The sequence below is a fragment of the Abramis brama genome (assembly GCF_963993115.1).
Source record: "Abramis brama genome assembly, chromosome: 5".
Taxonomy (NCBI): Eukaryota; Metazoa; Chordata; class Actinopteri; order Cypriniformes; family Leuciscidae; genus Abramis; species Abramis brama.
In genome coordinates, this window is record NC_139967.1 from 8624006 (window position 1) to 8688151 (window position 64146).

The 64146-nt window shown below is 37.6% G+C and overlaps 1 protein-coding gene across 1 annotated transcript; it reads right to left on the bottom strand.

Annotated features, from left to right (window-relative positions):
* Nucleotides 1–6232: 6232 nt before the first annotated feature.
* On the bottom strand, nucleotides 6233–45814 carry npffr1l2 (neuropeptide FF receptor 1 like 2; the record flags this gene model as incomplete). Its single annotated transcript, XM_084114315.1, has 5 exons — nucleotides 6233–7332; nucleotides 9769–9868; nucleotides 19294–19683; nucleotides 45445–45633; nucleotides 45781–45814. 5 exons carry the CDS (start codon nucleotides 45812–45814, stop codon nucleotides 6333–6335), a joined length of 1713 nt encoding a protein of 570 aa, XP_083970441.1. The 3' UTR covers nucleotides 6233–6332.
* Between the last annotated feature and the right edge of the window lie 18332 nt (nucleotides 45815–64146).

Below are 64146 nucleotides of genomic sequence, written 5' to 3' on the forward strand. Positions count from 1 at the left end.
CGTCAATATCTGACGCACAAAGCACCCTTTAGCGTCCATATGAGATGCATAACCCTACCACATACCTAAACCTACCCATAACCGAAGCGTCTCATATGGACGCTAAAGGGTGCTTTGTGCGTCGAATATTGACGAACTTTCGAAAGCGTCAGTTACATGACGCCTAAACCTACCCATAACCTAAGCGTCTCATATGGACGCTAAAGGGTGCTTTGTGCGTCAGATATTGACGAATGTCAGAAAGCGACGATTAAGTGACGATTTGGGATGAGAATGCGTTGAAATTCATCACTTCCTAAAAACAAACCATTTAAGTAGACCATTTCTGTGAATTTTTCTCAGGCTCATCCTTAGACACCAAATCAAGACGAGATTATTGGTTAATTTAGGACCTGGGGCCGTATTAAATAAATGCCTTATCTTAAGCCTTAATTTCAGATCTGACAAGTTAAACAACATTTAAAGATACTAAAATTGCTATGTGACTAAAAGATAAGATCGTCTGTAATGCATCCCTAAGGTTATTTTCTGAGATAGAGATTAGATTAGAGCGGGGGGGTCAACCTTTTCCAAGTTGAAAGCTGTGAAGACCAGAGGTCTTTGAATGTGAGTATTCTGAGCAGTGTGTCATGCATTAAGGACTGCATATATGTCCATTGCACAATCATTTTAAAGCTAATGCTAAGTAATGTGCACTTACAGAATATTAGAAAGTATTTATTTATGTTTGATCATGAATCAAGGGGAAAAAAATGACAATCAATCTAGATATATTTGTATATCTAATTCAGTACTACATTTTTCTTTCAAACCATTGTTTGAAAAAATAAATAATAAAAACACCTCCACAAATAGCTGCAGTCTGGGTGTCCATGGTGATTAAAATAAGAAATTTCAGATCTTTCATCACCATTCTTGCTCACAGCTTCCTTTCCTGACTAATAATAGTTCATTTAGAATGATTGGAGTTGAATAGACTCTAGCTATAGACTGAAGGGAGAGTCAGGTAGAAGTGCTTGTTTTAACAGCATATGGTGTTTGTACCCCTCTGAGTGAGAACCCTTGGAAACTGGACTCTGTAATTCAGAGGGGCTCTGAAAACATAATGGGACCCCGCTGTCTGCACACTACATTACGCACGGTATATGTTTAAACAGAAAGAGTAAATAAAGTCTGCCATGGTTCATGCTGTCATGTTTTCAACATATTTGCTTTTGTGAGTGCAGGCTAAAAAACAAGCCATGTTTAATTAGTATTTTTCAATAACAAATGAGTTTCAAACGTTTATGAGACATTCTGTCCTTTATTTTCAAAGTAAGCTGGGGGCAAAGCAACAAGAAACAATGTAGATGTACAAATTGCTAATTAAAATATAAATTTGTTTCATGACAGATTGTACAGTGTAACAATTGGCAGATTAACAACAGAAAAGAAATGAGAAGAAACACTTTGTCATAGGTTGTGGATTACAATTTTTTTCAGTCACTGAATTGAATCCATCAACTGATAGATATGAAACAGCAGCATTTATTGACCAATTCTCTTAACAGTGTCAATTGAAACCCTCATGGGGTTATAGTTCTCTTGAAAAGTAAGCGGATTGTTTTGCTTTTACTGAAACACTGCATTTACACATATTCAGACATGTTTAGACTACGAGAACGCATTTCTTCCACCAAAAATGAAATGCTATAAACACTAAACTAATCATATCACACATTTTTAGCGCTGAATGGCTGAAATTCGGCTCAGTGAAACCTCACAAAGAAAACTGACTGCATAGCCACTAGACAATTTTTATAAGCCTTACAGCACAACAACATCAGGCAAATTAGCCACAAGCTAATAGTGATTAACATCAACAACATTTGCTGAGTTTTTACATTGTCATGGACTATTTTAATGGTGAGCACTTTTGCTTTTAGCAAATGATACTTCCTCAGTCGTAAACATGAGGGAAAGAGCACGGCTTGAAACAGAATGCTAGCTTACTTCTTACTGAATACTGAGCAGTGTGCACTGTATGTTGCCTATACTGTTTTTTATTTTTATTTTTATTAACAAAAGGAAGTGGAACATTAGGCATTATTCCACAATAAACATTTCAAACAGTAGTATGCTACATTGGTGTCTGACCTAATCATTATAACACCTTAGTGCATCCAGCAGGTTTGAGCCAAATTCAGAATTGAATTCAAGCCAACATGCAATGCCTGAAAAACTTTGCTTTACTTAGACATTTCAATTCTACTTCTTTAAATTCAAATTGCAACTACTATGCATCCTGTTTACAACCTTCAAATTCAGAAAGTAAAATGGAATTGAAAAGGCATTCTCAATTCAATTCTTAATGGTGAACAAACCTGGCATTCATTTATCAGCTTAGAAATAAAGACTGTATTTTGCTTTTTCTGTGCTTTGTTAGCTCGTCACATAATGTGCAGAGTATACATTCATGGTAAGCATATGTTGTATGCTATCCCAAAAATAACCCATGACCCAAGCTACATGACAGGGCTTTGGTCACTGCACCCAATTCAGTTTTGTTTTTCAAATCCAATTTTATCTTTAGGTCTGCACTATCATTTGCTAAAATTTGAAATGGGATCCATTTGTTCAGATTACCGTACAAATAACTACATGTATTTAGGTCGGATAAGCCATAAAAGATAGATTTTGATCTGGTTTATACAGTACGTAATATTTGTGAATTCTTTGTTTTGAACACAATCACAAAACAAAACTTTTCCAAACGGCCAAAGACACATCCATAGTGTAAACAGATTTTAAAAGACTGAAACAATGATTATGCATATTAAATCTATTTACACAAAGAGAAAGATACTCAACAGAAGAAATGGACAAATCTTAAATTTAAAGGACCATAATTAGCAATAGACACACAGTTTTTCACTTTTACAGTTCTGCTCATAAGTTTACATAGCCCTTGCAGAATATGCAAGATTTTAATAATATTAAAATAAATTAGAGGAATCATATTTTTTTTAGTAGGCTGTCCTTATTAAGTTGTCAGAGGGTCCTCCAGGTCCTGCACATTCATTGGTTTTATAGCATAATTTGAACCCTTTTCAACAGTGAATGTATGATTTTGAGATTCATCTTTTCACACCGTGGGCAATTGAGGGATTCATAAAAAAAAAAAAAAAAAGTTCTATCTTTTTATTTTTCTGACATTTTTGAGCGCCACATGTGCAGCACCAGAGGGTTAAAAGTAAATTTACTAAAAGTCTAAATTTGCAACCTTGTTACTCATTCTGATTTCATTTCATTTTATTTCCTAAAATGTGTCCCATTTAAATAATTTTTTTAATTGAATATTTATTGCTAGAACATTACAATATCATACAAATCAGGGTTTTAAACTGTATCTAGACACGTCAGAGTTCCAGGCCCCATTTTGCACCCAATTTGTGGTAAGTGTCGAAAAATACTACTAGATCATAATAGTTTGAAATTTGATTTACTCTGTAAAGCCAAAACAAGTAGCATAAAAATCTTCTGCTGCCAAAACATTTTAAGATTAGTCAACTAAACTTAGTCAATGTTTAAGTTTAATTTAGCCAGCAGCCATATCACCCTGTAGCCCAAGTCTGGTTGCGCACTGAAGCTAAGCAGGGCTGAGCCGTGTCAGTATACCTGGATGGGAGACCTCCTGAGAAAAAACCAGGTTGCTGCTGGAAGAGGTGTTAGTGAGGCCAGTAGGGGGCACTCACCCTGTGGTTTGTGTGGGTCCTAACACCCCAGTGTAGTGACGGGGACACTATACTGTCAAAGAGCACCGTCCTTCGGATGAGACGTTAAACTGAGGTCCTGACTCTCTGTGGTCATTAAAAATCCCAGGATGTCCTTCAAAAAAGAGTAGGGGTGTAACCCTGACATCCTGGCCAAATTTGCCCCTTGGCCTCTGTCCATCATGGCCTCCTAATCATCCCCATATACTAATTGGCTTCATCACGGTCTCCTCTCCACCAGTAAGCTGGTGTGTGGTGGGCGTTCTGGCGCAGTATGGCTGCCGTCGCATCATCCAGGTGGATGCTGCACATTGGTGGTGGTTGAGGAGATTCCCCCCTTCCATATGTGAAGCGCTTTGAGGACCTTGAAAAGCGCTATATAAATGTAACAAAGTTTTCAACATGTTAAATCTCTTAAATTTAAAAAGTTATTTGTATGCTAAATTTTAAGTTGTGATATAGCTAATTGCGACAATATATGTTGTTGTTGTTGTAGAGAGCTCTATTTTATAATTATACCAGACACTGATGCAAATTCTCATTCAGTTTATCAGGGACTTAGTTTTTATTCTCTGTGTACTGTCAGAGAGGGTAGACCTTAATTCTTGTTTTTATTCTGATTGACTTTGTCATGGGCAATCTGTTTTTAGTAGTTCAAACTATAAGGAGTTATTAGGTTTCTTATACTCTGGAATAGAGATGATGTGCAAATATTATTAAATTGTGTGGTATAATCTGTGTAGTTCTCCAAATAGAATTCCATATGAAGGCAGCAGACAGATGACAAGAGAGGTCAAAACTCACTAAGGAAATGAATGGACCCCCATTAAAAGAAACCTGATTTGAAGTGAATTATGTGCTTCATTAGCATCGCAAATGTTTTTAATAAGCATTCCTACTCCACAAACAACTTGACAAATGTAATTTCTTTGTGAGTTTGTTGAGAAAATATTTGTATAAAAATAAGCTTTATTTTTTGCCATTAATGTACTGACACCTGAAAGCAATGAATTGAGCAAAGCTGGACACTTTCTAACAAATATATATATATAAAAGACATTTCTGATGTATAGCTACCAGTTTCCCAATGTCATGAAATCAATAAAAGCCATTAAAAGATCTTCAAGGCCCAAGGTGAGTCCAACTGATTGTATAAAAAAGATGATGATTATGTCATAATCGATCATTTAGACATAACTGTCACCATAGCGTACGACTTTCATTTAGCAGGTAAGGAACGGTTAGATGTTATTTGATGTCATAGTAACAAAATATGTCCTTCCTTTCAAGTGTTAATTAGCTCTTTTTTACTCTGTTCTTTGGGGTCTGTACGATTTTTAAATGTTTTTTTAATGAAAGAAGTCTTTGGGCCTGTGTTTGACTATAGGCTTGTCTTCCGTGGTGTGATAAACTATGATAAAATATAAACAATGTGTATGTGTGACCATCCTTAAAGGACCTGGTGCAAATTATGACACCTAGTCTCACCCCAAGAAAACGGTTAGAATTCATTTACACTTTTAAGGTAACACTTGTCTGAAACTAAAGAAGCATGGAGGAAAAACACCTCCTTGTAGAGATAATGGTTTACATTTACATTCATCTTGCTATTACAGCATTAAGTATAGAATTAGACACCAGGTACCAAGCCAGGCTTTACATTAGCCTCTTAAAGCCACAGTCAGACCAATTAAGATGCATGAAAAACACAGTGAACACTAAAATATAAACATCTGAGTCATAGTCACGGATTGTGCTTATTCCTCACATCTTCACCACACTGCTGTTCTGTTTTCTCATATAGTGAACAACAGTAGCTATATCAAATATGACATATGGCATCTTTCCCCTTTGGTATTAACCATGTGTGTTCACTCCAATGGTTTTCACAACAGTTATAAAAGCACTAATTTACATAATAAAGGACACACACAAATACAATATACAAAATACAATGCAGATTTCAGGAAATATTTGTGCAGCTGTGCAATACCGTCTTGAGAAATGATAAACACAGCCAATTTAGTGATCGCAGAAAAACAGATGTTGCCTGATCTGAGAAAAACAGGTTTAAACGTCATTTCGCAGACTCCAATTCAAATATCAGAAATGTTTTGTACAAGATTAAAATGTTTGAAATTGAGTATGTTACCAAGTATCCCACAGATTTTCCTGTTGGATGTTTAGACTAGACATTTATTTTAAATATATATATATATTTTTTTTTTTTTGTTGCAAGAATTTGGTGAATTAAAATCTTTTAATTGCAAATTAAATTCTGTTGAAAAGCTAAAGTTTGTAAACAAATGCTTTACAATGCATTATATGACTTCATATGACCTCCTTTAACATTGCTCTCGTTTGCACTTTCCAGGAAACAAAATAGAGCTTGAGAATTTTGAGTCCAAAAATGAGTTAAATCAGCCTTTGAGTGTTTCAAGTGTTTTCACAGAAATGTTCTGATGAGATCAGTACTGACTTGATCTAATGATCTCAATTTTCATATCTCACTTTACATTAAAGATCTGTGGAGTCTCAACTGCCCACAACCAGAGTCCATTAATCGCATAAATAATCCACCTATTCATCCCAGGCTTGGTTTTTACCCCTTCTGATAGGACTTTCTGGCTCCTCCATCTGAAAGACTTTTTGGTTTGTGACCCCTTTTGTCCCAGATCCCGCACTGGATCCTGTGTCATTTGAGCAGGCCGAGTTATTACCAAGCCGACCAGTTCTCCTGTGCTCCAACTCCAGAGACGTCCCGGAGTTCTTCAGATCGCCGTCATTGTAGACCCGGTTCCTTGCACCGAAATTCAGGGGATTGGAGTTGACCGCAGGATCCCTAACGTCTCCTCCTGCTTTCCGTTGCATTCCGCTCTTCACAGACATTCCCTCGCAGCAGCACGAATGCGTACTGCACACCGCCTGAAAGCCCCTCTTGAAGTTCTCATTGTAGTATCCGTAGATGATGGGATTGACGCTAGAGTTTGAGAAGGCCAACCAGTGAGCGAATGGGAACACATAGCCGCTCAGCATCTCCAAGTTGTCTTCGTTCAGACCTCCGTAGTCCGTGAGGAGCATCAGGGTCCACAGAGGCAGCCAGGAGAGTGTGAATAACAGAGCCACGACGCTCAGCATTTTGATCACTTTGATCTTCTTTTGGGAAACGAGGGGCCGGCCTTTCTGCTGGGCTCCAGGAGCTGGAGGGGAGGTGTGAGACTGTCCCGTTTCGTGCTGATCGTTTCCAGAGATCACAGAGGTGGTGTAGAGTTTGATCCCGATACGTCCATACATAAGCGTGATCAAGGTGAGGGGAATAAGGTAAATGTGTGCAAACAGGACGGTGGTGTACACTTTTCTCATCTGTGGGTTGGCCCAGTTCTCAAAGCATGAGAAAAGTGTGTATGTTTGGTTGTAGTCTTCATTGTTGACCATGTAATGATGCTCCACTCTCTCCACAGTCAACATCACAGCTGATGGACACATAATCACCACTGCAAGCACCCAGATCATCACTATGGTCACCTTAGCAACCAGTAGGGTGAGTTTAGGTTGGAAAGGGTACACAATGCAACGGAACCTGGAGGAGATTGGAATAGAGCTCTTTACAGCTGGAATAAATCCATCAGGCATAAACTGTACACCAAAATGCCTTTTTCTGTAATTATTTTCTTCCGCTTACTTCCCCTTTTGTCGTATTTTATCATAAAACATAATGTCTTTATTTAAAGCGGTTATGAAATGGAAAATCAAAATGTCCTTGATATTTACACATATAAGAGGTTGCTCTTCAACTCCCCAGTTTAAAATGATTAAACTGGAAATGCTGGTACATTTATTTATATTCTTTTAAGTGTGTTTGTAATGTATGTCAAACCAGCATTTAGCACTGTTAGGAGACTAAGTTAAAACACTGCTAGAGTGCTGCTAATCAAATCGCTACATACACTGATTAGCAATATTTTTGAGTTGAATATTATATATTGTGTGAAGGAAGTGTAGTCAAGTTGAACATACAGTATGTTGGTGTAGTTTGTGTACCGTTGCTATTATCAACCTATTACACAATGTGTAGCTAGTGTTGTACTGTAGTCATTATTTAAGAAAGCAATACGTATATAGATAAATACTCTGGCCATCTCAAACATCAAAAAAGATGTCACACAGGCTGTGGGGGAGGGCATGTAAACCGTGCAAGGAATTTTGCCAATCACAGCAGTGGGCATTTATTGCATTTATGAAAGAGACTAAGCCCATTGAACTGAGGTGTTTTTTCAACAGAGAGTGAAAAACATTATTGAAAATTATAATTTTTTACAAATATTTTAATGTTTTTGGAGCAAAAACTAACTTTTTGCCAAAGATGCTATTTGCTATTTGCTAACTTCATAAGCTAACCTCCAGAAACATAATATAAAGATCTGAAAATGCATTTCATGACCCCTTTGGACTATTTCTTCTAGATCTGCTGTACAGCCGGAACACACTTTGATGCATTATTTTCCTGTTATAACTGTAAAGCTGCCTAGAAACAATCAGTATTGTAAAAAGGTGTAAATAAACGTGACTTGACCTGACTATTTATCGCATTAGATCAGAGGAGTAACACTGAATGAATCTCACAGACAAAACAATGAAATGAATCTGACTTTGAATCTCACAAGGCCTGCTTCACAGCTTAGATGTGATAGATAGATCACATAGTGAAAAAGTTAATTTCAAACCCTGATAATATGTTTTGTGTGTGCGTAAAGCTGTGCAAAAGTCTTAGGCACATTAGTATTTTCACATCCCAAAAAATGGTTTTAAGCCAGTTATTTATATTTTGGAGTGTGTCTCCAAGACGCTTGAAAAAACCTACCAGCAAAGCTACCTGAAAAAAAGTGAACGCAAAGGGTGGTCACACTAGCCTTGAAATCTAGACGCACCCTAGCGGCAGCAAAATTTATTTTGCAGCCAGGGTAGTCTAGCAATTCTCCGTTGACTTACGGAGCTGTAAAAACCTAAATTGGGTCAGGCCAATCACATCGTGTATAGAGTAGGCTGGGCGGGCTTAACATAATGACGACAGAGTTTCGATGGTTCCCTGCTACTTGAAAACAAAGAATGGCGGCTGCTGGCGAACAGTCTTTCGAATCGGCTTTGGCCGTGACTCTGGAGGACTTGGAGTTAAGTTTTTCTTTGAGAAAAGAGCAAAGAATGGCACTTAAGTCATTCTTAAAAAAGGAAGATGTGTTCATAATTTTGCCGGCCAGATATGGCAAAAGTTGAATCTATCAACTAGCTCCGCTTTTGGGAAAACGCTCTGGTTGGTTGAAGCGCTGTCCTATTGCGTGCAGAGTGAGTTTGAAAGACAGCCGTTTATCCCGCCCCTCGGATTGAGCCGTGTCTATGGTGAGTTGCCAGACCTAACATCTTGATGTAGGTCTGGCTTGCCAGGCTATGGTCACACCAAATATTGATTTGATTTTGTTTATAGAAGTTAATTGATAAATAAAATCTATTTATGACATTATTTTTGAAAGCATCCTCACTTTACAGCATTGTTACACAAGTGCCTAAAACCTTTCACAGTACAGCAGCTATGCAGGTTTCTTCAATCTTGGAGACATTGCCACAGTTCTTCTGAATTTAGTCTGTCTCAGTTTTTTCTGTTTCTTCATGTAATCACAGACTCGATAAGATCAGATCTCCGTGTGGATGCTACCAGCTGTTGTCAGACTCCTTGTGCATTATTACAATTAATGGCAGAAGGAATGTTTGGAAATGTAAACTGATATTTCCTACTGACACACTACAGCAAAGAAATAAATAACTGGCTTAAAACCATTTGTGTGTGTGTGTGTGTGTGTGTGTGTGTGTGCGTGTGTTTGCACAGTACTGTATTAATTTCAAACATTTTTATAAAAATATTTTGTTTAATGTCTTTATTTCATTTCAAATATATATAATTTAGAATTGGATTTTAAAGTATTCTTGACAAGTTTCATCAGATTCATGTAATGACATCACTGACCTGTCCACTGCAATGGCCACAAGTGTGAACACAGAGGCAGACACAGACATACCCTGTACCAGACCACTCATCTTACAGACTGTGTTTGTGAACGGCCAACCTTGGAGGAAAAAAGAGAGAAAAAAGTAATGATTGACAAGGTAAATTGGGCTTTACACAACCCCCTCAAAACACACACATACGCACACACACACACACACTTACTTTCAGCGGAGAGAGAGAGCAACCTAAGAAACCAAGAAAAATGGCTGAAAGCAGAGTGAGAGTAAAAGATTATTCTCGCTTTATCAGCAGGCTGTCTAGCGTGAAAAGCCAGATCTGGATTTGTTTCCTTTACCTTTGTGTCAAGACAGTGGTTCCCTCGAGATTTTCCTATGGTTTTTTATAAGGTAGTTTTTCAGTTTATGAGTAAAATAAGGTCTATGATAAACACAACTTGATGATGCTTAGACGTTAGAAACATAAGTTTTTTTTAAATGAACATAATTCTAGACATATTCAGATATTATGTAACAGCATGAGGGAGAATATAACAGTTGCCTCCAAAAACTCAGCAGGCAAACATACAGCTCAAAGACGGATGACACAAAACATGGAGAGTGGAGACAAAAAGTGTAATGCTCAGCAGGCTAAATAGAGTAGTATCCTCAGAAAGACGTTGCTTCAGCTAAATAAGAAAATGTCAAATGTTAAACTAAACTTAAAATTGCAATATATATATATATATATATATATATATATATATATATATATATAGCCTATATTATATATATAATTTTTTTACATTCAAAGAGGGCAAGCATAAAACGGCAAAATCTGGAAAGTGCGTAGTTTATGTCGTGTGTTTCACGCAGCGCTGGGATTTGCACAATTGTGTGCGATTAAACAGATTGCCTTGAAAGTTGTATGTGTCGCTTTAGTTGTTTGATGAGTGAAAATGAATGAAGATGAGGCTGATGCGCTTATAGAGGGTAAAAGGGAGCGTAAGCTCACCGCAAAGGCTTGGGAGTTAAAGATTGAATCGCTACAAAAGGACCGTATCCAAAGTGAATAAAATAAAAAATGTGATTGCTTCAATGAAAGAGCTTATGCAAAATGATGAAAATTCATTCAAAGTTTGCTCTTTGCTGGAAACATTGAAGCTTTTGAGAGATGATGTCACTTTGCATGAGAGTGTGATTCCTTTACTTCCCGCTGAGGAACAAATAAAGCTAAATGAATGGTATGGCTCAGTTTTTCGGTTCAACAAGGGGTTTATAGAAGATGGAGCAATGGCTGTCTGATCTTAAACCTTTGAAAACTTCATTGACTCCTACCATAGCAGCAGCATCTGAACAGAGAAATGAATGTCCTCTGTCATCTCATTAGATGGAATACCAACAATGACTATGGCGGTTCAAGGGCAATCTCCTTCAAATGATTTGTTGCCTGCTGCTGAAACCTCTGATGCAAATGCAAATTCACTAAGGATTCTGAACCAAAGTGAGGAATGTACTGCATTGACTTGAGCATTTCATGGATGAGATCAAACCAACTGATAGTATTTCAAATCTATTCAGCAAAAAATCAAGTAAAAGGAGTTCTTCTCGTTTACGATCTAGTAGCTCATCGACATCATCTGCTTGCCTTCAAGCTGAAGCTGAAGTGGTGGCTTCATTAGCCAGTCAGCAAATGCTGCAACAGAAGCATGCTGTGAAAGAAGAAGAGGAGCGTTTCAGAAAGAAAAAGGAACAAATTGATCTTCAAACTAAAATAGCTGTGTCTATGGCTAAAGCCAACGTGTATAGGTCTGCTTCATTAGAACAAAGCATGCATTCGGAAGTAAGAAAACTATGAAAGGAAAAGGATGAAGCGATCTGCTCTAATTCAATGGCAGTGGCATCAGTTCAAGTTGACACACATGTCGAGTCACAGTCTTTGTTTGTTAATTCAACAGGAGAAGCAAGAAATAAGGAAAGTAATTCTCAGCTTCAGCCTATGCAACAACCAAGGTCCATAACACCATTTCAGCCAACTGCATCTGTGAATGGGCAGCTACTCAGTAATCATGGTAGCAATGTACCTTTTTCAGGACAATCACTAACGGATGGAGAACAAGGAAATATATTGCGTCTTATGGAAAAACAAAATGAAATTACTGCCATGTTGGTGAAACACCATTACTTAAATTACTTCATTCAAGGAGGTTGTGGAAAAAAGAGCAAACAACTATGGTGATTGTTTCTATTTTCTTGAGCAGTATACCCGAGGTCAACCTAGAGAACTTGTCAGAAGTTGTCAACACATGACTTCCACGCAGGGTTACATGAAAGCCAAGACCCTACTTAAGGAACATTTTGGAAACAAACTCAAAATCTCTTCAGCATATATGGACAAAGTGCTCTCTTGGAAGTTCATTAAACCTAAGGATACTAGGGCTTTACAAGATTATCATCTTTTTCTTAGAGCTTGCTGTAATGCTATGGAGGATGTTCGTTATATGAAAGAGTTAAACTTGGCTATCAACATGCAAATAATTCTTTCAAAGTTGCCTTTTAAGCTCAGAGACAAATGGGGTGCAGTTGTTACATAAAGTATACGCGGATGCAAGTAAAAGATTCCTTAGATAGAAAGATAGCAACTCAAAGTCCAACACCACTGACAGCAGGAGAGTGGTGACGCAGGGACTTCGATGGGCAACCCTGGAATGATGAGTGATGATCAGAGTGTAGAATCCACAAAGGAACTAGAAACAGGAATCCAGCCTGGCACGTAGTACTTAAAAGCAGACGAGAGAACACAAGACGAAAGACAAGGCATTAAATAGGCTGGCTGATGGAATGCAGCTGGCGCTGAATCAGGTAGTCAGGGAATCAGGTAATAAGCGGTAACGCCCACACGAAACACTCAGTACGAACACCACACACACACACACACACAAGACGAGAGAGAGACAGTGGATCTAACAACCGTGATAGCAGTGGCGTGTGATCTGCAGGAAAAACGTAAAGGAACCAGCAGCATTTAAAGACATTTAAGGATTTAGAGAGAAGCAAGTAAAAAATGCAACAGATCCTTTGTTTGGAAACATCTTAGAGGCTCCTTTTGGTGGAGGTCGAAGCATGATTCGTTCTAAGACTAAGGGAAGTAGTTTTGCTACCACTGTTACTGTACCAGGTATGGAAGATGTTGGGAAAACTAATAAAGGAATTGCATCCTGTCTTTGTTGTGGCAAAAATCCATAAAGAAAAGCTGGACTTTCTGAAGAAGAAAGGAATCTGTTTTGGCTGTCTATGTACAGGCCATATTAGCAGAGATTGTAAGAAGCACATAACATGCAGTATGTGTGGCTCTAAACATCCCAGCATCCTTCATGTCTTTCAGCGTGATAAACCAAAAGCAAGCAGTGGGCAGTGCTCTGATCTCTGTTCAGTCCAGTAGACTTACTGGGGCCGGTGAAGATGCTTGTGCCTTGTCCATTCTTCCAGTATGTGTTAAATCTAAGAATGGAAACAAAATAGTGGAAACCTATTGCCTAATATATGGAAACTATGCCTTTTTAGATCCAGGCAGTTCAGCGACCTTTTGTATAGAAAGTCTTATGGATAAGCTTAATGTTTACGGCAAAAAAATGCATATTCTGCTTAAAACCATGAATCAAGACAAATCGGTTTCCAGCTGTTCTCAAGGATCTAGAAGTTGCTGGATTGGATCAGACACATTATTGTTCACTTCCTGAAGTGTATTCCCAGAAAAGTATGCCAGTTTCTAAATCCAATATTCCCATGCAGAGCGATCTTGTTCCATGGCCTTATTTAAATAGTATACACTTGCCCTCAAAAGAAGCAGGAGTTGAGCTCTTAATTGGAGCAAATGTACCAGAGGCACTGGAGCCATGGCAGGTTGTTCGCAGTCAAATGAATGGACCATATGTGGTAAGAACCATACTTGGATGGACAGTGAATGGACCGCTTAAAGGAATGGAAAGGAATGGAACTTTCTGTAATGACCAACCTCACGTGACTGTTAACAGGATCTCTGTCTTAAAATTGGATGAGCTTTGGGAACAACAGTTTAAGACCGATTTCCCTGAAAATGCTCTGGATGAACTGGTAGGGATGTCTAAAGAAGATAATCAGTTCATGGATCTCGTATCTCAGTCTTTAAAACTTATAGATGGTCATTACTGCATTGCCCCTCAAGAATAAAGATGTGGTCCTACCAAACAAATAAAATAGTTGCAGAACAGCGGGCTTTGAGTCTGCAAAGAAAATTCAGAAAATACTCCGCATTTCAAGCAGTATGAAATGTGCAGAGGACCATGGAAGTTTGTTTAATTGCAAGATGGCAGAGGTCATCCGGAAACACTTCTATGTGGATGATTATCTTAATTCAGTGCCCACAGAATCTGATGCTATTCAACTATAAGGAGCTTCATGCAATGTGTGCTAAAGGTGGATTCCATCTGGATGGATGAGCAACAGTCGGGAGGTGTTCAATTCCATACCAAAAGAAGACAGGGTGAAAGAGGTAAAAGACCTTGACTTGAACCATGTTGTGCTTCCGATGGAAAGGGTACTAGGTGTACAGTGGTGTGCCAAATCTGACACCTTCAGATTTAAGGTAGTAATAAAGGACAGACATTTTACCAGAAGAGGGATACTTTTCCGTGGTTAGTGCTATATATGATCCTCTTGGATTTTTGTCTCCAGTAGTTCTTTCCGCAAAGAAGATTCTTCAAGATCTTTGCAGGGAAGGGGTTGGATGAAATAGTGTTATACCCATCAAATATGTACAGAAATGGAGAAATTGGCTCGAATATCTTCATGGCTTGGAGAAATCTGAGACAAAAAGATGTTTGAAACCGGCAGCTCAGTTACATCATTTCTCGGATGCCAGTGAGGAAGGCTATGGCGTTGTGTCTTACCTACTTCTCCAAAACAATCAGAACATTGTACATTCTGTCTTCTTGATGGGTAAGGCTCGAGTTACAGCCGCCACTCTCGCCAGTCGAATGGACAGGCTATGGAAAAGAGATCTAAGGATGAAATTACAAGATTCTGTGTTTTGGTCTGACAGCACTGCTGTGCTAAAGTATATTCAAAACGAGTCCTCTAGATTTAAGTGTTTTGTTGCGAACAGTGTTAGTTGATTTTTTGGATAGTTCACCCAAAAATAAAAATTCTGTCATCATTTACTCACCCTTATGTTGTTACAAACCTGTATGACTTTCTTTCTTCTGCTGAACACAAAAGAAGATATTTCGAAGAATGTCGGTAATCAAACAGTTGAGAGTAGCCATTGACTTCCATAGTATTTTTTCCTACTATGGAAGTCAATGGCTACTCTCAACTGTCTGGTTACCAACATTCATCGAAATATATTCTTTTCAGTTCAACCGAAGAAAGAAACTCATGCAGGTTTAGAACAACTTGAGGGTGAGTAAATGATGATAGAATATCCCGTAGCTACGTCGTAGGCTGTGTGTAGCGCGCGTACCCTTCGGCGTACCCTGACGTGCACCTCTCCAAAAATGTAACAACGCGTCAACTCTAAGCGGACGCAAGTGCTGTGATTGGTCTGCTAGGACCGCTCCCTCGGGTTTCACATGCTCCCTCTGCATGTGTAATTGCGCGTCAACGTGGACAGCGACGCAAAAGTATAAATGAAAACCAACGCGTTGCCTGCAGCGTAGGTCCGACGCAGAAGTATAATGCGGCCTTTAGGGTCAAAAAGCCTTAAATTTTAAAAAAAAAATTCAAACAACCCCTACATCACATGTTGTTTGGGAGGGTTTCAAGAAAAATCTCCTCGCTCATCCAAAAACAAACTCCAGCATATTCAGTTGTCAGACATGGCTGGAACTTCAAATGGGATGAGGTTCTATGGTCAGATGAAACAAAAAAAAAGAACTTTTTGGCAGCAAACTCACCAGATGCGTTTGATGCTAACAGGGACAAAAAGTACCACATGCCCACGGTTATATATACTGCTGGATCTTTAATGTTGTGGGCCTATTTTTTTGCTGTTGGTCCTGGACATCTTGTTCAGATGCATGGTATCATGGATTCTAGCAAATATCAACAGATAAAAAATCAAAACCTGATGCTAGAAATCTTATAATGGGCTGTGGTTGGATCTTCCATCAACACTAAAGTGTCACTGAGCACAAAAAGAAGCTTCAGCCATGACCATCCCAGTCCCTGACCTGAACCCTATAGAAGATGAGTGGGCTGAACTGAAGAGAAGAAGCACCAACATGGATCTGGGAATCTGAAGGATCTGGAGAGATTCTGTCCCATACACTTAACATCATATATTTTTGCTATATTTCAGAATATATTTCAATGTATTTGGAATATATGCCACATATATTTTGACACTTTTGGGGACCCGTACAGAAAAAATACATTGAAATATATTCTGAAATATAACAAAAATATATGATGTTAAGTGTGAAATATATTTATTGGGCCAATTTCAAATATTTGCATATATTCCAAAATATATTCTGAAAATATATTTCAAATATATTTATTTTGTGTATGGGGTATGGAGGAATGGTCTCTGATCTATTGTCAGGTGTTCTCCAAACTTATCAGGCATAGGAGAAAACTCAGAGCTGTTATCTTGGCAAAAGGAGGTTGCAAAAAGCAAATAATTAATAAAAGGGTGCCAAAAATGATGACCAACGTGTTTTGGAGTGTTTTGATTTTCCCCCCACTTTCAATTCATTTACTTCAATAAAAGGTTGGAGTTTTGCAAAAAAAAAAATATGAAAACTTAAAAGGATAAACAATGCAGATTTATTGTTACAGCCATCTTTGATCATATTTACCAGTTGAGCCAGTAATTATGACCACAACTGTATCTCAGAGTAGCATAAGCTAGAATAGGGATGAATTCAAGGAAAGTAAAAACATAGAATTTTTTTATTTTTTATGATGAGGTTAAGTGCTCACGGAAGAGATGGGTTTTCAGCAGTCTTTTAAATACTGCATTCCGCATGGAGGTGGGGAGATCATTCCATCAGCAAGGAAAAGAGAACGAAAATGATCTGGAGAGTGATTTTGTGTGGAGAGTTGTGTTTTGAGAGGAGAGTTCTAAGCCTGTGGTAGATCTGTTAGCAAACATCAATGCCTTGAACTTGATGCGAGCAGCAAGTGTTAGTCAGAGATAAAGAGAGGTGTCACATAGGCCCTTTTGGGCTCGTTGAACAAGTTGACAAGACGTGCAGTAGCGTTCTGAATCATTTATAGAGGTTTGATTGCACATGATGGAAGTCCAGCCATAAGAGCATTGCAGTTATCAAGCCTAGAAATGACCAGGGCCTGGACAAGAAGTTGTGCTGCATGCTCAGTTAGGAAGGGCCTGATCTTCATGATGCTGTGTAGTGCAAACCTGATTGACCGAGCTGTCTTTGAAATGTGGTCTTTAAAGGTCAGCTGGTCTTCAAAGATTACTCCAAGATTTCTGGTCGACCTTGATGGGGTGATTGATGATGAACCTAGCTGGATGGTGAAATCGTGCTGTAGAGTCGGATTGGCAGGCAATACGAGAAGCTCAGTCTTTGCCAGTTTGAGCTGCAGGTGATGTTCTTTCATCCATTTCATCACAGCTTGAGATTAGTGCAGCTACTGTGGGATCATCTGGTTAAATTAAAGGTAGAGCTGTGTGTGATTAGCATAGCAATGGTAGGAGAACCCATGTGCCTGTATGATGGGTCCCAGTGATGTAGTGTATATGGAGAAGAGTGAGGGGCCCAAGAACTGAACCCTGAGGAACCCCCGTGATCAGTTGATGTGCTTTAGATACCTCCCCTCTTCAGGCAACCCTGAAAGACTTACCTATGAGATAGGATTCAAACCAGTGAAGTGGAGTTCCTATGATGCCCACTGATGAGAGGGTGGACAGAAGGATCTGATGATTCACAGTGTTGAAGGCAGCAGAGATCCAGGAGAATGAGAACTGATGTATAATAGATTTAATGTTCCTTTGAACTACAGAGAAACAGTTCTTTAATGGGAGCAACGCCACGAACACTGCATATAGGCTAATTCTGTCATGTGACACCACATTTATTTGTGTTAAAACCCTTTTTCTCAACAAAAAGTGTTTCCAACTTAGTTTTTCGTGACATGTGAAGTATCAACCTAAAAATTATGCGCTAAATTTAACTAGAAAAATATTGTGTTGACATTTGCACAGAATTATCGATAATTGGCTTTTTAATCAGTTATGTCGTCAAACATTTTGATGCGCTTAACCTTTTTTCACTCCACACTCTGCCAAACAGTCCAATCTGAGGAGGGAGGGTAAAGACTCTAGAGGAGGATGGGGAGCAGGCAGAATAAGACACCACTGAGACAATGACCTGGGAGGAGCCAGGGCAGAGACAGGAGGGTTCAGAGCATAGATGGGAGGAGCAGGAGGATGAGTTCCAGGTGGAACCAAGGGAGATTGCTGACTGGGGTAGATATGGTGGAGGTTGAGACCAAGGCGGAGCTGAGGGTGGTGCCAAAAGTCTGGAGGGCCACGGTGGAGCTGCTGGCAAGTATGACTGAGGTGGAGACTGTGGAATGAGGACAATGGTGGATCCGAAGGGAAGGAGGAGTAGATCCAGAGGCAGATGGGTCCGTGCAACAGAGTGGAACAACTGGAGGAGCTGAATGGTGACAGCGGAGACGAGGCAGATGAACTGGATGGCGTTGGCAGTGGAGGAGGGAAAGGGAGGCTGAGCATCTGCAACGAAGGAGACTTGGTACTGGGCATAACCAGTGACAACTTGGAAATATCCAGTGATGACTGAAACAATGAGGAACTGGCTGGGAGTGGAGATGACTGAAGTACAACAAAAACCTTCTCATTCAGCTCATCATGTAATACATTAATCCAGCTCTGTTTAAATACCTCATCCTCAGCGGCAGGAGGGTGGGCAGGGCTCATATTCAAGCAGACAAACTCCACTAAAATGCCATTCAACGACTGACGCTATTGCCAGCAAACACACCTGGATTGACTCTGCATTGGACTCGCGCTCCGGAATGAAGACCGCCTCTGGCGATTGCTTTGGCTCGATCTTTGTGGCAAGCTCAGGCTCCGAGTCAATAAAACAAGACAGGTCAATAAAACAAAACCACGTAAAGTTAACACAAGACAATGAACTAAGGGAGAAATTTTGCTTTTTGTTGTACTGAGCCAAAGTCTAATAGCAAGAACTGACATATGTACTGCAGCTAGTAAATGTCGGAATAGGTAAATGCTGTAGGAGTATTAGCTCTAGACTTGAGAAACTCTTAGCTCTGTGGGATTGAGAAACAACCCAGCATAATGCAGTGGAAAAGAGCTAACTGGCCTCAGGGTTCACTGCAGTAATAAGAGACTTGCTCTGTGGAGAAATGCTCAAAAGATGTGCTATATACAAAGCCATGAGCGGTGGAGAAATGTTTTTAGCTTAAGGAAGTGGTCAAGGCAAAAGACAGGATTAGGATTTGTTTTTTCTCTCTCTCCTTCACATGTTTGTGTCAGTGTATTGATGTGTTTTACCTGTAATGAGGTTGTCCACCAGGGTTGTTGGGATACAGAAGACGCCCACCAGAAGGTCACTAACGGCCAGGTTGAGGATGAAGAGGTTCGTGACCGTTCTCATCTGCCGGTTCTTCAGCACAATCAGACATACCAAGCCATTTCCCACCATGCACAACAGGAAGATGAAGAGGTAGGCCGCTGTCAGGGTGGCAGCCACAGACAGAGAATGCTGGTAATATGGGTAGTAGGTTATATTGGTGTGGTTGGTGACATTACTGTGGTTTGCGTAAGCATTCAGGAGACTGCTGTTCAAATAGAGTGTGGAAAGCTCCTGCAACATCTCCACTTCTGCTAGCTCGTCCTCCATGCTGTCAGAGTTCCTCTTGCTATGCTGGTTGCAGAAAGCACCTGAGGGTGAACAAATTGCACACACACCACAGTAGAGCCAATTCAAAACAGTAATGTCAAAACAGAGACAATAATGACTTTTCATTGTAAAATGCATTCATGCAAAGAATTTGAGCACCAGAGAGCATCAGGCTTTATGTGCAGTCAGTTTCAACAGGAAAGCTTGATATATCTAATGCATGGCGTATGAATGCTTTCCAGCATCTTCAGATTGATCAACAGCCCTAGCTCTTATAGACTGTCATTGTACATTTTTCTGTGATTTTATGCATAGTGAGTTTAGAACAAGACTACATTTGCATTTCTAGAAAATAAATTGCCAGAGCTGGCAAGGCAGTAAAAAATATGCATAAAAGAAAGTTTATATTGCTTTGGACTCCACTCTGAAGGGAGGGTGGGATCTTATGCTTTCAAAGCTAGCTTCCCTGCTGAAAAATGCTGGTTAGTGTTGGTCTAGCTGGTGGACCAGCATATCCATGCTGTTCTCAAGCAAATAGTAGCTTGTTTTTTTTTTCTCCTTTTATCTTCTGTGATTCTGTTTGTTAACTGCAGATGTCATCACTAATGTTCAATCATCACTTGTAAAGTGAATCTACTTTATTTCACTAACTGCAACTTTGATTTCGTGTTACTTTTACTCTTTATAGATTGGGACCACTGATCTATATAATGTCATTCTATATAGATCAGTGATTGGGACCATATGAAAGCGTCTGTTTAACACTTTACTGTGTACCAGTAACCAGCAACATGCTTTCTTCTTTTTTAGATGATTTCTAAAAATGTATTTGGAAAATTGTCTAAATAACTACGAACACACACTAAGAAACATGATATGTAACGCATATGCAAGTTTTGTTGTGGCCTTTTTGGGATCATATCAGCACCCCAAAGACAACATATGCTGGTTAACCCTACCTTTAAATATTGTCTGTATGTTTAGCAGTTTGGGCTGAAATAATTTCAGAAGTTGAATAGGATATGGGTTAAGTACAAACCTCTAGCTAGAATGCTTAAAGGGGTCATATAATGGTACATAACCATCATAAAATGATAGAAATCCATCCAGTGTTTTTTTTTTTTAAATCTTCTTATATGTTTCCCCCTCTCTCAAATCAAGCTGTTCGATTTTGTTGACGTCACAAAATCGACGCCCCTCCCACGATTGTTGATTGACAGGAGCGTTTCAACACAGACCCGCCCTTGCTCGTGAGCGAGCTGTCAATCATAGCCCGCTCGGACCGGCGCGGCCATTGTTGATAGCTGGAGCACTGAGCAGAATGGCGTCTAAGCAGTAGCGTAACTTTGTTTTAAAAAGTGGGTGGGACAGGTGGGGGGAGGGGGGGTAACTCAATGCTAAATCATAAAACAGATGTATGTACAATAACATTACATTACGATGTCCAGCAATCGATTTAAATAGTACAGTGATTGGGTTTAATTAGTCGTTTAATGAGGCCTATTATATGTTGATCCGACTATTTTAAACGTGTAATTAAATGGTCCAGGGGCAGAATTTTCGCCCAGCGTGTCAGAGGTTGTCGGTTCTAACCGCACTCATATATATATTTTTTTTTTTTTTTTCTTGATTTATGTTTTTCAGTGGTTGTATATCAGGCATGGACAAGTTTGTGTGCATTTTGTTTTGTAATTTAACCGGAACGAATAGAGAGTCTCTCCACAACGGATTGAAGCGCGCGTCCGAGTGAAGACTGTGCGCGAGCCACAAACAAACACAGTATCCGCGCCACTAATCGCAGCGGCAACGAGCACTTTGATCACTTGATTTCAAAAACAACACATTTCAGCGCTAGATCGCCTCTTATTTGACAAACTAATGAAATTAATGCTCTGGTAGTTAACTGGAGATGTTTTGTTTATTTGTATTGGTACATTCATGCCGCGAGATGTTTCAAAAGTGGTGGGGACAATATCGACCTTAGCAAAAAGTGGTGGGGACATGTCCCACCCGCAAATTACGCCTAAGCGATTGTGGTGTTCTGTTCTTCGGTGCAATAAGGAACACAGCAGTCATTTTGATGTTCCTAAATCCGTACAGCCGAAGACGCAGTGGCTGAGTTTGTTTTCGAATGGAATATTCCCCACAACGTCAATGCTTTCATGTTTGCGAGAATCATTTCACACACCAGACTGCTTCACAAACGAGGTCAGTAAAAAGCTGTTTTTGCTAAGAAGCTGCTCCTGAAAAAAGGATCGGTACCAACTATTCGTGTTCCTGCTGCACCTCCAGAAGAACTGAAGTGAGTGTAACGTTTTATTAACCTTTATATTAATATTTATATTTATCTTTGCAAATCGCTTGCACGCTTCATGATGAATGCGGCTATTTTTACACTCAGGGTACATTACGGCATGTTTTGTACGACGTTCTCAATATAATTCATAATCCCACGTTTATAATGAACAACGAGTTAGGGTGTACGCACAGAACAGAGGGGTAGGGGGAGCAAAGCTCATTATCATTTAAAGACACATGCACTGAATCGGCGTGTTGAAAACAGAGCTGTTTTTGACCAGGTAAAATAAGTGTTTTCTTACAATACTAATGAGAATTTTTAAGTATATTACAAACTTTTAATTTAGACCCTAAAGAATCATATTAGCTTGTACAAAAATGGCATTATATGACCCCTTTAAGGAATATCAATAGAGTGCAGTCTTAAAGGGATAATTCTTCCAAAAATGAAAATTCTGTCATCATTTTTTTGCCCTCAAGTCTTTTCAAACCTGTGTTTATTTATTTTTTCTGCAGACAAAAGACAAAAAAGATATTGATTGGGAACCTAAACTGTTTAGTTACAAACATTCTTTTAAATATCTTCTTTTGTGTTCCACAGATGAAAATTTTTGGTCAGACTTGGTCAGAACGCCTACAATATTGATCAGAGTGAAATAGTTTGTGTATTAATTATGATGGATAAAAAATGTGTTGTTCTTTGTGCAGGTCTCTTTTTTTTTTACAGGAATAGACACATACAGGCAGTAATATATATGTAACACAAAGGACAACATTCTGAGTGAAAGTTAACTGGAAAGATGAAATTTAAATCCATGAACTTACAGCACTAATTGTTCTGTCTGTTGCCATTGCTTTTAAACTGATGTTTTAATGGGAGTCCTAATTCATGTTTCACACAAGCTTGGGGCATAGATCAAAACAATTAAACACTACAATACAACATAATCATCTAACCACGGAACTGTTATTATTACTGACCAACATAAAAAAAAAGTTAAAAAAACAATATTTCAAAGACTTTGAGACATGTATGTTCTTGTCATTAAACTCTTGTTCAACTGTGAATAAAATGGGAATGATTCTACCCACGTGGTCTCAATTTCTCCAACCATTAAGGACCTCACAACAGTCTGATGGAGCTGGAGTTACAGCCTGTGGTGCAAAGCTGTTGAGTTTGCTGCAAGTAATAAAACAATCGAGAGAGACATGCTGTGAAGTGAGGAAGTAAATATCCTCGGTATTATGTATCAATCTATGTCTCAGCAAGAACCAAGGAGTTATCTTTGTAAAGTCTTTGGAGTTGGACACATGGTCCACAAGGGCACTGTAAATTACCAGATAACCATACTCATTACTTTAAGTTTAAATGGCAGCAGTATTCTGCCCTATCTCAGAACAAATACATTAAATATCCTCACAGCATGCACTGAATATGCTCTACTAATTAGAGAAAATGATGACTGGCTATTAAATGATGACTGGCTTTGACTAAGCTATAAATTGAATTGATCTGTCTTTTTTTAACAGAATCTGCCTTTCAAATTATATTGCAATACAGAATACTGAATCTATTAAGATTCAGTTGACTCTCCCCATCTGCCCTTGTCCGAAGAGTTTTGATAGTTTTTATATTTGCATGTTGCATGTAATTATGCATAATTTATAGTTACTACAGTAGCTATATGTAACAGGTGTAGCAAGGACACTGTAAAATAAAGTGTCACCATGATTTGCAATACAACTTCAACACGATAAGTACATTGTACTTATTTTTTCATAGTTAAAGCTGCAGTCTGTAACTTTTTTGGGTTAGAAATGATCCCAAATAAAAAATTTAGCAAGTACATCACCAGCCAGTGTTCAAAACTCTCTGCTTGCCTTAGCTCGATTCAAAACGGTAAGCTTGAAATAATGTTTTTAAATTCCAGTGGTACTGGTGGATTTCCGCGGGAAATGTCTTTGCGTCATTACGTCACATCTGCACACATAAAGAAGGTGTCTCGGCTAGTAGTCTATGTTGAGTGTGAGGATGTTGGAGGTGGAGATTTGCATTTTCGGACTGTAGCTTTAAAGACACTTAATATAAATACTTAATATATCCATATCTGGTTAGTGTTGTTTTTAATCTGTGCGGTGTAATTTTTTGGTTGACTGAATGAACACTGATTGTAACGCGAACTTGTCATCTTGATATTCTTCAACACCATTTTGATTAAATTTATGAGCCCCTAATTTGTACAGGAGAGGAACTGGGCCATGATGTCTGATGTATTATTATTATGAACAGCATGTGAGGTCACTGAATTATTTAGCAAAAGTTCACTAGAAAGGCCAGAACTGACTGTTTATAAATAAATATGTGACCCTGGACCACAAAACCAGTCACATAGGTCACAATTTTGAAATTGAGATTTATACATCACGTGAAAGCTGAATAAATAAGCTTTCCATTGATGTATGGTTTGTTAGGACAGGGCAATTTTTGTCCAGGATACAACTATTTGAACATCTGGAATCTGAGGATGCAAAAAAATCGAAACATTGAGAAAACCCCCTTTAAAGTTGTCCATTTATGCTCGCGATTATGCTGCATTCACTCACAAAAATAAATGTTATTTATATTTACGGTAAGAAATTTACACACTATCTTCATGAAACATGATCTTTACTTAATATCCTAATGATTTTTGGCATAAAAGAAAAATCGATAATTTTTACCCATACAATGTATTGTTGGCTATTGCCTCAAATATACCCGTGCGACTTGTGACTGGTTTTGTGGTCCAGGGTCACATATTATGATGAAGAACACTCTTTGACCTTTTCCTCACCAATAATGTTTTCTTTAGCTGAATGCAATGTTAATACAGAGCTTCATATAATTTTAAGTTCCAGTTGATTAACTAAGACTCAACACAAAATGCGCACACCCAAAGGGCAAAAAGGGTAACACTTTACAATAACAGTACACAAATAATCATGTACTAATGCCTGAATTAATATTTACTTTAACATGAACTCATGATTAGTGAAGACATGAACTAATCATGAACCAATGAAGAGCTATCCTTAACTACAACAGGAGTCATAAGTATTCATGCATGAATAACAGCAGCCTTAACTACACGTTACATGTTTGATAGTTAATGCATTAATTAACATTTGGGGGTAAACTAAATCAATCAGGCTCTGTAAGAATAAATAACCATCAGCTCCGTCAGCTTCGTCGCCTTCGCTCATCCAACACCATGACTCCTTCCTCTAGCAACGCGGCCTGGGCTCCTCCCACCATCTACACCACCCTAGTTTCCTCAGTTGTCACATCTCCCGGATTCCTGCCTTCCATCAAAACCTCCTTTCTTCGAACTGCTGGCTCGAGGTTGCACCTTTCTGGTGAGGGGGCGTACTGTCACAATTCTGTTCTGTTTGGACTTTGTGTTATGTCACTGCTGTTTACTGCTTTGTGTTATGACACTCTTTGTTGCCATGGTTATTGATTTCATTATCCTGTTCAGGTGTGTTTCCTCATCATCTAGTGTATTTAAGTTTATGTTTTTCTGCCTTTAGTTGTCCGGTCTATTGCAATCATTGTAATTAGTACAGCAAATGTGTTCAAAGCTTTGTGCTAGAGATGGATGGTAACCTTAACAACTTTCAGAAACATTTTCCCACCGCAGCGAGGTTGGTCTAAGTCAGGGGTGCCCAACCCTGCTCCTGCCGATCGACCTTTATCTCCAACCTTAATCAAACACACCTGGCTTTAATTTTCAAGTGATCCTGAAGACCTTAATTGGTTGCTTCAGGTGTGTTTGATTAGAGTTGGAGATAAACTGTGCAGGACAGTCGATCGGCAGGAGCAGGGTTGGGCACCCCTGGTCTAAGTAAAGAGTTTTTGTGGTGAAGTTATATAGGCTATTGCTCTCACTGATAACCTCACCTTTCCTTTTGTTGATGTCGTGGATTATGGAGAGGTATGTGGTTTGGTAAAGGTGCCAAGGCCTCTTTAGGTCACAGTCTTTGGCCATTGGCCAAGTCTTTGGCCTTGCACCATTTATTGTCTTTGATCCAGCCAACCATTTGCTCTTTGGTTAATGCTGTAAATGTGGTACACTGGCTGAGGTGAAGTTCGGTACAGATGTCTTTGGGCTTGGTAGGTACTTTGGGATGAACTGCCTTGGGTTTGGTTAGTGGTTCTATGACCTGTCTTTGTTTGCTTTGGTTTGTTTGCCTTTGATCTCTTGTCTCGTCAATTGGGTCAAATTCCATACAGTTGGCTTCTAGCTGCAGCCAATCTGCAAACTCAAAGAGGGAGAACTTAGTCTTATCTGGGTTTCTCTTGAGGTGATGCCTGGTGAATTGGGTTTGTTGTGAACAAGGAATATCCATTAAGTTTACTGGTTACATTGGTATGGGTTGTCATCAGCATATGCACATTTGTGGGTGTGTGTGTGTGTGTGTGTGTGTGTGTGTGTGTGTGTGTGTGTGTTTTTGTTTATATTACATTGTGGGAACCAAATGGCCCCACAAGGATAGTAAAACCTGAGATCACCTCCATTGTGGGGACCAGCCAGCGGTCCCCATGAGGGAAATGGGTTAATAAACATACTAAATGATATTTTTTTGAAAATGTAAAAATGCAGAAAGTTTTCTGTGATGGGTAGGTTTAGGGGTAGGGTTAGTGTAAGGGGACAGAATATACAGTTTGTACTGTATAAAAACCATTACGTCTATGGAGAGTCCCCATAAAGATATGTGCGCCTGTTTGTGTGTGTGTGTGTGTGTGTGTTTTATCATTTACACACACAGCTCTGGCAGGAATTAGGAGGAAACAACACACAAACCATCTCTATATGCTTGAGCAAAAACTAAACTAAAAGTTATATTTGCATAGTCAACCGACAATGTGGTTTGATTGGCTGTCTGTTCGTGTGATCGGGGCATGAACACTATGTAGACTCCTGTCCAGCAGACGACACAGGTGACCCCCTCTTCAACATGAAGTTGGGAAGGTTACTTTTAAAATGTATTTTGCTACATATAACAAAATACATGCTTTAAAAAGTGATTTATAACGTATTCCGTTAGATTACTCAAATTTAGTAACCTAATCTAAGATATGTCTAATCTTAAAGGGATACTCTACCGATTTTTCATATTAAACTATGTTATTCCCTTATCTAAGACGAGTTGATACATACCTCTCTCATCTCAGTGCGTGCACTTAATCGCTCTAGCGCGCGGTGACACTTTGAAAGCACTTAGCTTAGCCCAGTATATTCAGTGGTATCTAGCAGCAATGAATTTAGAAGTGACCAAACACATAAGCGTTTTCCCTATTTAAAAACAGTTACACGAGTAGTTATACGACCAAGTATGGTGACACAAAATAAAACGTGGCGCTTTTCTAAGCGGGTTAAAAAGGATAACTATAATGTATGGCGTAATAGCACTTTTGGAAGTACTTCGACTGGCGCAGTAAAAAGTCACGCCGGATCCTCTTCCTCTCACTTCTGTCAATAGTGGGAAGAGGATCAGGCGTGACTTTTTACTGCGCCAGTCGAAGTACTTCCAAAAGTGCTATTACGCCATACATCATAGTTGCTGCTAGATACCACTGAATATACTGGGCTAAGCTAAATGCTTTCAAAGTGTCACCGCGCGCTAGAGCGATTAAGTGCACGCACTGAGATGAGAGAGGTATGTATCAACTCGTCTTAGATAAGTGAATAACATAGTTTAATATGAAAAAACGGTAGAGTATCCCTTTAAGGTATGTAACACAAAGGAGCATATTAACTTGATGTCTTATTTTTATGTTTACCACTTCTAAATATCTACCAGTCATCAGATTTTGTCTTCCTCTGCATTTTATTTCAGTTTATATCAGTTTTCCACAGCATTTCTAGATTAAAACAATCATTTAAATGCACCAATCAAAATAAATTCAATATTAATTAACTGCAATAAAGACCAATGTAATTTTAATGCAGTATAAGAATATACTCAAAGTGCTTATCATTCATAGCATTTTTCAAATTTGAGTAAACAGCTACTTGAATTTGCAGTAGAAAAAGAAGTAGAAATTAAAGCAAGTATTATATTCACTTTTACTCTTAAATGTTTTAATATTTACGTTTACTCTCCAACTTGAGCCCAATAAGGGTGATTGTAGCAAGAGAGTGTGCTCAAAAGTAGCCCTGCCTGACTAAATAGTCATTCTACCGGAGCACTTGAAGGCAGGGTGGTGTTGTATTTCAAGAAGAGGGATTTAATGATTGGATAGAGCTTCAATAAATCCAAAGTCTTGCAAGGATCTTGGAGATTGTTCCGTATTTCATCTTCTGCTTTGGTGCTTGTCATCTCTGTATTCTCAAAAGAGAATAAGTTGTCATCCATGTCTCCTGAAATCTGTCCATTTTTAAAAAGTGGTCAGTTCAGCAGAAGACACAATGTCCAGAAGAGCAGCCTCTTTTATCCTTCTCATATTTTCCCTCTCATCAGCAGGAAGCCACCACTAATTGAAGTGTGTGACCGTCTAAGTGTGGCCGAACTGCACCCTCAATAAACTGCATTTCTCAAGGAGTACACAGCAGTTCTGAAACCTCTCGCCTATGCAATTGATCTCCTCCAAGGGGAAAAAAACAGTTTTCTTGACTTTATAACTCTGACCATTCTTGGCCTGAGAGCCAAGCTAGCTGAAAAGATCTCTTAAGTACAGTTTTCGGCAAACATAATCTCAACAATTGTCAAGTCAATTGTCCTTGAAAAACTTTTAAGAGTGTTTTATATTGTATTGCAATAACAATGAATTGGATTCAGAGCTGTTAAGCTTCAAAACGAATCCAAACATGCCAATCATAAAAGTAGCCAAGACAACTGGCACAGTTCTCCAAGTAATACAATAGATTTGTTTAATGAACAGACCAAACTTTAAGTGATTACTTCACTGAAAATCCTCTCCTCTCTATGGAGAGACTACCGCCACAACAGAATCGCTGAGTCAAACTTGACAGTCAAGGGTGTGTTTCCTCCAAAAGCAACTATGGATTTAAGTTCTGTCGTTACCAATAGAGTTCAATGGAAATTACAACCATAGTTAGCTAACAATGCTTTTGGGAAACACACCCCAGATCTATCAGATTTGTGAATAAATCATTCACACTGGTTTTGTAAACCAAAACAAATGATTCATTGAAAAGATAAACTCAAAATAATCAATTTGTTCACGAACTTGCATAAACATGCCAAGATGATCTACCTGAACATTTTTAAACAGTCGGAGAATCAATATTTGCCTTATTGTTTAAAAATTCCCAAACCGTTTATATTACTATTAAATTAAATAAATAAGATTAAAATTCAAAGTAATCACTTTGATAATAAAAAATACTTTTCGGATGTAACTGTAATTTGATTACCATCTATTTAAAATTTAACTATAATGAAATACATTTACTCATATTTAGTTTTTTAAATATGTAACGTTGTTACTCCCCAACCCTGTTTATAACACCATATTGCCATATTACAGTCACCATGAAATCAAAATTGACAATTTCTGTTTTTGTACTGAATATTACAATATTTGTTATAAAGGATTTATCTGTGCACGTCATTTTTCAAAAATTCACGTGCCCTCGTAATCCTTAATCAAAATAACTTCACCTCCCTCTTGCAGTGACATCTCTTCTCTTCTCTGATGACGCGTTTACTGGCACGAGGGTGAGACAACCTGTTACTCACAGGAGATTGACCAATAGCAAACCACAACCATCCAATCAATTCCCAATGGACAAAATCAAGTTCCACCCAACATTTTTTCTTCTGGTTCAAGAAGCCGTTTCACTTGGATATACGTCACAACAGGGAAGAAACGACTATTGAAACTTCCATTTCATCCCGACATTAAATGTAGTTTTGTTCGTAGCTTTTTCTGCATGTGCAGCCTTCAGTGTACTTCAGCTAGTGTATGCCATACAATTTCTTGTTATATTTTTGTACTGTTGATTATTTTGGTTACACTTTACAATACGGGTGCACTAATATGCATTAATTCATGCTTAAAGGCACACTGTGAAACTTTTCAACCTTCATAATATATTTCCAAGACCCTTGTGATGGTACATCGACTTACAATAGGTTGAATGACACGTCTGCCATAGCCTGACGGGGTCTGTATCGCTTTTACTGGCACTATGTAACTTAGGGGTTCGGGTAGTAACCAGAGCACAAAAAGAACTACAAAATTCGACTGCTTTACGGCATACGTCACTTCCCCCACCACTTCGTCAAATTTGGACGTGAGAGGCCAACCAGCGTTTGTTTTCGGCTTTCGTGCGTATGTTTTTGTCATGGGGGCTGTTTACACCTGGCCACTTCATGCGTTTTCTCAGATGGGATAGCTATCCGATCGTGAAAAGACCAGGTGTAAATGCCCTCCGAAACGCATTCAAGACGGATTTGAATTCGATCGCTCAAACCACTTCAGGAGGAAGTCTGGCCGCATTCCAGACGAAACTGGACAAGTGTAAATGCATCTGGTTGTTGAAACCACATATGTAAATTGTACTCCTCTCAAAAATGCTAAAAATAAAAACGTGTGAGAGCGTGTTATAGGCTATATGTTATAGACAGATATGACAATGCTACTGGAACACGCATCACCCCAGATGAGCAACTGAGCATAGTCATCAAGAGAACATGCAAACTTTCACAAATCAAAGTGAAAGTAAGTCGCAGACGCTTAACACACAATCATCATCATTAAAAGTAAAGAAATGAAATGATCTTACCAGGGCTGTTGCCGCTCTCTCTTATTGCGGTCTTTGATTTTGAAATTTTAGCTGATGATCAATAAAATGCTGTTCATATCTGTTGCTTTCGGTGACGTGCACTCCATTAAATCTGCATACAGCGCGGGAATTGAAGATCGGATTTAAATCCGTTTCGCAAAAACACATTTATGTGACCAGGTGTAAATGGAATTGTTTTGATAAATCAGAAATCCGATCTGAGAAAACGCATGAAGTGGCCAGTAAATAAATCTCTTATTTGTAAACTTGTTTGCATTCTATGTTGTATGTTGTTGCGCTTGCTTGTAGTATGTTTTTTTTATATGCTGTTCATTCATTTATTGCTGATAATTAGACCAGTCCAATAATTTCCACATATGTCTAGCTAGCTTTCGATTATCAGAGCTGTTAACAGACTTGCTAAAAAAAACACTCGTTTCTCTTACGTGTTTTTTGCGTTATGTTTTATTGCCTAGCTTGCCTCACGAACTAGTTTGCCAGCTGAACTCAGGTGTTGTGAGGTGTATTTATCACGTAGTCCTGAGGGATATCAGACGACGCTGTTGACGTTGATTCTTGCGATTATCATGAGAACAGTTTATCAGGACATAAATAAGCCTAACGTAGAGGTTGTAAATAGTGTAAACAAGTACAATTTGCAAACTATTATGATAAATTGCAATAATCATGTCTTCGGAGTCTATCTGTGCCTATTCCATGCCCGATGCAGGTACCGGTGTACAGGGTGGGAGGTGGGGGGGTGGAGGGGTATTTACGACAGTGCAAGTATTCCATAGCGACTCTAGGGGTCGCTGTTTGACAAAAACACAATTCCTTCACAGTGTGCCTTTAACTAATGCACAGATAATCATGTGTTAGTGTATGACTCATGAAGAACTAAACCATTAATTAATGATTACTGCATCAGTAACTAATAAAGATTCTTAATGATTAATAGATTAAGTAATATATGAATTGTTATTAATTAAATGTGTCATATTGTATTAATTTCTTAATAACATATTTTATTAACTAACAGTGTAATTAATGTGTTAATTACCACAATGGGTTGAAGTCATGTACTTCAACTTCGAATTGTCTGCTTTAATTAATCATTAGCTAATGATTTGCAAATGTATCATGTTATGACTTTACTTGTTGAGGCACATGACTAACTAATTGTTACATAATATGCCATTTTGGTTTTGACATCCACACTAAGCCATGGATTTCAATTTCCAACCATCGACAACCAAGATTTCAGTGAGTCCGATGAACCTTGTTGTTCATGGCACAGGAATATGTCAGGTTAAGCTTGAGGTCGTGGTACACTGAGAACATGTGGCCGAGCACTGCTATTTCATAGCACTGTGTCTAGACTGGACAAAGACAATAAAACGTCCATTATAGTCAGTGATACTACACTGGATGCGGCGCGACACTACACGACAAAACCCTGACAGTAAACTGATGCCACATTCTATTTCTGACGTACTCCGAGCTCTTGTGCTAGTTCTGTTATGAAGGACAAATGGACTTACAATGGTCTGTCATGTCCAGTGTAGACAGCTAGTCTCGTCCAGTTTAAACACAGTGTAACAGCGGTCAGGAGTTCAGATTCTGGTGTGCTGATATTTGTGTACAGCCCAACTTACCAATCCTTCAAACACATTCTTTGAAATTACATTCACTGCATGTGCAAACTGTCAAAACCCATAAATGGCATATTACTTAACAATTAGTTAATGGTCATGTGCCTCACAAGTAAAGTCATAACATAATGATACATTTGCAAATCATTAGCTAATGATTAATTAAAGCAGACAACTGGAAGTTGAAGTACATTGCTTTGACCAATTGTGGTAATTAACGCATTAATTTACACTTTTAGCTAATAAAATATGTTATTAAGAAATTAATACATTATGACACATTTAATTAATAACAATTCATATATTACTTAATATATGAACCATATAGAATCTTTATTAGTTGCTGATGCAGTAATCATTAATTAATGGTTTAGTTCTTCATGAGTCATACATTAACACATGATTATCTGTGCATTAGTTAAGCATGAATTATTAGTGCACCAAATTGTAAAGTGTTACCATTATTTTCTCATTTAAACTAGACAGAGGACACTTTGAATCCATTGCTTTCTGTCGCAATAGAATGTAAAGGAAAAACTATTGAGTTTGTGAAAGTAATCTCTGTTATATACCAGAAATTGATGCATGTATATTTTGCAGCAACAACATGTTATTAGTAGAAAAATCTTACTTTTCCCAAGTTCACTAACAGGTTTTAATGTGGATGTCTTTGTGCATAAGTTTCAGGTTCCTCTTTGATCTCAACTAGCCAAATGGAGATCTCTCATTTGAGATCAGGGTTTCATTATGCACAAACAGAAGCTTCAGGTGTTCTTTGTTATGATGCCCCGTATATTGCTTTTAGAGGGTATGTATAAGACACTCATAGCAATCTTCATGTGCACATCCATCACAAGATCAGTAAACATGCTTGAAAGAATAATATTATTCAATCCAACTTAATCAAAGGCTGAAATTGAAGGCTTTTTTTAAATCAAGTACAAGCTACAACACCGAAGCTTGTCTTCTTTTCATGTTAGGTGTGCAAATTTCGAAATGTTTTGAAATCTGCCTGACCCCTGCTTTTTATGTTTCTAGAAGCTTGAAAGCTCCGGTCCCCAATTCAATGTAACTGCATGACAAAAGAGTGAACAGAATATTTTTCAAAACATCTCCTTTTGTGTTTCACAGAAGAATGACAATTTGGCAAACATGAGGGTGAGTAAATGTTCACTTTTGGAACATATCCTTTAAAAATGAACAAAATTGCTACAAGTGTTTTCACCAATGGTCATGCACAGCTTGACCTTAGTTCAAGGTAAAACTAAAACTATAATGTAATAAAAATTGGATTCATGGGTTGACTAATGCTGCCTCTTATATGTTGGACAGAACCATTCGCATACCACCAATTACTTCCATAGCCATGGAAGGAAAGAGTTGTGTTTTACGTAATTCATTCTCTGCATTTTGTAAGTATTTTTGTTTGATTCACCAGTTGCCATGGTGTCACAAAAATGGCAACACCAGTGCTTTTGCATGGTCAAACGTTTGTGTTGTGGTAAATTAATATAATGTCTAATATCTAAAACTTATTACATCTGTTGTTTTATAAATTCCAACTAATTAGCAGAGTACATGCTTTTCAAATGATTTGCATTTACATTAAGCAATAATAAATACCAACTCTCATATGTTTGTTGATAAAACACTAGGCCTACATTTTATTTGTTTCATTTTGGCAATTAAAGTAGGCTAATTAAAATCAACTAACTTTTTTTTATCCCACCAGGCAAGTCCTCAGTACCCACTTAGTATAGCTCACAGTTCAAGGTTCAGTGAATTGGTTGACTCAAGTTGTTGACTCAAGAACATTTAAGTCCATAAGCAAGCATTATAACAGAGGGGATACTGTATGAATCTTTTGAACTTTGGTATATTTCAGCATATATGCTGTACAATACTAAAGAGAGTATTCAATGCAAATGACAAAATCTTCTAAGTACCATTCACAATCTCTCTACTTTGACTCTGCTAATAGCAGAGACATCTTTCTGTAGTTATTCTATGAAAAAACATATAATACAATTTAAAGCCAGAACCACATCGGAAATTCAATTCAAAATGCATGCAGGTGGAAAGGAGTACATCAGTACATCAAGTTAAACTAAATGAAAATGAGAAATTTAGCCAAATGTTGGCAACTAGCTAAGATAAAATGTTTAAGGGTTTTTATATTTTATTTTATTTTTTCAGTTTTTTTTTTATAGTTACAAAAGTTTGTCAATGTAAAACAAATTAAATTTCCTCTACCTTCACACAGTAAGTTTGTAGCTATTTTCATAGTACAATTCCATTGTGAACTGGTATTGCAAATAGTTTCCTGTTTTTGTTGTGTTTGTGCGTAGACTATATATGCATCAATTACAAGATCATTCTACTCCCTGACATCTCACAATTTGTGCTCACATGCACTCAGGCACACAACTGTTGATTTTTTGATTTTTAATAAATGTCAACAAGGGCTTGCAGTGAGTTTTGCACTGATTTGAAGGAACAGGAACAAGCGCCGAGAGAAATACGAATGAAGCAGAGCTTGGGGAGATGTAGCCATCAGTTTGATGTTTTTTGGCTGCTGCTTCTCTTGCCCTCCTCTTGCAATTTCATTGGCAGTTACTCGTCTGCTCTCTTGCTAGTCAGGACAGAGCACACATCTGATGACAAATGTGTGTCCTATTGCAGTGTTTTTGTTTTTGTTTTGTTTTTTGTATATTGGTTCAAACATCTCAAATGATTCCTAATCTAAAACTAAAAATCCAATTTCATCATATTTTGAACAAGTAAATAAAACCACATCATAGCATGAAAGAATAAGAATTTTAACAAAAAAGTTCAATGTTAAAGAACAAGGCAAGTCTTACATTTGTTCTACATGTTCTACATTTATTAAAAATATATATTAATACAAAAAATATTTATTGATTACAATATTTGTAGGCCAAAACATTGACTTGATATTTTTTCCCCATTCAAGCACTATATAGCGGTCCTGTTGAGTTTAGCCCCAGCCCTAATCAAACACACCTGAACAAGCTAATCAACGTCTAATAGCAAGGCATAGCATTTTTTTTAAATTAGGGTTGGAGCTAAACTCTGCAGGACAGCGCAGCGGCACTCCAGGACCGACGCTGCCCATCCCTGCCCATGTATGCGGTGGGGGTGTTGAGAATTGAGAATGAATAGGGAAAAGTCAAGTGAGAAGAGGAAATGCCTCCATCACGCTATATGATTGGATATGATTGGTTATGATTGATATATATATATATATATATATATATATATACACAGTGAGGAAAATAAGTATTTGAACACCCTGCTATTTTGCAAGTTCTCCCACTTAGAAATCATGGAGGGGTCTGAAATTGTCATCGTAGGTGCATGTCCACTGTGAGAGACATAATCAAAAAAAAAATCCAGAAATCACAATATATGATTTTTTAACTATTTATTTGTATGATACAGCTGCAAATAAGTATTTGAACACCTGTCTATCAGCTAGAATTCTGACCCTCAAAGACCTGTTAGTCTGCCTTTAAAATGTCCACCTCCACTCCATTTATTATCCTAAATTAGATGCACCTGTTTGAGGTCGTTAGCTGCATAAAGACACCTGTCCACCCCATACAATCAGTAAGATTCCGTTTTTCTGCACATGGGACAGGGCGACTGCACTGTAATAAGGAGAGGATGACCGGGGCCATGTATTGCGAGATTTTGGGGAACAACCTTCTTCCCTCAGTTAGAGCATTGAAGATGGGTCGAGGCTGGGTCTTCCAACATAATAATGACCTGAAGCACACAGCCAGGATAACCAAGGAGTGGCTCTGTAAGAAGCATATCAAGGTTCTGGCGTGGCCTAGCCAGTCTCCAGACCTAAACCCAATAGAGAATCTTTGGAGGGAGCTCAAACTCCGTGTTTCTCAGCGACAGCCCAGAAACCTGAGTGATCTAGAGAAGATCTGTGTGGAGGAGTGGGCCAAAATCCCTCCTGCAGTGTGTGCAAACCTGGTGAAAAACTACAGGAAACGTTTGACCTCTGTAATTGCAAACAAAGGCTACTGTACCAAATATTAACATTGATTTTCTCAGGTGTTCAAATACTTATTTGCAGCTGTATCATACAAATAAATAGTTAAAAAATCATACATTGTGATTTCTGGATTTTTTTTTTTTTTAGATTATGTCTCTCACAGTGGACATGCACCTACGATGACAATTTCAGACCCCTCCATGATTTCTAAGTGGGAGAACTTGCAAAATAGCAGGGTGTTCAAATACTTATTTTCCTCACTGTATATACATATATAGTATAATATTCAAGTATACACGTATAAATCTCATCAAGTTAGTTTTTTGAGCATTTTTACATTTATTCCAAAATAATAACTAAAGGCACAATTTAACAATTTAAACAATATATTTTATTTGTAAACTGATTTGTGATATTTTTAATAGGCAACCTATTTTAATCAATTATCAAGCTCAGTAAACACTGTCACAGACACGAAATCTTTAATTTCCCCAAGCTGATTGCTCACTAAAAATCCCTTCATCATGATGTGACATAAAGCGGTGATATCTAAATGGCTGATTTGCTAATTACTTTTTAAATAGTCTTCCCATTAAACGCAATAATTTTCTTCATTCAGGCCAATTCGCGAATGTGCACGAAAACAAGAGGCAGGATTTAGCACAAGAACCAATCATATCCAACCATAACCATATACAATCATATACAATCATAGCACGATGGAAGCATTACCTCCTCTCAAGTGACTTTCTCCCATTCAGTCTCAATTACCCTCCATTAAACCCACAGAATGTTTTAGGGGGTCTGTTAAAATTCAGTGGGTTCAGGGGAGGCAAGAGAGACGCGGACTTCCACTGTAACTTTACCTGCTGGTGTCGCTGTTGGACAGTGTTACTTTAGAAAAACAAGTGATTTATACACTTTTTTTATGCAACATTTTGTAATATTTGCGTTGGTTTTTTTTCTAATATGGATTATTTTCTCATCCAACTTTTTTGAGGAGGCAGTGCCTTCCTTGCCCCCTCGGAGGAAACGGCCCTGATATATTCTGCTGTACACTGTATGTAACAGATGTAACAGAGTCATTTTGCAATCCCCTCTGCTTCAACATTTCCCTGGTTGCATGTGCAGTTTTCCACTCTGACTGTCCAAGGACTTTATGCCTTGATGACACTCAGCAGCACTTTAAAATCATGGAGTACTGCTGGACCAAAAACCCTGTTTCCTCTCTATTTTTCTAGCGTTTAATGCAGAACACCAGCTGGTCGTATTATAATGATAGTGGACCAGTCCTGTATCATATGTTAATGTCACACTTAACTAAATAATCACAAGTTAACATGTTGCTTTTTATTTTATTTCTTTATCATTTCAAACACCAAGACCACTAATACTAAAGCTCTGCTGAATTATTAGTATCTCTCTGCAGCTCTCTCATCTTTTGATTAGTCTGGTAGATCCTGACTGCGATATCAATTGCTTGACGCATCAATTTCTTTCCTCTGTTCATCTGCTCCGCATGTCTGGCAAAACTCAAGCATGCCTGGATGTACGTCACCCACACCACAAACCATGTCTAAATTATAATAAGGGCTAGTTAATGAGCACAGTTTAACAACCTCACCAATCATTTAATTGATGGTGCTTACCTGTTATTAGAAAGTCTTGTCAAGTTTTGCTTGCAGGCATTTGTGTTTATATTCTAAATAAATCAAATGTGAAACTCTATGGCTTTCATTATTTTAAAAGTGCTTTCAAAATGCTTTAGATTGCAGTGTTGCCTAGCAGACTTCAACCAAATCCCACTTGTTGTCTTGGAGTAAACCATGGAAATGGAATGAGAAAAACTAATTATGGTGGTATGAGCTTTGTTATATCTAATAATAACTTATTTCATGGGGCTTGCATGCTTTATGATCTGACTGACTGACAGACAGACAAAGAGCTCTAACACAAAAAAATCCCTTTCTTAACTCTATCTGGATAAAGAGCTTAAGGCTATGGATATGAATGAATATATGAAATCAGTTAGTGTCCCTTTCTGATTCTTTTGCTTTCTTTCAAACCTGAGCAACATTTCATGGAAATATTGTAATAACACTTGCATATCTGCAATCTAAAAACATTTTTCTAATCTCCAGTTAAAGCTAGCAATATAAGAGACAGTACGATTTCTAGAGATGATGTTAAAATATCTCAGGCTATTTAATGAAATAGCTGCTTGACATCATCTGTGTAAATATTGCAAAATATAAATCAGACATCAGAGGAAGCTTTCACACAGGGAATGCAAATCTAAATGCACCGATGACAGCTGTGTCTGCAGTACTAAAGATAGAGCAATAATCATTATGACCAATATTTCTTCAATGTTTATTTGTTCTTCAATACCGGGTCTACTGATTAATCGAACTATTTACCCAGCAATACTGCAGCACACCAACAGGAAACCACACAGGTTCAGATAAAGCTAAACAAAAGTGTAAACAAAACAATAATTAAAATTTAAGAGACTGAAGCATTAAAATAATCAGTAGGTAGGACTATTGATTATAAAAACATTGCTCAGCTCAAAATATAAACAATGAATCCTATTATTATATGTTTTTGTGACTTGCATTAAGGTTGATGTTCACAGAGCAATGACAGTCAGGTAGGCTATATTAGAAAAGTTGTGAGACTACAAAGCACAATTTACCTGAAACAAGCACAACTGGAACTTTTGAATTTGTGTCAAGGTGACTGTTTACCATTCTCGAGACATTACAAAAGAATAAAGCAGACAAAATATTATTATGTTTAACGTACCTGCAAACGGGGACTGTAGGCTACACGTTTCACTCCTGTGCCCTGGCGTGCGTCAAAATGTACGTAAATGTCTTTAAGTTACTTTTAACTGTAGCTTTAAACAACAATGTTTTTATATGCAGTTGGTAGGCTATATAATAATATTCCTCTGTCTCGACGTTCATAAATGAACTTGTGTGGCTGAGAAAGCTTGAAGGACGGCTGGTGATCACGTCGTGTTATTGGCTTCTCCGATGATCCGCTCTGCGCTTCCAGTGAAGCTCTGAGTCAACAAGTAACGCGGACAGGAGAGCCCTTTCAATCATATTCACAGCATCTTCTCTCAGCCCCTCCACGCGCTGTCTCTTGTGCACGCCACGTCTTTCCGCTGCTCCCATTCTCATAAAAACTCACAAGGTCTGAAAGACAGCAGACCTCTGCAAACACCAGCACACTCATTCTTTTCTGTCTTTTAATAGTCGTAGATGCTATATCTTGCTCATTCTACATAACATGTAGAAAAATATGGACGAAATATAGGCTATGTATATTTTTAAAATAATTTTCTATTATAAAAATTATTGGGTGTGATTTTTCTTTATTGTTATTATTGTTGCCACTGTAGGGATGGAAATCACACACTTTCGATTCCAATTTATCTCAACGATTCCAGTTTGTTAATGGTTCTATTAGGCTACGTCTATTTTTACTATATTTGAAGTAGAAATATTTTGGAGCAAAAATACACTTATTAATTGCATTTAGGCTACTACCCTCATGCAAACGTTGCTTAATGAGATCATTGTTGTATTTGAAATCGCCCCCTATACTCTCACTCACACTACATTACTCACTAATATAATCCATTTGAAGGAGTGAATGAAAACGAGTGAGTGAATTCGGACACTGAATTTAGCAACTGGCAGTTCTACCAGAAAGACTCGGGAGAAATAATAATGTAGCCTAACAAAGCATAGCCTACATTTATTGACAGCCCAGCAACCAATTATTTATAAAGTTCTTCGGCGTAGGCGTTCGTAGTGCATAATCCGAGAGTAGCGGATCTGCATTTTCTGCCTGAAGACGAAGGCCCCGACCCCCCGGAAGGTATAGACAGGACCATCCTGGTGGTAGTGGGTTGGGTGAAGCCAAGGTGATTGTTGCGTCAGCATCTGCGAACTCAAACATGTGTAAAGTACCGATCTTTTATACAGCAAGTATAAGGACATGATTGGATAGATGTGAAGGTAATAAGTGACGTAGTAATTAAGTCTTCCTCGCAGAACTTATGCTGAAGCTTCATCTCCAGTAGGCCTAGTAATGAAAAGATTTATCTTGAACTTGAATGGAAACTATGTATACACGTTAAGTAGCCTATGATATTACGCTGAAGCCACATTGAACTAGCGGTTTGGAAAATGGATGAATTGATGATTCAGCTGGCGCCATCTTCAGGTCAGACGTTAGAGTTAATTAGGCGCATGACTCTAGCCATTGAGCATACATCCCTTTCCCAAATTCCAAGGGCCCTTCCATAAATCCATTAGCAAAGGGAACATGCGATGGTCACTTCAAGGAAGTAATTTAATTGTTTATGGTAATGTGATCCAGTGTGACATGTCCTCGCGATTCATTTTAAATCTAGATATAGCGGTAGAGTTGGAGTTAATGTATAAACAGAATAATTCAAGTTGTTTTATTTTGTTGTGATATATTACACACAAATTTATCATGCATCTCATATATTCATATTAATAACATAGGTAAGAAATGTGTTTATTGCTTTATGTGTTTAATGCTTAACTTATAAAGTTAAGAACAGATCGGGAACACACACATATAAAGCATATTTTAAAAACAAAGCCAAGCCATTGTTGATTCTCGTTTTATTACGAGCTCTGACGCGTTCTCTCAGATTCTCATCTTTTCTGAATAGAATTTTTTTTTTAAAAAAATGGGTGATTCCCTGGAGAATTGAGATTTAGCTGCTCCATGTCAACCTTTCTCTCTTGTTGTGACAACTAACCTATGCTGCTCCCACACCATAAATGCACAGCGTCAGAATAACTGGAGCAACTTTTCTCTATTTACAGATAGAACGAGACACATAAGTACGCAATTTCCTGCGAAAACCACCCCACCCGATCTAAAATATAAACACTTAAAATAGGCTTACTATAGTGAATCAGGGTAAGACAAAAAAACATTTTGGAAGAAGGATTGATGATGTATTGAATCATTATTTAAATTGTGTTCATTCTGAATAAAAAAATAGTTACATAATGTACCTTTAAGTTAAGTCTGGGATAAACTCCAGCCTTCTTGCGACCCTAAAGTACAAGCATTGAGAATTGATGGATGGTTAAAGTTAAATTGTGATAATTTTTTACAGTAATCCCTGAGCAACTTGCTGAGCAACCAAGCCTGATGATAGAATATTACTGAAAGTTTTATTGGAAATATTTTCTTAAATTACAATACATGCATATTAATTAGTAAAAAATTACCGGGTGCAAAATATACTGCAAAACAGAAATGACTGTCATGCCTGATGCTTCCACTGTGCCACGTCACTGAGACAGCAAGCATTATGTGCTATGCAGACATCAGCACACTGATTCTTTTCTGCCCTTTAATTAGTCGTTTAGAAAGCTCTATATATGAATCGAACAAGCCTTTCACCTTCCTTGCCCCTTTAATATTTTCTCTTTATCCATCCTTTTTTAAATGAAATCTCATTGGATTATATTAGACTCAAGTCAAAAATCCTGTTTGGCAGAATTCTCTGCTTAAAGGATCAGTGCAGCCACAAATATAATATCAGCAGATGCCTCATAGCCACAGTGACCTTGCTTCTTATTTGTGATAGACACTCACAATGAATCCCTCCAAATAATTCAGGAAAGTTTTTCAAGAACTATAACTTTGTACCTTTGCATTAGAGCCATGTGATCACATTTAAATGTTCAGTACGTTTCTGTGTAGGGGGCCACATATTTGATTCTACTTTAAATAAACAGAAATCATACAATGCTTCCATGGATTGACTATATATACTGTACAGTATACAGTGTATATAACTATAGAAATGTATAGAAACGTAAAGCTTAATTTTATGAGTAGGCTTTTTTCTACGACACCCCCTTCCCCACATACATTATGTTTTGATCAAGCCTTATTTGATCCCCCAAATAAAATCTCCCCCCCAGTCTTTTTTGTACCAAGGTTTTCATTTGGAAAAAAAAGATAATTTCAGATAAAGCGCTTTGTGTGTAGTTGACAGGCTGGTACAGGTCTTGCACCTCTTGCTGTTGAAGACAAAGACCCACACTCAGCAAGTGAAAGGTTCTCATTTCTCCTTTTGAAAGGAAGTCATAAGAGCACTTATAAAAGTCTTTTTCTTAGTCTGTTATACAACAGCAGCCACTCCAGAGATAAACATAGCTATCAGACAATCTAGCTCAATTAATCAACCTTGACATGACTAGGTTTATGTACAATTAAAATGTATGCTATGACAGCTCATATGGAAGCTAGTGAACTCTGTTACTAGCTACTGTTGTTGTTTTTTCTCCCAAAAATGAAAATTCATGTGTTGTTATTTTTTCCATTAACACAAAATGACCATTTCTGTATGACTAGTTCAAATGAAGAAGAAAGATTTTTATAGAAGAATTACTTAGGTCTGTTTTGGTCAAAATTTCTCATTTTGTATTCCAGAGAAAAAGTTAATATGGGGTTGGAATGACATGAGGGTGAATAAATAATGAAAAAATCATTTTAGATTAACTATTCTTTTAACATTTACAATAACAAAGCTCTTTTCCAATTGAAAACTTTTCTAAAAAAAACCAAGCAAATCTTAGAAAAACTTAGCTTTCCTCTACTGCAAGCTGTGCTGACATAATTACATTTGACAGAGCATTGGCAGAGCATCTACAAATATATGCTCTATATTTCACTTCAAGATTATGAGACTGCATGGACATTTGGTATTTTATCTCTTTGTACATAGATAATTTTTCAGTCATAGGTAAATATTCACCAATCCACCATGAAAACCAGATAACAGATGACTGCTCAAATGATAGAAGTTAAAAAATGTCTAATCATTTAACATAATGAGATAACTGCTTGTTCCCTTTCAAAGTGGAACATTGGGAACGCCATCAGCGTGACCAGTGTCTGAGGCACATGTAAACAAAAGCCAATAATCATTGGCAGATGGCAGTCCACGACGTCACATGCGAAGTGTGGTGATGCTTGATAAACACCTGAGATACACACCATCAGAGAGTATGTCTGGCTTTTGAGGAAGCTAAATGCATTCATTGTTCTGTATTCACTGTGGGAAGCTCCACTCATGCTTGACTCTCTCGAGGGATGAGATTGGAGTGTGGCCGCGAGGCGGCAGGGCGGGATCGATCGAGGGGATTGTTGGTGGAGCATAGGGAGGAGTCTGACAGGAATTTTTCCTATTTTGGGCTTCTCCTGCTATCTTGCTTTATAAATGCCTCATTCATTCTATTCATTCTTTAATGTCGGTTCAGGAAGCCTCTTCTGACCTGATTGTTTAGTGTGATTTGTCTAATTCTGAGGAATTAGATGCAGAGAGAGTTGAGGCAGGTGTTATTAATAATCTGCCTGTTCCGCATTTAAGTTTGTGATCCTTTTATTCCATCTATATCTCCACATTAAGGTGTCAAGAAAGTAAATGAATTTATATTCGGCTCGTATAGAACTGTTGGAAACTTTTCCTTCGTCAAAGCAGAGACCAGGAGACATTGGGATATCTTTCAACAGAAGTTACTCTTTATTGAGAACTCGCTGTGCGTTGCTGTAGTCATCAAGTCTAACTAGGGCAGTAGACAATGTAGTTTATATACATTTCAAGGGGGAGGGATTTACATTGAGGTGGATACACTCAGAACAAAGCATGTAAATGAAGTATACAGGTTTAGGAACCCGCCCTAGACTCTAGAGCAGGGATGGGCAACTTCAGTCCTGGAGGGCCACTGTCCTGCAGAGTTTAGCTCCAACCCTACTCAAACACACCTGAACAAGCTAATCAGCTTGTTAGGATAATTAGAAAGCTACAGGCAGGTGAGTTTTATCAGGGTTGGAGCTAAACCCTGCAGGACAGTGGCCCTCCAGGACTGAAGTTGCCCATCCCTGCTCTAGAGTGTTACCAATCCTAATCCAATCAGCATAACTATTCAAATGCATAATGCTTATCCAATCAACCTAACTATTCAACGACTGGGGCTGGGGCTCGGGCTCCAAGAGCCATTAAAGACAAAAGGTGAGAGTCTCAGTAATCTGACTCATTTAACTTACAATAGAGAAAACAGGTCTGGCTGGAATCTCTTGCTGGAAACTCTGTTTAACAGCTGATATAATCAACATTTATACTTCAAATGCTAAATTCAGTCTACTAAACTTTCTCAGTTTATATACTATTGTATTGCGACCTAAATGAAACATTTAATAAATTTGTAATACAACAGTCTTTCCCATGTAGTCAAATTATTTGCCTGTGAAGAGACGAGGATGCGCAAGCTGAAAAACTGCTTGCGAGCTATCTCTCCCCTGGTGCTGCATCCTCTTTGAAGGGTCCCCCTTGCCAATGGAGCGAGCACATTCAGCCGATGAGGCAGTCATAGAGAAGTAGACAGAGTTTGGGTCTCAGTCAGCAGCTTTCAGGAGATACAGTATATCCCTCTCTGGGTGTCTGTGAGGGCTGAAGGTTACCCCCTTAGGGTTGATGCAGGGTGAGCAGAGTTATGTAGGCAGTATATATTCCCTCTACTTCGTCTACCTCCCTCCCATTCTACTGTTAGGTTTTGAAGTAGGGATGTATATTCCACTTTAGATGAGTGCTTTGCCTGGTTCGACAATGCTAATAAGTAGAGAAAGTTCGCCTGTGAAGCGTCCCTGCTTGTTATCTGTCACATACTATGGTCTAGTGCTAAAAGAAAAAGATGAAGCACTAGCTATAGCAGGTCTTAGAGTGCCTTGGTTTAAGGCAGGGTAAGTAAATTACTTTGTGGTCTTAAAGAAGGGCCAATTGGCTCCCCTGCTGCTTCCTTGGGGTTTAGAACCTGATGAGAGTTATTGGGCAAACTGCATTATGTCCTGCTCTCATTTGCCTCTCTTTTCTGAGTAAGGGTAGAATGTATGCACCCACTTGGATGAGTGGCAATATTGAAGGGAGGTGCTAATTACTGAGGTTTTTAGCACCTTGCACCCGTAGAGCCTTGTCAAATTCTGGTGAGATATGCCTGACATAGCTGAGGTTATGTTGGATATTTTCCCATATAGGGCCATTTGGCCGGGGCCTGTCCTGCAAGGGAGGGATGAAGGTGTAACAGCTTGGGTTTCCCTTGCTGTAGAGCATAGAAGCTTGGGGGATCTTTCCTAGTATTTTGGCTTAGGGAGTAGTGCCACTTTATGAGTCACATGGGATGCGCCCAAGGGGTTCACACACTTCTGACTCTGGCTGGGTAGTCTGTAAAGTCCATTTATGCTATGCCCTCTATGTTTGTACATATTCACAGACTAGTGAGGCAGGCATACCCTCAGCATGGGATAGTGGGTATTTGTTCCCCATAGCGTCAATACCAAAACACAGCATTGAAGTTCCACTTTGAAAGGGAATGTCTCAGGTTGCATTTGCAACTTGGTTCCCTATAAGGGGAACAGACACTGCATTTCGTTGCCATACCTTAGGCCTGTCTGTGTGTCTCCTTCAGACAAAAGAGTTGATGTAACTCAGGTGCCTGTGTGTGACGTCGTGGACTACTGTCTGCCAATGATTACTGGCTTTTGTTTAAACGTGCCTCATGTCATTCTGATGCCGTTTCCCCATAGCATCAATGACAAGACGCAGCAATTCGTTCCCCTTCTCAGGAAACCGGGTTGCATATACAACTTGAGACATTCTCTTGACCTTTAGGCCAGCTTTATATGGATTTGACTTGATAGATAATGTGCTTTGTCTCACTTTCCATGGTGTTTGAAGTTTGTTTCTTTAACCTAAAGGAGAAGGGTGGTAAATTACATGTACTGTATGTCTAAACGTTTTTAGGTAAACTAACTCTTTAAGAAAGCATAGTAAAGGGAGGAATGAAGTTACTTTTGGTGGTGTCTAGAGGGAGAGAGGGAGTGTCTGTGTTGATTTAGGCTAAAGCAAAGAAATGTTCAAGTGGTGCTTATTGCAGAGCCAAATGACGACCAGCTCCACCTCTGTGGACATAGTGGGTGGAGTTATGTTTAGCAATAGAGTTATGGCCCTTTCACACCGGATGCGTAACGAAAAAGCGAAACGAAAAAGCGAATAGTTTGTGTGCGAATAGTTCGCGTCAAAACCATTCACATCAGCCGCGACGCGAATTTGCGACGTCTGACGTTCAGAGAGCTTCAACATTCCAAAACTTCCGCGCCGACAGCTCAGAAAACATGGACACATCATCATCATCATCCAGTGAAGACAAGCTTTTCATTTTCTTTAAAAGGCAGAAAAGAAGGCTTTGGGTGCACCCAATCTTAAAGAACAGAGAGTCTGAAGGGCAGTATGCTTATGTGCACAGTTTTTTTTGCGTCTTCAACTAAACACAGTGCGTTTTGTAATGTCACTACACATTACATGTAACACAAGAAGTAAGTAAGTTAAAATCATTCGACTAGAAACTGTAGATATCACACAAAGAATGTATAGTATACTAAAAGCAGCCCTAAATAGTCTCACTACATTTTGTTACATGTTCAAAGTAAACACGGTTTCTGTCTCTATCTTTGACGATAATAGTGTTAGCTTTCTATCCCAAATGTAGTTTAGCTTGCTAGCCTACACAGCACAGCAAAAGGACTATACAACAACTAAAACTATCACACAACATACTCACAGTCGTGATAACCGAGTTGGTTGGCAATGCTACGCCACACATTGTCTTTCAAATTGTTGTCCTTGTAGTATGTGATTGGCTGAAGCCTTTTCTGTCGCCGCAAAAGTTAAAAAAATAGACATTGAAGCGAAAAAAATAAAAGTTGTTTTTTCGCCGCAGCACATTCGCGTTCGGTGTGGAAGCACTCATTACACAAACAGCTGATCAAAAAATAAAACCATCGCGCAAATTATTTGTGCGTCAAAATCACGTCCAGTGTGAAAGGGCCTTTATGTGCAGGATTAGGGTGTGGTTGGACTGTCTCCACCCATTGGCTCCGCAGTGAGCAGCCTCTCGAAATGTTTGCTATAGCAAGTGTCTTTTGCAGTGTTTTAAGCCTCAACTGTGAAAAATACTGCATGTGGTTGGACAACAGGAAGTAAACTAAGCTGATAGAGCAAAAGGTGTATTGTGGTAAGATCTAGGTCTCCTGTTATTATTATTTTTTTTCCAGATAAGGAGTTAAGCTGTGTGGACCATTGACTGATTATGTTTTTTGCTGGTTTGTTTTGAGTTTTAAACACTCTGTTAATTGCATCAAAACTTCACACATCAGAACGCGACTTAATTATTAGTAAATTGTGGGTGTTTAAGAATGGACAGGACTCCACTGAGGACTCCTATTATGGTTATTAGTCATTCAACTTGCTTATTAGTATCTAATTGGAACACTTTTCTTTTATATTACATGATGCATTGTAAATTATGACAGAAAAAATTAATTATGCTGTTCTGTGGAGTTATTCTTGTTAATAGACCATGATCATCAAAAGTTAAGCATTGATCAAGATATGATAGAAATAACTTTAAGATGTGCATAACAAGTGATATCATCAACTTTGTTTACAAAGCTGTAACTTGTGGTAGACTTAGCTTTTGATCTTTAATTGGGAAGATGCCATGCATGTTTTAGTACTACTATGTCCCAGTATGTAAATCCTGTTCATTAGAATCAATCACAACGGTAAAAATCAGCTATTTGTTATTTTTATACTGCAATGCAATGAAGCCACATTGGTTAAGTGACAAATATGTGTATGTACAGTATGTATGACAAACATATGTAACATACAGTAGTATGGTATGCTAGTCTAGTATGCTATACATATAGTAAGATATTTAAAGCGCAATTGCTTAAGAATGAGTTTGAGTAAGCGATGGCAGTATTTTATTTTTTTGGGCTGATACTTTAAATTTTACTCCTTATAAAAAATATGTTTATCCGAAGAAGAAAAAAAAAATACGAATACTAGTTCCAGATCTTTTTTGCCACATGTGAAAGGAATTTCATGCTTAGAATGTGACACAATCACAGACCCTTCACAGTCTTACAAATGAGAGCAGACTGAAAATGAAATCAAGGTTACTGAACAGGAGTTCGATTACAGCATCAGCATTTGTTAGCAGGAGTAGGCTATAACACATTGTCAAACAGCATGTCTTAGCTGTTGAACTGGAACCAGTGAGAGGGTGATAATGTAATGCAAGCTTTACATGATGTGCTGTTAATTTTCCAAGGCATCTTTTCGTTTATTTTTCTTGTAGAATATTTCTGGAGAGAGGAGTGTTTAGTATGTAAGACTGTGGATTTCAGATGTATCGCTGTTGATCATTTAAATCTGCAATTATATTTGATATCAATTAAAGGTTCATGTTAGGTTTTTGTAAATAAACATAATACATTTGGTTGATTGGTTTGTCCGCTTCATTTAAACTCCTACTTTTGTGATGTAGTACAAAGTTATTGTGTTTAGCCAGTCTAAAGCCTTGTGATAATCATTTTGTTCTGATGAATAAAAATGTGACGACCAAGTGGGGTCTACAAGGCTTTCTTTAGCTTTGGTCTTACAGAGTTAACCAAATTGCGGTTGAATGTTCTGACAACAGCCTTGGGAAAGGGAAAAAAGTTAACGTTAATTCAAGTTGTTCTCTGATTGCTAATCTTATCACATTGTCGCATTATGCTTATTATATATAGATTGTATATAATGCACATTATGCATTATATATAATCTTATGCTATTATGCATTTATAGTTACAGACTTACTGTTTTGGATTGCGCTGACTTTATTTACGCTTTATTATATTTATACTTTATGCTGTTGTTGTGGTTGTTTTTTTTTGTTGTTGTTTGTTTGTTTGTTTGTTGTGTGGTGACGTTAAGAGCTGAATTTTGCTGGAAATTTGTTGATTATCACTGTCATGTGAGTTACTGTGAGTGTTAAGGTCTAGATCAGTGTTCCTGTAACTCACACAGTAGAGCATGCAATGCAGGGGTCGATTTGCAGGGAATGCATTAACTTATGAAATATATACCTTGAATGCTATGTCGTTTTAGATAAAAGCACAACATATAAATTGCATAAATGTATTTATAAAAGTGTTTCACATAGTATGTTTGCTTAACAAGATGTTTCGTCGCTTACTATAAACATCAATTGAAACATGAAGGAAATTACAGAAAATAATGTTGCTAATTGTGCTAATACAGTTGCTAATTTGTAATCTGTAGTTGCTTTGACTATATAGAATTTATTGGCTAAACAGGACATTTAACATTTAGTGAAGAAACACATTTAATGTGTTTTTCAACTTTTATCAACAGTTCCTTATTTTGTAGGTTAGCCTCATTCTTAGTGCATACAGCAACCTGTGTAAATATCCAAGGAATGCAGAGATATTGCACACATTCTTCAGCTTAATGCATTCATCATCAAACAGATAAGTGCAGTAGTTGATATGAAGGAATCAGCAATTACTGACACAAATTAAATCGACTAATAATGCCCAGCTTTTGAGGCTTATCACACCATTTTCATTATAACAGTCCTTTTTTTTGATTAACATGTTTTTAATGATTCTCAAACATATAGCATAATTGTCATGATCCCATGTTTCCCTGTCTTGGTTTTGTGTTTATGGACTCGTTTTGAAGTGTGTTCTGTTTCCCATTGTTTCTGTGTTTACTTCCTTGTTCAGTGCCATAGATACACTAGATGTCGCCTTGGCTACGACAGTTCATTGGAACGAATGCGTCAATACAGCCGCCATCTTGGAACAGGGGAGCCCCTCCTCTTTAATGCATCAACGTCAATGTAGGCAAAGGTCTAACGGAAATAAAATCACCATAAATCGTCATGAATGCGATTTTCTAGTTTTTTTGGTTCGTCCCAACGGTCAGACATGTATTTATCATTGAGTCCAGAGAAAATTTAAGGTTTTGATATTAAGATAATCTACTTCTTTTTCAAAATATAATGCATAGTGCTAGTAGGCCTAAGTTTACAGTATTAGTCACATTCTTCCACTTGAGTAAACTTAGAATGAACTATTGCTACTTACCTTAGCCTACTGCATGCAAAATGGCTACAATGGTGTGACTATACATGTTCATTTAAACATTTAAATTGTATTGGTTTATTAAATATGATACACAAAGCAATTTGCAGGTGGAAGCAAATCAAAAATTTGAGAGGAACATAATGTGAAAGTTAGATAGTTGAGGTGCCAAAGACCGTTTCATCTTTTCTTTATTCCTGTCCCGCAATACTTTTGCCACATTAAATAAGTATGTACTAAAGTAGTAAATACATCTTAAATAGCTAAACAGTTGACATTTTCACAAATTCCAGTGTCCTTCCACACCTCCATCCCCAGTTTGCAAGGAAGAAACAAGCCCTTGAGCCCACTGTATTCTTGTGCAAAACTCACACATACATAAGATTTGTGGAATTCTATGTATAATAATCATGGATGTACTGTTTGAAGATTGACAGGGAGAGGACAAGCATACTAATAGGACTGTACTAACAGGTTACAAGCACCACACTGTTTTTTTCCATTAAAAGGTTTGAGTACAATCGGTAAAAAATCAAAGTTAGGAACAACAACAACAGCCAAAAGTGTGTATTGTGGATCAACTCCTGCATATTGTACATTTTAAACACAAGGGTTATTTCAAATAATATCTAAAGAGTACAGTACACTCACAGTTCATTTTCTTCCTCCAAGCAGAGAAATGTACACTTAACTTATAAAAAACAACTTGAAATGTAATCTCACTTGTGAAATGTAATCCCTTGCTGTCTGGTTTTTAGATTTAACATCCATACGCAGCACAAAAGTCCAGAATCGTCCATGAATTCGAAGTACAGGCGGAGATAGCAGCGTTACCTAGCTACTTCCTATTACAAGACCCCTGTTCCAAGATGCCCATACACAAAAGAAATATATTTGAAATATATTTTCAGGATATATTTTGGAATATATGCAAATATTTGAAATTGGCCCAATAAATAAATATTTCATACTTATATTTCATATATTTTTCTTATATTTCAGAATATATTTCAAAGTATTTGGAATATATGCCACATATATTTTTGACACTTTTGGGGACCCATACAGAAAAAAATACATTGAAATATATTCTGAAATATAACAAAAATATATGAAATATAAGTATGAAATATATTTATTGGGCCAATTTCAAATATTTGCATATATTCCAAAATATATCCTGAAAATATATTTCTTTTGTGTATGGGTGGTGGCGTTTTGACGCATGCTTAGAACCCCAAGGCGACATCTAGTGTATATATCTATGGTTCAGTGCCCTATGCCACCCTGTTTGTTGCCATAGTTACCCTCATTAGTTGTCATAGTGATTAATCAGTTTCAGGAGTGCCTTGTTATCCTGTGTACATATTCCCGCATTTCAGTTTTGGTTTGTCAGTTGTTGTCTTTGCGTGTTGTGTGAATTGGTTGCTTTCCAGCTCTTTTAATCACGTTCCACATTCTGCCCCTCTATTGTATTGTTTTTTTATTTTTTTATAAATACGCTACTGCTGCAACTGGATTCTCACCTCTCTTCATCCCTGCCTAAATGTAAAAATAATAATACAGAATCAGCCATTTCACCCTGCTATTAACAACTGAATATTCTTGAATGTTTTTATTATTACTGGGCACTAATACAAAATGTAGTAAAATTCTCCTCCATGTTTGGTTTGCTGATGGGTTCCGTCTACAAGGGATGATTAGCAGAGGCTAATTGGTGAGTTGAGCCTGCCCTTTCAAGCACCTGGGGGGAAAAATGTTGATCTGATCTGAAAATCTGATGCTCAAATATCAGGGCTTTCAGGGGTTTCTTTCCATTCCACTGACCCTGTGTATTTCCATGGCATTGAGTGAAGACAGCTGCAGTGTTGTGATGCGCCTCAGACAGACTTGTATTTGAAATTAAAATACAAATGAAAGAAGGGATTAAAGGGTCCACAGGGAAGTGTAGAACAGGTTATGGTGTTCTTGGGGGGAATGAAAGTGAAGTTCAGACTTTGCACAGCTTGTCTGTGCAGAGTTCAAGAAAAAATAAGTTTGAAACTTATCTGAGGCCTATACTTGAATTGCACTAATTTAAACCTAAAAACCTTTTAGAAAAACTGTAAAAGAATAGGAAAACATTGCCTTAAGGAGACTTTTATTTTTAAATGTATTATTATTTACATTTGTATATTCTTTAAGGCAGACCAAGATAATTTTGGCTAAGTTATAAATAATTTTCAAACTGATATTAATCTTATGCATCTGATTTTACAATCCACTTTAAATAAGATGCAGATCATAACAAATTAATCTCTTGAATATGAAAACACAACAAAGGACAAATTCATTTGTCTTAACCCTTGTGCGCTGTTCGGGGTCTTTTTGACCCCAAATGACTTTGCTGAAATAATAAAAAAAAAGTTATTTTTGTCCAAATGATATGAGACTTTGTACAGTTGTCAACACTTTCTAGATCTACAAATTAAAAAAAATAATTGGAATGATATCTCTTTTTATGTTAGTGAAAAAGTCCCTGTTTGACCCCAGGCAACAAAATGTAATTTTGTAACTATATATATATATATATATGTATGTGTATACTTTTACTCTGTTTATTAATGTTTTTACTCCACATTTATTTATTATATTTATATTATATAGGATTTATTATATTTTTAAAATGTATAAAGAAATTTAAAAAAAAGAAAAATGTATCTACAAAAACAGCTTTTTATGTAAAATTCACTTTATAAAGACCCACATTTCTAACTTTCATTCATGGGTGTAACATGGATAATTTGAGTTTAATTTGTTTAGTGTAAGATTTTTGCCCAATCCAGTTTTAAAAGAAACTGATCAAATTATCACTTTAACCAGTAGATAGCTGCAGAGCACCACTATTTGCTTTTTGCTATTTGACTAACTAAAATACATATTTTCAAAGTTCTTCCAGTTGTATTCATATCTACATATAATGAAATCACAATTATAACAATAAAAATTACTTTAAAAAAAAGTTTAGCATTTTTTGTACTAAAAAAAATCATTTTTTTAATAATGTTACATGATTAGAATCAAATGAATTCATGAATTCATCCTCAAAATCAGAAACAACACAGAACACACATAGACAGAAATGAAGTGGCACACTTTAAATTTGTATAATTATATGAAAAACAGATGTTTGAAATAAATGATAAACTCTAAAGACTTAAACTTTTAAAACATTACTGAAAAACATTATTGAAAAACTTTTTTCTTTTTTTTTCAGTACAAAAATTGCTAAACTTTGACAAAGTAACTTTATATATATATATATATATATATATATATATATATATATATATATATATATATATATATATATATATATATATAATTGTGATTTCATAATATGTAGATATGAATCCAACTGGAAAAACTTGTTAAAAGATGTCTTTCAGTTAGTCAAATAGCTAATAGTAGAGCTCTGCAGCCATCATGGTTAAAGTGATAATTTTTTACTTTTAAAACAGCATTTTCCAAAAGATGGGCAAAAATCTTACACTAAACCATGTCAAATTATCCATGTTATCCCCATGAATAAAATTTAGAAATGTGGGTCTTTTATAAAGTGAATTCTACATAAAAAGCTGTTGTTTTTTATATATATAAAAACTAACTATATAACTTTAACTTATATATATAAAAAAATTCAATTTATTTATATAAATAATTATTAGTAACACAAAACAATTATTTTGTTACAAAATTAAATTTTGTTGCCTGGGGTTTCTGGAGACCCCAAACAGCCCGAGTGTAAACCGCAAACAAACAGCACACAAGAGTTAAAGTGGTGGAACATAGTGCAGAACAAAGTGCAGCCATAACAGGGCATTGTGTATCAAAAAGTTAAATGAAAATAAATAAAAATAAATAGAATGTAGAAAAAAATACATCTATATACTGTAACAGAAAAAAAAAACAGACCATACAGACCATTTCTGTACAGTAGAGATATCATTTAAAGGGTTAAGTTATATTTATGCACTAAACAAGACCAATAACCTTGATTTATTAACCTATTAACACAGTATACCCCATTTTCCCATGATACAAGGCATTTGCCCATCGGCAACTATACAGTAGTTGCCGCTTGGACTTTTGATTAAGTATACAAAAAACTACAGATATCTTAAGTTAAGTTAAGTTTTGTTTTGTTTGGATGATTTTAGAGACCTTCATGATTATATAGATATTTATGTCAACAAAAAAAACTTATTAGCAACGTGAAGATGACCTTTCTTTGGGAGGGTTTACCTTCGCCATGTTTCCTGGTAGTAGGGGAAGGAAGTTGACAGCCTCATGTGACAGGAAGGAAATTAATAAAAAAAAATTCTTCTTGAAATCCTTTTTTCGGTTGTTTGCTTGCATGTCTTTGAGACATAAAACATGGATAACATCTAGAAAAATACATACAAAAGGAAAATTACATAGTTACTATGACTACTAATGACTATAGTTGCCGATGGGTTTAAATGACCAAAGATGTCCAATTTCAAGAAAAATTAAAATTGCCAATGCAAAATGGGAATGCTAACAGTTTGCTTTCTCCAAGTAATAAACACCTCCTTGAGAGAGAGCAGAAGCGGAATCGGCTCAAGTAGGACAATCTGCCTCTTCCTGGTCTGGGAGACAAATAATACATTACCAGTCATGTCGTGCTGATTTAAGTTCATTCCATGCTGCCCTTGTTGATCACTCTGCAAGGGTCTATAACAAAGATAATCTCAAATTAGTGGTTGTGATTAAATATTAAACATGTATGGTTGTGAAACTAGAACAACAGGCTTTCTGTGCATAGACATAGGCATCTTGGCAGTTTGTTGTTAGTTTGTTAGTGTTAGCTATTGTCAATATTTGCCCTGTATTTAGTGCTCAGTTTCGTGTATAACTTGGAGTGAAAATGCATGGAGGGACAAATCAAGGCAAAAATTAATAAGCAATCATGCCTTTTTTTGGGTGGAAATATTATTTTCCCGAGAAGACATATATATCACTCCATAGGGGAAGAGTTGCAAAATGTTGATTATAAACAACAAGATCATTCTTTATGCATGTAAGGTGAACAGTAAACCCAGATGCAATAAAAGAGAATGTTTTCACGAAAGTGTTAGGCTATGGAGAGACTGAATGAGTGATATATCATGCATTAAGTTTTCCTCTTAGGACTCTATAATGGTGCGATGGTTATGGCACACTGCGTTAGAGTGGCAGCCTTCAGGGAAACTCATTCTCGCCAGCTGAGAAGAACACCAGTCAAACATTTGCAGAGCAGCTCTAAAGCAAGAGTATATGAATAGCAATAGTGAAAGTATTTTTCATGAAATTGTAATGTGGTTGAAAATTTGTTTAAAAGGTTAAAGGAAGTTGAAACCATTCATCAAACAAAATAAAATCAAAGAGTGTCCATAAAGTATGGTAGAATTGTAAACATGTCAGTTTAAACAGTTTACAGCAGGGTTTCTCAACTCTGGCACTCGAGGTCCACTGTCCCATAGTGTTTAGTCAAGTCACCTTTAATTATCTAGTGCTTTATACAATACAGTGATAAACAGGAAAATACTGATTCAATGATACAAACAGAATTCAATTCTGCTGTAAAGCAGCTCTTAAAAGACAATAGTAAACAGTCATTATTCAGTATCAGTATACTTAATATTCAACAATATTATTGATCTGCCTGCATTGACACCAATACATGAGAACTGAACTAAGCTGGACGATGACATCACTGTTTTCTCCAGAGCGGCTATATATATATATATATATATATATATATATATATATATATATATAAATGAACTAAATTAATAACTTTTTTATAACAAAAATGAACCATCACTGATGCTATTTTCTTCTAGATCTACTATACAGCCGAAACTATTTTTTTATTTTTTTTGCATTATTTTCATGTTATCGCTGTAAAGCTGCTTTGAAACAATCAGTATTGTAAAAAGCGCTATATAAATAAAGGTGACTTGACTTGAAATCAGCTCAGTGTTGACTCATTTCGATTAAATAACTGTGTAAAGTTTGTCAATTATGGAATGAGTTCAGTTCATCTATAAAGCAGCTCTGGAGAAAACAGTGATGTAATCATTCAGCTCAGCTCAGTTCTCATCTAATAGTGGCAGTGCAGTCAAATCAATAATATTGACGGATGCTTCTTATTTCTAATTTGTGCATCCTTGTTTCCTTTCCTCGGGTCTCGGTTCCACCCCATAAGGATGCGAGGAAAAAAATTAGGACTGAGGAAAAAAAGAAATTTCTTATTTGTATTTTGGAATATTCTTGATCACTTCAAAGCATCACCCGCTGCGCTCAAAGGATCTTGTCATCATGTTGTTGAAGTTTGGTTATTTAATACATTTATAAATAATAATAATAATAATAAAGCAAGATGCCCTGTTGAACAAACAGATTAACAAATGATAAAGCTTGGGTTGCTGAATATTCATTCCCTTACTTCAAAAGCACTTATTGTTAATGATATGATTACAGGTTATAACCTAAGATGTGCTGTGTTTGACAGAAACCTGGCTAAAACCAAACGATTTACATTACTTTAAATGAGTCCACCCACCCAAGATTACTGTTATAAACATGAACCTCGTCTGAAAGGCAAAGGGGGAGGTGTTGCTGTAATTTATAGTAATATCTTCAGAATTACTAAGAAGTCTAGTTTCAAATATAATTCTTTTGAAGTGTTGATGCTTAATGTAACACTATCTAGTGTAAATGATAAATCCTGCTTGACATTTGTGTAGGCCACCAGGGCACCATACAGAGTTTATCAAAGAATTTGCTGACTTTCTATCAGAGTTAGTACTGGCTGATAAAGTCCTGGTTGTCCTGGTTGGCCACCAAAGTCCTGTTGGTGATTTTAATATACATGTAGATAACGAAAAAGATGCATTGGGATTGGCATTTAAAGACATTCTTAACTATATTGGACTTAGACAACATTTGTCAGGACCTACTCATTGTCGTAATCATACTCTAGATATAATATTATCACATGGAATCAATGTTGATGGCGTTGAAATTCTGCAGCAGAGCGATGACATCTCAGATCATTATCTAGTCTTGTGAATACTTAATTTAGCCAAGGCTGCAAAGCCGACTCCGTGTTACAAATATGTTAGACCTATCACTTCTGCCACTAAAGATTGCTTTATTAATAATCTTCCTGATCAGTTTCATCATCTCAGCATCCCAGATAGCTTAGAACTCGATTTTACGACAGAAACTTTTAACTTTCTCTTTTCCAGCACTTTAGACACAGTTGCTCTGTTGCGCTTGTAGCCACACTGACTTGGCATCCGGCCAGATGGTCTGAATTAGGCGAATCCTGATTCTCCTGAACAACTCCCTACTGTGTCTAACTTTTGTTCTTTGTGAACTGAAGGCAAATTACAAAGACTGGCTTCATTCAGTGTCTAGGACTAACTACTTCCCTCATCAATTTTTACGACGACTCAGGCCATAAGTGAATCTGCATACAAAACTACTTTTGTCTCTGAGACTGCCATTTTCAAATTAAACCCCCAACCCCTCACGTGGTACGCGTACCACGGGATGCAACAGACACACACACACACAATCATGCAGAAACCCACTACAGAAAATGACTTTTTACCCATAAAGTCACTCTTAAATGTACTAAATATATCCCTTTTGTGTTAAGATGTGTTTATAAACCATAGGAAAGCATATACGTCCTATTGTAACATTAATCGAACTACAAATGCCTATACTAATGCATAATAATGTATCTTTGCATTGCTACAACGTCTATATTCTATTTTTGATACCTGTGCGACCCTTTTGACCTGATGGAGTTGAATTTCGATAACCATTTGACACATTTCATATGTCTTGAGAAAAATCTTCTTAAATTCGATCTCACTCATGACTCATTCGAGTGGGCGTGTTCCAAACAAACAAAGGAATCTTCCCACTCGCAAATCTCGGCAGATGATTTGCCCTTCCGCAAAACGGGGCGGGGACAGGATTCCCTCAAAAGACGGAACTTCCCCGTTTCTCGCTCTCTTCTCCCTCCTTCGACTCCTCCAAAAACTTTGGAAACCCAAGTCCGGACCGGCTTCGGCCTGCTTCTCTTCTCTTTTATTTCTTTGTATGTTTTCTTTAGTCTAGTTTCGTTTTCCTATTCGCCTCTGTTCATTCACGAGCTGAATGAACTTAGCCTGAATCATTCTCGGTAACGTTACATTCAAGTGAACCTTCAAATCTTCCCGCTACGCAACTCCGGAAGAAACCAGGACACGCAGTTCAGCTCTAAAAGGGACACACCGATCCCTTTTTCTCAGCTCCACCAAAGAGTGCCTCAAACTGCAAGTATATGACATATTTTAAAGCTGAATCTAGGTGTCTCTCAAGAGGGTTCTTTGTTGGTAATAAGTCTGTAATTTGTCTCTTCTTCAATTCTCTCTCATTCTCTCTCTCATCCTTTTCTGTCATTTTATCTTTCTCTAAGTCTGATCATTTTATTCTCCCTCTCACTGTTATTCGTTATCTTGTATTGTTTAACTGTATTTTATGTACATAGACATATAATCCGTGTATATTGTGTAGTTTGATGTATTCTTAGTTCAATTATTAAAACCCAATATATCTGCGATTGATTCTGTCTATATTTCCCACATTACGGGTCCCTGAAATGTTTGATCTAGCTACAAGCTTTACAATTTGATGACGGTTTTAGTAACCTAAATCTTATAACAAGAAGGTGATTTTTCCTGGCCAGAAAACTGACCCTCCTAGAATTATAAGAAGTGATAACTTTTATGAGAAGTAGATAAGTTAATCTTACGGTTGTTTGCCGGACAAACAACTGTTCGATAATTACATTAATTTCCAGTAAAAGATATCAGGATAATTGATCTGAAGAATGATATATTGATATATTTAATTTATCTATTTTTCATAATTTTAATGTAACTGTAATATGCAATATATATTAATCATATTCCTGATTAATTATTAAAATTCCCTGTATATCATTTGAGCTAATGCGTTTACGTTACACGCTTAAAGAAGATTAAAGGAAATAATCCAACGCCGTTGTACAACAAGCACACTCCAGAAAAATGGAGCGCAACTGGAAGAAAACAAAACTAGAGGTATTTCGCATTTCATGGAAAGAGAGCACGATTGCATACAGAGAGGCATTAAAAACTGCTAGAGCAGCACAGCAGTAATGACTTTATGAACTTCTTTACTTACAAGATTGATAATATCAGGGAGAAAACTATGCAACCGTCTACTACAGTATTGCATCAGGCTGTGCTTTGTAGTCTCCTTGAGGAAAAATTCGATTCATTCATTGCTGTTGGAGAGGAAGAATTGTCAAAACTCGATAAATCATCTAAATCAACAACATGTATGTTAGACCCTATACCGACTAAGCTACTGAAAGAGATGCTTCCAGAGGTCATAGATCCTCTTCCTATTATCATTAATTAATCTTTGTCATTAGGATACGTACCAAAAACTTTTAAGCTGGCTATGATTAAACCGCTTGTTAAAAAAACGCAACTTGATCCTACAGAATTAGTCAATTACAGGCCAGTCTCGAATCTACCTTTTCTGTCTAAGATACTAGAAAAGACAATCTCCTCACAACTATGTTCCTTTTTAGAAAGAAATGAAAAAGAGTAGGGGTGTACCCCGGCATCCTGGCCAAATGTGCCCCTTGGCCTCGGTCCATCATGGCCTCCTAATCATCCCCATATACTGATTGGCTTCATCACTGTCTCCTCTCCACCAGTAAGCTGGTGTGTGGTGGGCGTTCTGGCGCAATATGGCTGCCGTCGCATCATCCAGGTGGATGCTGCACATTGGTGGTGGTTGAGGAGATTCCCCCCTTCCATGTAAAGCGCTTTGAGTACCTAGAAAAGCGCTATATAAATGTAACGAATTAAATGATATCTGCAAGGATTTCCAGTCAGGATTTAGACCATATCATAGTACTGAGACAGCTCTCATTAGAGTCACAAAAGATTTGCTCTTATCATCCAATCGTGGTTGTATCTCTCTATTAGTGTTACTCGATCTTAGTGCTACATTTGATACTATCGACCACAACATTCTATTAAATAGACTCGAAAATTATGTTGACATTTAGTGGAATTGCATTAGCATAGTTGAAATCATACTTATCTGACCGTTATCAGTTTGTAGCAGTAAATGAAGAGATGTCTTATCGATCAAAAGTTCAGTATGGCGTACCACAAGGCTCAGTACTAGGACCGTTGCTGTTCACTCTGTACATGCTACCCTTAGGAGATATCATTAGGAAGCATGGAATTAGTTTTCACTGTTATGCCGATGATACTCAGCTCTATATTTCTTCACACCCTGACGAAACTTACCAATTCACAAAATTAACGGAATTCATAGCTGATATAAAAAACTGGATGTCTAGTAATTTCCTACTACTTAATTCTGAAAAAACAGAGATTCTAATTATTGGACAAAAAACTTCCTCACGTAATAATCTAGAATACTGTCTAACACTTGATGGCTGCTCTGCACGCTTAATAAATAAACTACAGCTGGTCCAAAATGCAGCAGCTAGAGTTCTTATCAGAACCAGGACGTATGACCATATTAGCCCAGTTCTGTCAACACTGCATTGGCTCCCTATTAAACAGCATATACATTTTAAAATATTGCTGATTACTTACAAAGCACTAAAATGGTTTAGCTCCGCAGTACTTGAGCGAGCTCCTAACGCATTATAGTCCTTCACATCTATTGCGATCTAAAAATTCCGGCCAGTTGATAATACCTAAAATATCAAAATCGACTGCTGGCAGTTGATCCTTCTCCTATTTAGCACCTAAGCTTTGGAACAGTCTTCCTAACATTGCAGGCACACTTCAGGGCAAACACATATATTTGGCCTAGTATACACATAACACATTATAGACTTCTATAATTCAATGTTAGACTGCATAGTTTAGGTCAGCCGGAGCCGGGAACACTTCCCATTAATCCTGATGTACTTGTTATATCATAAGAAGGATGGCGTCTACGTTAATATTAGTCTCTCTAGTCTGTTTATCCCGAGGTTTACTGCAGTCCGCTGGATCCAGGCTGTATCCAGATCTGATGAAGGAACTGCGCCTGGACACGACGACAACACAGTCCTGAAGTGTCAACTAGTCTCTCCCCTGTGAAGGCCTCATTCACCTCCCTTTACCTCTGTACAGATAAAACGTTGTTGTTTTATCTGTACAGAGTCACCACGTGGCAACGTGGACGCGATAAATAATTCTGTATTATACATTTTTAAGGCCAGACAAGTAGTTTGTTGAGGGTTGATTTGTTAAAAAGGACTACTACATGCCTGCGCACATATATATTAAAACGCGCATACCTATGTACTGAACATGTGATGCGCATGGGCGGTGTTTGCGGTTGCATAGAGGTTGCGTAGGTTTGCGCAGTGATAACTGATAATCGTTTGCACCTTGGAACCTATTTCAGGGTTTGCGTTCTCGAGACACCAGGCACTGTTTTGTGCGGATGGGTGGTCAGAGCACGTTAAGGGTTTTCTGTTAGAACGGTGTCGTGTTAGCGGCCCTAAGTTAATAACTAATGATCTTTGCAACAGAAGTGAATCAATCAATCAAAACTAACTTTAGCTGGACAATAACTTTATCCTAGAACTGTTGTAAAGACAAAACAATCTCTGTTACTGTAATTTCCTATTATCACTGTAAAGCTGCTTTGGAACAATTCATATTGTTAAAAGCGCTATATAAATGAAGGTGACTTGACTTGACTTGAAATATGTGAGATGCATGGTTTATGTAAACTGCCAATCAATAGGGAAATTGACTAGAGTTAAATTTTTACATAGTAAATCCTACACAACACACAGTGTAGGGCAACACATCAATGACAAAAATGTTCAGCTTGAGTTTTGAAATGGGAGGTCTCTATGTCATTAGTCAGTAACATTTTAAACTCTTCAACAAATTGAACTATTTAATGCAGAGAAATTGTTTAAAATCAATAAAATGAAATAAATAATGCTGTATATTGATAAAAAAAAAAAAAAAAAGGTTACAGATACCACATAGATGTTTTGTGTGATAGTAGTGAGTAAACGCATTAAATCCATGTTGATAAGAGATGGAGCAGCTTGAATCCGTGCTATTGTGGAGCTCTTGCAATTGGATGAATTCAAGTTCCAGGTTTTATATTGATATGTGTGTGTGTGTGTGTGTATATGGAATTCTTTTTTTTTCTTTTTTTTTTTTTTTTTTTTTTTCAATGCAGTATATCATTCAGTAGGTGTTTTCTCTTGTTCTCTTTGATCCTTTTTGCACACATCAGGATCATCTTACAAAAGATGCAAACATTAAACAGTATTTCACTTCTCTGGAGATCTTCTGGAGGGGATTGCTAAGAGGAGAATGATGTCCAAATGGGACCATCATGGACAGTACATCTCACCCCCTAAATGGCAAGTTTGCCGTATCGACCGACTGATCAACAAAGCCTGCCTTCCTGATGAGTTTATTCAGCCGACAGTCAGACATACAATCAATCAATCGTCAGATGTTACATGATCCATATCTTGCACCCAGCCCAATTGACTTTGTACACCATGTATCATTCCTATTTTGCACCCGCGCACAGCGGACTTTTCCCTCCACAGACGCACATCGGTACATTAGGAAATTAACTTGCGCTCCCGGGGGCGGTTCAGCAAAAAGAGGAGGCGTGTTCCGGCGCAAACGTTCCCTGGTGCTATTTTGCAGGTTTAGAAAACAATTCTGCCACTGACCAGGAAAAACCTAGTCTAAAGTCAGTGGTGTGTTGCGCATGTTATTCATATGCTTTTTTAAGGGCGCATGCTTGGCCATAATCAATGTAGCGTGTGCACAACGCGCATGCACTTTGCTTATCTCATCTACACACAGACGCAGCAGTTCTCATTTTTAGAAAACCATACATTATTACAAGGAAAAATATTAACACACGAGGGAAATCATTGTTGTGTCCATGAAGATGTGAAAAAATAGGCATAAATCTAGCTTACACATTTACCCTAATTTGTTTACACCTGTTTAACCGAAGCTAATTTGGGAGGGTTTCTCCCATCCCCATACAACGTCACTGTTTTACGGCCCTGACGAGAACGTCGGTCTCCTCGGCTGTGAACCGCTCCTGGCGTGCGCCTGGCAAATCCGCCGTTATAATAGCATCCGCCATGGAACAAGCACGCCTGCTCTTAAAGGGAACGTGAGATGTCGCTCTGATTGGTTTATTTCACGTTACGCCCAAACCACACCTATAAATAATGAAGCTACTTCAGACCAACCCATTTTAGATTTGCGTCGGGCGCAAGAGTCATTTATCCCTCCGGTATGATAGCAACAGCACCCAAGACCCGCCCACAAAGTTACTTGCGTTTCGCGCTTGATACTTGCGTTTCAGATCGTTAAAATAGGGCCCTATAACTCATACCTATATCTATGGCAAAATTTCTTTATGAAACAACTGAGAGAAGTCCAGAACTACAAAAGACAGCTTCTGTTCGGATCAAGTCACCTTTATTTATATAGCGCTTTTTACAATACAGATTGTTTCAAA